The 72,089-nt window shown below is 35.6% G+C and overlaps 4 protein-coding genes across 5 annotated transcripts in view; 2 read left to right on the plus strand and 2 right to left on the minus strand.

Annotated features, from left to right (window-relative positions):
* Positions 1-7,709: 7,709 nt before the first annotated feature.
* On the minus strand, positions 7,710-17,006 carry reep3a (receptor accessory protein 3a). Of its 2 annotated transcripts, XM_042742076.1 has the most exons (8): positions 16,652-17,006; positions 14,226-14,298; positions 13,728-13,804; positions 12,942-13,062; positions 12,493-12,606; positions 11,400-11,535; positions 9,880-10,016; positions 7,710-9,722 (listed from the first exon to the last, which is right to left on the minus strand). In XM_042742076.1, exons 1-8 carry the CDS (start codon positions 16,681-16,683, stop codon positions 9,648-9,650), a joined length of 765 nt encoding a protein of 254 aa, XP_042598010.1. In that variant the 5' UTR covers positions 16,684-17,006; the 3' UTR covers positions 7,710-9,647. The 2 variants fall into 2 exon arrangements, with proteins under 2 accessions (XP_042598010.1, XP_018928809.1); XM_019073264.2 differs by lacking the exon at positions 16,652-17,006 and having other exon boundaries at positions 14,226-14,333.
* A 1,700-nt stretch (positions 17,007-18,706) lies between these two features.
* LOC109104035 (regulator of G-protein signaling 7-like) lies at positions 18,707-56,207 on the plus strand. Its single transcript, XM_042743104.1, has 15 exons — positions 18,707-18,905; positions 19,612-19,734; positions 41,607-41,703; positions 44,219-44,269; positions 48,210-48,316; positions 48,677-48,728; positions 49,311-49,375; positions 50,003-50,079; positions 50,507-50,588; positions 51,847-51,921; positions 52,283-52,381; positions 53,901-53,962; positions 54,938-55,048; positions 55,139-55,338; positions 56,200-56,207. The coding sequence occupies exons 2-15, from the start codon at positions 19,657-19,659 to the stop codon at positions 56,205-56,207; spliced, it is 1,164 nt and encodes a 387-aa protein (XP_042599038.1). The 5' UTR covers positions 18,707-18,905; positions 19,612-19,656.
* Positions 56,208-58,515: 2,308 nt separating this feature from the next.
* grem2a (gremlin 2, DAN family BMP antagonist a) lies at positions 58,516-68,290 on the plus strand. Its single transcript, XM_019123481.2, has 2 exons — positions 58,516-60,094; positions 66,151-68,290. The coding sequence occupies exon 2, from the start codon at positions 66,152-66,154 to the stop codon at positions 66,734-66,736; it is 585 nt and encodes a 194-aa protein (XP_018979026.2). The 5' UTR covers positions 58,516-60,094; position 66,151; the 3' UTR covers positions 66,737-68,290.
* Positions 68,291-68,766: 476 nt separating this feature from the next.
* Positions 68,767-72,089, minus strand: part of LOC109110443 (formin-2) — a 35,894-nt gene continuing 32,571 nt past the window's right edge. The window contains exons 14-17 of the mRNA XM_042742077.1: positions 70,961-71,012; positions 70,280-70,429; positions 70,030-70,111; positions 68,767-69,920 (exon numbers count right to left, since the gene is read on the minus strand). Of these exons, the coding sequence (XP_042598011.1) occupies positions 69,894-69,920; positions 70,030-70,111; positions 70,280-70,429; positions 70,961-71,012 (311 nt within the window). The 3' untranslated portion in view covers positions 68,767-69,893. The remainder of the gene's footprint in view (positions 69,921-70,029; positions 70,112-70,279; positions 70,430-70,960; positions 71,013-72,089) is intronic.

The raw sequence follows: 72,089 nt of genomic DNA on the forward strand, positions 1-72,089 counted from the left end.
ATTGATGTGATGCTTAATTTTTGTGAAAGCATGCTACATTTTTTCTTTGATGAATTGTTGAAAGTTCAAAAGAACAGTATTTGAAATATAAATCTTTTGTAACATTACAACTATCTTAACTGAAACATTTGATGAATATAATGTATTCTTGCTAAACAAAAGTATTATTTTTATTTATTTATTTATAAACTTTTATAATCTTACTGAAACTTTGATTCATGCATTGATTCATAATTGTGTCTGGACAGGGTGATTTTCATGATTCACAAAATAATAATCTCTCATTTGTGTTCTTTCGTGTGAAAAACATATTTCCACATGATATTCAAGTGTGCAAGGAAAACAATGTATCATGCACTAATATTTTTAAATAATTTTTTATGCACAGCCAAAAAGAAACAATATGCATTCTGACTGACAATGACACAAAGTTCAAGGGTCTCTCTGATGCAACAACTAATTTACACAAAATGTAAATGCAGCAATAACACCAGTAATTTAAAGATGCCTTAAGTAGAAAATCTGGATTACTTTATTTTAAGGTGTCTTTGTTATTGTGTAATTATACATTTAATTACTGAGTAATATTAATTAACTACATGTACTTACTATATGGTTAGGTTTAGGGTTACTTGCATGTAATTATGCATAATGTATTGTTAATATAATAGTAAGTACATGTAACGTGTAACAAGGAAACCTTAAAATAAAGGGTTACCAAAATCTGAAACTCAGCCCTAAGAACTTTGTCTCCAACAATACCCACATACACACCCAGGCAAGTTCAACTGCAAGTTCAGCTCAACAGTTGCTCCTGTCACCTTACATTACAGAACTCATACAACAGCATGAGAGACAAAAAGAAAGAGTGCCAAAGAAAACTGACAGACTGATAACAGCACTAAATCACCGTTAGCAGACAAACTTCACCAGCTCTATGACTGACACTACTCTACAAACTCAGCTCACAAAACAACTCCAGACAGCACCGAGCCAGTGGGGCAGCGCTCATCGCCGTAATTATATCATGCCTGAGGAAGGCTGAGACACAGAGCCATGCAAATTCAGATTAAACCTGCAGCGGCGGGGGCCAGTGTGTGTGTTTGTGTGTTAGGGACAGGACCTTTTGATCATTTGGGCGCTTGGAGGGCGTGCTAATCACTCCTGACAGGCCCTTTCCGACAGATTCAGCGACAAACTTCTCGATTTTGCTCTGGTTTTTGAACTCTCCTCTGCCCTGCGGGGACTTGTCAAGCAATCTGATGTCATTGACCCAATTGTCCACTGGGCCCTTTCGAGTAACCCCAATGAGGTCCATGCCCCGTCTATTGTCTGCAAATGAACTCTAGCGCTGATTGCATTTTCTGGTAATTAAGCTTGTTCTTTCTCCCCACTCTTTCTTTCATCGCGGGGCACCGTTTGGTGGGTTTGCATTAGCGAACAGGGTTCAGCATAGTGTCACTTGCGTGATCACACAGGTGCTGCGTTTTCCCACCGTACCATGCCACTCATTAGGTCATCGTGATGACGGAAGCGCATTTTGTTTCATTTAATTCTCATTAGTGCTGCTGCAAAAGACCGGTCGCTGACCTCGTTGCTCCCGGGGCACCAAGCTTGTTATATACATATCCTTTCGCATAGGGTTTAATCATGTTGTGAATAAACCTATGTGCAGGAATTAATGGTTGCTAGTGTAAAGGGAGCTTTAGATGGGTATAGCATATGTCAGTGTTATTCTACTCATAAACACATATATAGTACTTCAACAGACACAATTCTTTGCCAAAAACAGAGCTTGACTTTCTCAGAGTCACTTCTGATCACCAAGGTTTAGGAGACAGGAGCCACCAAAACCCACACATACACTAAATATACATAAGCATGTGCCTTTCAAGGCTCCAAGAATATCCTTGATGGTAGTGTTCTCTTCCAAATATGTCCCAGGACACATTATTTCTGAAAAATGAAGTCGTCCATGGGACGCCACCCCAGTGATCTGTCAGGCACCTATTCAAACACCATACTTACTCTTGTTTTGGATGAATCTGAATGTGTAGTGACAATAGTATTTGCTCCCCTGAAAGTTCTCATGTTTTATTGTTTTATACCTTTGAACCACAGAGAATTTCATTTGACCTTTTTGAAGTTACATTTACGCATTTAGCAGACACTTCTATCCAAAGCGACTTACAGTACATTTAGGCTATACATTTCTTTTTTTACCAGTATGTGTGTTCCCTGGGAATCAAACCCACAACCTTTTGCACTGCTAACGCAATGCTCTACCACTGAGCCACAGGAACAATAACAACTTTTTGATATGTTCTTTTATTTATAAATAGAAGCAAATAAAAATGAACAGTCGCAAATTGCAAAACATCCATTGCTAAAGCTTTAAGACAAAATCATAACTGAATGAATGAATGAATGAATGAATGAATGAATGAATGAATGAATGAATGAATGAATATACATTTTTTAAAAAAAGTTTGCATGTTTTGGAGTTCATACTAAAATTGCTAAATATCCATTACTGAAGCTTTAGACAAAATAAATAAATGTATACATAAATAAATTAATGCATGTATGAATGGACAAATAAATAAACAAATTAAAAAGTTTGCATATATTTTGGAGCTCATACTCTAGGAAGAAAACATACCTTTTATTTAGAGGCCCAAAATGAGAAGAACATTTGCAAATTGCATATTTTTATGGACAAAAAGTAAGATGAAAGTGATAGTTTGATAGTTTGATGATAGTTTGTAATGTAAATCAATGAGATCTTCAAATATGTACAGCAGACTAAATAAAAAAAAAAAAAAAAAAAAAAATCCTACTGTATCAGTTGTCAAGCTATATCTCCAAATAATGTCTTAGTAAACATGAAGATTATATAGGCCTATCTGGCTTTTTAATCTTTTTTTGATAACACTTTATAATAACTTTCATTAATAAATCATTAACAAACATTATGTAAAGCTTAATGGATTATTAGTTCATATATATTCACATATCTAGAAATGTGAAATAATGTGCTTGTTAATGTTTACTAATAAATGTATTAAGCATGACCTAATAATTAACATTTCATGTCAATTAAAATGCTTACAAATGTCATTAAACTTCTAATTCATATGATCATGCACATCTTGAAAGTCTACAAATAATTTTAACAGATGTTATACAGTACAATGACTAAAAGCTTTTGTTAATGCACAACACCTTTGCTGCTGTTGAGGTGTGATACAGGTAGGTTAGGGACAGGTTTGGTGGTATGAGTAAGTTTAAGGTTGGGTAAGGGGTCAACAAGTGTACAGGGGTCAATTTGATTACTATAAGGGAACACAATTCAATCTGTTTATATTGCATTGTTTTGATAAATGAAGTGTTTTCTTGATGATTTGTTTCCCCCCTCCTGTTGATAAATGACTCAAGGAATATTCTGTTTAATGATACACAATAGTATACTAATATAAGTGTTGAGGTGATAAAAATATGTTTTGCATCCAAATTACAATGTGTGATATGTCTTTAACAAGCATTTAGCTAAACATATAACTTAAAACTCTCAAACACCAAAGCCAAAAATCCAAATACAAACACTAGAAATAACTTAATAAAAAACCACGCCCCCCAAAAACGCCTCGCATAGACAACCCCCCACATATCTACGTCACTATGTGGAAATATTTGCATAATGCCGCCCAAATGTTCACGCAAATAAAGAAGGCGTGTTTTCGGTAACCGCAGTTAGCGTTGAAGCAGCCATGTCAGGGAGATTCTGTGTGTATCTAGGCGAAAGCAAAAGCACTTTATTTGGCCTTCCGAAAGTAGATGCATTTAGGAAGATTCAAGATTACTTATAACAGAACAGCAACGCATTTTATGGATGACCGTTTCGTGAACCTGGGAAAGGAGGTAATTCAGACTTTGCTATGACAATCTGGCGCTTCTGAATCAGCTACTGTAAGTATGTTTTGTTCTTAGTTAAAGTATTTCTTATTGACTGTTCAAATGCGGAGTTTTGCGCATAGTGTGTGTGTGTGAGAGAGAGAGAGAGGGAGACAGGGTCACACAGTGGAGTCAGCTGTCTTAACTGTCCATGGCTTGTGTACTGCAAACACATACGAGCATCATGACTGTGTCTGTCACGTAACTCTGTTCCCCTTTCTGGATTGAACTGATGGTAAAACTAAGGACATTATTAACTGCCTTTACATTTATTTTGAAAGATGAAGCTCGTGATTAGGGAAAGGGGCGTTACATTTCCGACGAGTGCTTGCAGTGTTCAGCCAATCACAATGCACTGGGTAAGTTGGCCAATCAGAGCAGACTGTGCTTGTCAGAAGGAAGGACTTTGTAAAAAACGACGCGTTTGAGAGAGGCGGGGCATAGAGGACCTACAATAATGTACAGTATTTGAAAAATAATGTGTTTTTCGAACATTAAAGCATGTCAACATATTCTGTTACTCCAAATACACAAATTAATGATCTTTAAAAAAAAAAGCATCATATGACCCCTTTAACTTTTAACAAAGCTTTACAAAGCCAACATTCAAAGTTCATTTGATTTTGAATGATCAGTCCATATGCCAATGCATAAGCCATTTTTACTATGAAAAATGCTCAAGCTATGTCAATAAAAATTCACAAAGTCCACTACGGTCAATATTTTTTTAAAAGCACCATACATGGAAAGTTCTTTTTTTCAGTCTTTTTCCTTTGTGGTCTTGACTTCACACTTGTTGCCGGCCTCTTACATTGCTAACCCACTCCAGGTGGAGTGGTGCTGACGCCCTAGAGAGATAGTTGGGAATTGCAAAGGGGGCAAGAGGTGTCAGATCCTGAAAAGGCAGCGAGAGGAACCCGATAGTGGCTGGGTGCTGGAGGTCTGGACCAGGGCAGAAGGGTCTGGGGCTCCGGGTATTGAGGGCAGGATTATTGGGGACAGGCTGAGGAGAGATGAGGGCAGAGAGCAGTCTGACCCAGCGGGAGAGAGAGAGAACCAGACAGAGAGAGAAAGAAAGGAAGAGTGGGTGAGATGGGGGTTAAAAATTCAAAGAGAGACTAAGGAAAGGAATGAGATTCAAGGAATGCTGGAGAAACCACAAGGTCAAAACAAGGAAAATGAATGAATGAAAGAAAGACACAAAAGAATTAAAGAAAGAAATAGAAAAAAATAATGACTATTTCAGCCACCCTTTTAATGAAATTAAAAACAATAGTGTATGTTGCTGTTTTAGGAATATTTGATTCTGATTCTGATTCCTGCAACTGATTTCCTTAATAGCTGTGATAGTTTCATGTCTCTTGTATGACTTTGCTGTCTTTCTTTAACATAATGAACGTATTTACAATTAATATTTCAAATCAATTTTACATTTATATGGTAAACACCCATGTAATCTCTGAGGAATTATGTACAGTCATCTGGTAATTATCACAAAATAAACTCCTTCAAGGTGATATCAGACTTTGTGTGCACCATAATCACATGGTTTATTTTGAAATAATTCTGATTTTTTTTCCCCTTTGCAATTCAAATTTTATAATGCAATGAAATAAATCATGTTCTTTTTAACTAACTATTTATCAATAAATCCTAAAAATCACACAAAAGATAAGATACTTCTTTCAAAAACAAAAAATAGTACTGACCCCAAGCTGTTAAATGACATCGTATACACTCTAAAGACACAAATGCTGTTGTTTTGAGATTAAACAAACTTTACCCGTTTATCAGTGATGTCACTTCTACACATCAGCGCTCATGAAAACAAACTGTACAATTACGTCAATACGCATTATTACCTCCGCTGCAGTTTCAGGTCTACAATAACACACAATGAAACAATGAAATATCAAATTGATAGAGATCATTGCAAATGTCTAATGGGCCTTCAAGGCATGTTCCGGGTTCAATCCAAGTTAAGCTATGTCAACAGCATCTGTGACATTTGTAAAAACGTGCAAAAAATGTTTATTGTTTGGCAATGCATTTAAAATGTATAAGCTATTATGTTCATTGTTAACTTTTAAAGCAACAAACAACAAGCAACACTTTAAACATTATAATTGCTAACATGTAACTAGTGTGATTAAATCACAATCAATTAAATGTACAACTGATTAAATCGAAGCATGTTCATTATTATTTATATACTATTATAGTTTTAAATATTTGTTTTTTATTACCTTTTTATACCTTTTATTATTGAATTGTTTATTAATTTGGTGCTTTTGTCTTTATTTAGTTAGTTAGTTTTATATTTCACTTTTAGTTCTGGTTTATTTCCAGTTAGTAATTCAGATTTATTTCAAATAGCAAATTTTTTTTATTAGTTTTAGTTACCAATAATAAGTTTGTCCATACTATAACAGAACATCTCACTAATAAAATTACTATTTTAGATTACTTTACAGTTCAAATAATACACACTTTTGTATGGAAGAATAAATAAAAGCAACAAACTACAAATTTAAGTAAAAAACTTTAAATGCCGTTTTTGTATGCAACAGAGTCTATAGAGCTTGTTTAGTTGTCTAAGAAAAAAAAATAAAGAGAAAATAAAATGTTTTAGATATACATGGTTGTGGAACAACAGATAGTTTCACTCTCTCACTGATGTCTCCACAAACACACTCATATTCCAGGAGGACTTGACCTCCTGACAGATGAACCTATTTCTCTTTCATTCTCTCTCTTATTCTCTCATCCTTTTCCTCTTCTCTTCCCCTCTTTTCTCTGATAGCGTCCGAGACACAGGACGTCTCCACACTAAAGTGCTGACAGAGTTGGACACGTCCTGTGACAGAGACCTCGATGAAACAACTGCTGTTGGACCACACACACACACACACACACACACAAAGCTACCAGAGTCTTTGCATTTATCAGTGAACATGAACACGGCCATCAATGTCAAGTCATTGTTGTTCAAGTTAAAATAAATATAACTGGCATTAAAACAGGGTGTTGTTTGCAGCACAACACGTGGCAGCTTGTTTGTGACGTTAATCTCTTTCTTCTTTATAGCCTAAAGGCGTGAATATTCAAATCAGGTGTTTCCTCATAAAGGTTAAACACATATTCACACACTTGCACAAATGGACACACACGGTCTCTAAAGGCAGCTTTCAGATGCACACACTCAATATCTCACTGTTAATCTAAAAGTGATGCAAATCTTTCATTTCCCCTGTTCTGTTTTGCATGCTGAACCTGAAGTAATAAGATTCTGCTGAGAAAGACCATTGTAAAAAAAAAACATGAGTTTGTTAGGGTTAAACCTTTTAAAATATGTACCTTTGCAGATGTTTCCTAAACTAAGGTGTTCCCTACTGAATAAATATGCTGGCCAAACCAACCTTTGAAAAACAAAACGTGACTGCTTCTAGTGGTCAGTGCAGGAACTGCAGTATGACGGACAACATGATGAACTAGGTGCTATTAAGAAATTAACGTGGCAATACATAAAGCATTTGTTTTATTAACAAACAGACCTAGAGGAGCTTGTGACTTATGACTAATTGGTGTATGTACTGCTAATTTATGTCATAATCTGTATATATACACACAACTTTCCTGTACAATTTGTTTAGTTAATTTCAATGAGCGTTTCCTTTCCATTTGTTCATAAGTACAGGATAATAATTAAAGCAGACGCTTTGGTACATCACACAGGTAAAAGTCTAGAAGTTGGATTTAATAGATTGCACTTGTTTTAGTGTTTTATTCGTTTTCACCAGAGACTCTCAACAGACAGACTGATGTTTCACGCTGACTTTACAGCACTCATGAAGAGCAATATCTGGCCCATGAAATAGTTTAAAGCATAAAAAAAAGAAAAATACATTTTCTTTAAAGAAATTTCCACCTGCCCCTAACATTTGTTTTTCCCCACATTTATGACTTTTCCAGGCCTTTCAAAATTCCCTGATATTCTGAGGTTTTCCATGACCTGTTCAAGGGTCAAAGAAAATAAGCTTTGTTTTAAACCTTATTACTGGTTTAGATCCAGATCCTACCACATTCAACGCCGCTGTTGGTCACACATCTGCATACATATCCCTAATAAACAGGTTTCCTCTATCACAGAAATCAACCTAACAAACCAAATCCTCAAGAGGCTTTTCCCACACATTTAACTGTCCAACACACACACACAAAGGAAAAATCATCCCATTGTTTACACAAGTACAGTACAAACAGTCTTCTGTCAACTAGTCAGATTCACTCTCCTGTCATGCTTTGCAAAGATAAAGCTGGAGTGTTTTGGTCAAATGATATGCTAATTAGTGCATGCTGTTATTTAAATTAGAGAAGGCTGAAAAACGTTAGAATGACAGACTAAGTACATAAACCAACATGATTAAAATGAAGATACATCACTCTAAAATGGATTGCACAAAATGTTTTGAAAAATACAATCCCAAGGCATTCAAACTTAAGAAATGTATTTTGAAACCACTGTTACTTAAAAACAACTTAAAATTACAGTTACAGAATTTCATGACATATTTAAAAGTTAAAGGCATAGTTCACCCAAAAATTTAGGAAAAAAATCATTTATTCTTCATGTCATTCCAAACCTGCATGAATTCTTTGTAACATTACATTTTATTGTAAATCTTCCCTTACATGATAGTTCTGAAATGAACCAATGGTGTTTACATGCACAGTTTCCAAACTTTCAGTAGTCCATTTTAGAATTTCAAAGATTATGATTAAATAACTGTTCTTCACTAAACTTCACTAAAGACAAAATGCAATAATATTGAACTTGAGAAAAATGGCTTCAATGTTTTATTATTGCACTTTGAGTGATGTATGTAGTCAAATAAAGCACTTTTATGACACTTTATGTCATTTTGGAGCTTGCTTGATAGGCCAAATCCCTATTCACTTTAAATTATATGGAAAAGAGCATACAGGATGTTCTTCAAAATTATGCCTTTTGCATTCCATTGAGAAAAAAAAAAAAAAGGATTGTGGGTTTGGAATGACATATGGGTGAATAAATGATGAAAGAACATTAATTCTGTATGAACTATAGAAATGTAAACATTAACCAGCTGAAACACCTATGCATACACAAAACCCTGCTAACATGCACTTTTTTTCCTGCTCCATTTCATTACATCAGAAACCTTTGACTTTGACTGCCCCTGTGGAGGGAGAGCGAGGCCATCAGGGATATATCTGTGCTACTGTGTCCACGCTATGCGTAATAAGAGATGTCTCTACAAAGGCAGATTCATATCAAGTTACAGATCAGATGCACTCATATTCACTTTTAAATTACATTTTTAGTACATTCTTAGTCTTCCTGTACTCATAATAGGCTTTGGTATTTATTTTTTTTCTGAACAAATAATGCTTCATGCAATATTCTCTATTCATCATTCTGCATCATTGTCACTTGTACTGTAGTATTTTCCATCTGTAAATCACTTTGGAAAAATGATTAAATGAATAAATGTAAAAGTCATTGTTCATGCTGTAAGTCTGTTTGTAGTTTTGTGTTTAGTGCTGCTTTGAAAGAGCATTAGCATTAATCCGAAGTTTAGGATTAAACAGTTTTAAACTGAGGATTAGACTGCAGTTTTGACGCTGATCCCGTGTGGGTTTGTAATTGACAATCAAGGATGGTCAAAAGTGGATGATGTAATCAACTGCCGCCTTCTGGGTTTCAGCTTCAGAGAGCCATAGCGAGGCTTTAAAAACAATACAACATCAATTCACAGTTAATTTTCAGAAAGTACTACAGTGGGGTCTGAAACTCTGAGACCACCAGGGAAAATGTTTGTATTTTATATTCTGCTTTACATTATGATACAATTGAACATAAAATGTTTGCATGTGCAAATGTACCTCTTTGCGTGCTGCTTTGGCACGGGTGAGTTTCACACTCTGAGATCTGCGCAGACCCTTTTGCACTGACGCCTCGTCTTCGGAGAATACTCCATCTGTTTCCTCCTCATGCCCCTCCCCTGCTTGTTTATATGGCTCTGTTGGAGCAGATGCACAGAGGAAGCAATAAAGATCTCAAACAAGAGGAACTGAACCTTGAAGGATTAGCTTACCCAAAAAAATTTAATTCTGTCATCATTTACTCTCCCTCATGTCACTCCAAACCCATATTGTAAATTTGTGGAACAGACCAAAAAAGAAATTTTCCATGCAATCACAAATGGATTCTTGCTTGTGCATAAAGGATGCACAAGCGCAATGAAAATGATTTGAATATAGTGGAAAAAGTTACATGGAGCTTATCCATCATCAGCCTCTTTTCACTGTAGCTTCAGTTTTCTTTTGCATTTGAAAGAAAGTCATATTTTCATTTTTGTTTTTTACTAATGGTTTTCATTTTGTTTTTTGGTTACATGTATTAATTGAGCAGCTGAACTTTCCACCAGGACTGGTTTTCAATACTTGTTCTACCACTAGAGGGAGACATAATAATTATTTTCTGATGACAAACAATGTGCTCTGCTAGGGTTCATTTGCCTTGAGGTTTAAAAAGCAAATTTTGAATCTTGTTACAGTTCATTTGTTTCTTTAGTTTCATTTAGTTAAATCAGTATGTAATAATATTTCATAATTACATAATCACTTATCATTATGTAATCAGCTATGATGTCATTAAAGGAAAAGTTCACCCAAAAATTAACAAATTTGCTAAAAATGTACTCACCTCAGACCACCCAAGATTTATTTTTCATCTGAACATATTTGGAGAAGTTTAGCATTACATCACTTGCTTCACATCACTGCAGTGAATGGGTGCCATCAGAATGAGCGCAGTTGATAAAACATTAAAATAATCCACAAATTATGCAAGTAATCCACAAGCTGTGTTTGCAATAAATCCATCATTAAGACACTTTTAACTTTATTGCTTCTGAGTCCTCTATCCATAATGCTTTCTCCAGTGAAAAAGTTGTCGCGTCTGAATCAGGAGAGAAATATGCAGAGATCATGCAACGTTTACAAGCGAAAACAAATATACTGGTGAATTTGAATGAGAGAGGACAACAGAACAGCATTAATATGGATTTTGGATACGTATTTTGGGCAGAAGCGACAGTTTAAATTTAAAAGGTCTTTATGATAGATTAGTTTCTTACAAACACACAGCTTTTCAATTCACAAGATGTAAATTGATGAACTAGAGTAGTGTGGATTACTTGATTATTATAATGTTTTTATAAGTTGTTTGGACTCCTTTCCCTGCAGAGAATGCATTGGAGAGCAAGCAATGTAATGCTAGATTTCTCCAAATCCATTTCGATGAAGAAACAAACTCATCTACATCTTGAAAGTATATTTGCAGGATTTTTATTTTTTTATTTTTGGGTGAGCTATTCCTTTAATGCATATACAGTACTCACCAGAATCAGCAGCGCTAGGGTTAGCAGGCTGGAGGGCCCGTCGGCTGGGGTTTGAGAACACTGATTGTTCCGAGGGTAACTGCGTCAAGTCTGGAATACTGAAACTCCTCAGACGTTCACTAATGGCGCCCTGTCCCTGTGACATGAGTCATGTGGTCAGCTAACATGGTGCACTTAGTAAACAGAATTCAAGAACCAAAGACCTTTGAAGCTGTGGCTACCTTTATAATACACAAAGACATCTTTTATTTAACTTCCCAGTTAATGATGTGCTGGCTACAGGTTAAAGCAGATTGAAAAAGAAAGCAAGTTACCTGGGCTAGGTGCAGCAGCTACTGCTGGAGATTAGTTTAGCATGTAGACAGAAAGAGAAAGGAAACAGGAAGATTTGAAGTAGATTTTTACATTTTCTAAAGAAAACCTAAGTGGTGCATGTCTATGTTATTCTTGTTTCTAGATAAGAATCAAGATAAGAACAGTAGACCTTAGCAAAAACAGAAGAGGCTTATCAGAAACAGAAGAGCACTAGTGATTTAGATCTTTTTTAGGAACCAGACATGGCCAGACAGCAAATGTGATTTTAAAAAAGCATTCAAGAGAACAGGAGAGGTCACAGTGAAGAGCACATTTAATTTTTGCAGTGCATTTTTATGTCTGTGTCAGCATGTCCTTAACATGCTGTATATTTTTAAGGTTTTCTTTGTGTGTGTGTTTGTGTGTGTATTAGCAGAATGATACAAGTTTCCAAAAAATGATTTCTGAAGGATCATGTATCTACTGACACTGTTATCTAGTTATTACTGTATTTTTTATCAAGCCTTTGTCAGCATTCAACTAACAAAAGTTCTTTAATATTTCTTAAAATCTGGTATACCCTTTTATATAAATCCTTTTTATTTTAAGTTTATAACAGCATAACAGAAATGAGAGTAAACAATGAATCACAAAAAGAAGTAATGTATGAATGCAAAACAATGTTACTGCTAACATGTAATGAAACCTGACCAAATCAGCTTAGTTAGCTAGGTTAGCTCAAATGCCTAGTATAAACAGTGCATGAGTGTACAACTGAGCACATGTGTCCGTGCAATACCTTCACAGCAGCAGAGACAGCAGCAGAAGCCGCGATCGTGAGACCTTGACGTCCGAAATTCACCATGGTCTCGTAACTCCTCTCTCTGGCCTGAACGATATAATCATCAATCTCCTGAAAAACAGAATGTGAAACAGTCAATAAATCTATCATTTAAATTCACCCTTAACCTCCAACTAGGAGTTATTTGACAACAAATAATTACAGAGGGCCGGGAACAAAATATGCAGGTGCAGTTAAACAAACGATGCAGTTTATTGATAGTTCATAATGATCATGTAATCGACACATCCAACTAACTCAATCCGTCTGTTTATCTCTTAACGTCATTTATGTAAACATTGATTATGTAATCCTCTCGATTCCATAATACATTTCAGTATGGCTGTGTGTTCACTGTCAGTGAACGCCTATTCCCAGGGAAACTGATGATGTGTTTAGGTCATTACCCTCTCCTTGGATGCCAGCATAGGGTGTAGAAACTTCCTGTAGAGGACACTGGCTCCTCTAGTGTAGGGAGACAGCAACCAAAAGACAAAAGCCATTTTCAGTTCGTAGTAAACTGGAAACCTGAAACAATCAAGTGCAATCAATGTGAAAACAGAGGGATGACGGAAGACAAAAGAATAAATCTGATTCATGCATTCTCTATGATTTTAGTCTCTTGGACCTCAGGCTTGATGGATCGATATTCAAAGTCAAATTCAATTTAATAATTTATCAGAAAATTTAAATAAAATGTGTATATATTGTTATTTATTTCATTATTATTTATATTTAATTAATTATATTTAACAAGGAGTATCATTTTTCTTAAAAAAAAAAAAAAATCCCATCTGGATTCGATTTATAGATTTTTTTTTTTTATAGAATAAAGGAGTTAATTAACATCAATGCCCAATTTTTCAGTACTAGTACATTGCATAGAACAGAGCCAGTAAAATAAGCAGAGCTGATCTTTTTTTTTTTTTTTTTAAATGTCACGAAACTAATGTAACTTTAACCGAACTGAAACCGAACCTAACGGACTGGTTCCTCTAACTGGCCTGAGGAAAACAAATGGAGCTCAACATCTGCAACAACAGATAAAAGCCCTTTTCATTTACCACAAAGGCTAGACGGTGAAAAGTCATACAATGGAGAAGAATGGCACAATGTTAATAAAACCACTTGATGCAAAATTACCATTAACAATTATTTCTTTGCCTCTTTCCAGACTGTGTGTATATATTTACCAAGCCAAAGAAAGGTCTGTGATGGTCTCCACCACTGTGTAAAGAGCAAACACAATCCAGTACATCATCCATCGCACCTGACAAACCACAAACGCAAACACAAAATGCCTGTTAGAGGTATAGAAGTGCTACTTACAAAAACTTACCATGTACGTACTATAATATATTAATATTATTCATACACTATATGATATACATCAAAGAGCAATGGTATCATCATGGTACAGTCACAGTATTTTTTGTAAGGAAAGAAAGGGAAGTACACAAACCACAAACAGGGCACACATGGCGGAAGAACAGTATTAAATTGCTCAGCAGCTCGGGGTTTAGTTGCTGACGGACTCCGTCAGATACAAAGAGTAACCAGGATATACAGACAGTTTAGCTGGAGCTCTCCATCTATTCTGGCTACTAACATTCTCTAAACTCAAATAGATGTGAAGAATCAGTAGAACATGGATAAAGATGTGCATGTGCATTTCTGAATTGAGTACTCACATATTCTTTGACATTCTTGGATTTGACGGCTTTAAAAGAGTAGTATGCAGGATACAGCGTTCCAAACAAAAGACTGTGATAAAACACACACATACACACAGTACACATAAGACATGATTTATTTTAAAATATATCATGCACCTGTTATAGGTTGGCGAACAGTTCAATGCCCAACCAATCAAAATGTAGATACACTGATATAAAAATGTAAGATATACAAATATATCTATATAGGTTATTGGAGAATATTATAGATTTTTATTTTATTTATTTTTTTTGCATTTGGATTATCTTTGCCTTCATCTAACACTTAGTCTTTAAAAAGACTAATAATTTAATTTAATATAAACACACTAAATAACTTAGTAACACTGTTAAACATAATTTTTAGCAAATCTTGAAGTTAATATCCTTTTTTCCTACTGTACATGTCTATTCACTTTTAGCATTTAAATTGACAGATCTTAGTTTTAAGCATTTTATTTTAAATGCATTTAGACAAAATGTTGTAGAATTCTGTCATTTATCAATTATCGGCCATAACAATAAAACAATTATCAGCTTATCTTACCAACCATAATTTGAATATCGGCCGATCCCTATGCACAATCTTATATTTGATGATAATCCATCTAAATCCAGCCTTTGCCTTAGGTTACAGGCCTACTCAAATATTAAACTGGAAAACTGATCACTCAAAATGCTTGATTTATTGTGACGGGGGTGATACTGAAATCCCGTTGTTGTTTTTTTTCAAAGAGGTGTTCAATTCAGTACATCCACACAGTAAATTCACCGCCTTCACTGTAACTGGCTTGTGTTTCCCTGATCCATTTATTTTCGAGTAGCTATGGGAACGACATCACTTCCTGATACCGTCTAAAGTTATATGTGATCATGAGTGGGTGTGTGTGTGTGTGTGTGTGTGTGTTTGTGGTGAGGGACTGTTGGATGGATTCCATTTATTGCATAACGTTTCTCCACTCTAAAACATCTCTACCATAAAGCAAAATAAGTGCTGAAGTCAAGAGCAGAGGCCATCTCTTAACTTAAAACAGTGAAACTGTTTGTAATTCAACAACTGCAGCATCACCAAGTCACTATTTCCAAACACAGCCTGCCTTGCTTTTCCAACTAGTCTGAAGAAAGTGTTTAATCGTTGAATGCTGTGAAAACACATTAGAGTCACAATGGTTTAGTCATGCATTTCCTATTAAGCTGTTCTCTAGGAGAACCCGTGAGGGTAAAAAAAAGAAGAAGGGAAAGAATTAGGAATGAGTGTGTGTGTGTGTGTGTGTGTGTGTGTGTGTGTGTGTGTGTGTGTGTGTGTGTGTGTGTGTGTGTGATGTTACTGCACATCTCTAAAACAGCTAGGCCTTGTTTGCCGATAGTGCATAATTAATAATTTTAACTTACAGTAAGAACACAAAAGGCGTTTCAAAAGACCTTTAGACTTTGAAACTGACTATAACCTACTATATATAAATGTATTTCTATCAGTGACAACCAGAGACCCTTATCTCTTATATTGTCAGTACACTAAAGATAACCAAACCCACAGCAAACAGCACCTAGTGAGATCAGGCACAGAATGTGCTTTGCTGTGCTGACCTTTTCCGCAAAAAAAGGGACACACCTACTGTAACATTACGGTCTAGCAGGAAAACAGCAGTTCCTCCCTGGCAGACAGGGACTTTGAATAAAGCAGGCCTCCAGCCAAAAACATGATGAATTTCCAGCTCTACACCACTACGTCAGCAAAACTGATGCAGGGTTTTCTTTTTCTTTTTTTCTGCATAATTTGTGATTTTTTTATTATGGTTGACAATGATTCAGAGGTTCCTAAACTTTCTTACCAGTGAGTTTCCAAGGTTTTTCCATTACTTATCCTATGATTTGTGATGGCCGAATAAGGTTTTTGTGCACTCACAAAAACAGTAGTTTCCAGCCTACTAAATACTTCAGTTCTGAACATAACTATACATTTATATTGACTGTAAACATTTACATGACCTTTTAAAATTGTATTCATTTCTATTACTTTACTGGCCCTGGAAATTAAGCTTTTAAATGGTATATTCCAGATTTTCCAGGACTATGGGAACCTTGTTGAAAGTGAAAATATATAAAATAAGAATACTGCATAAATTTAGTAAATGTAACCGTGTTATTTATTATATTGGGGGACAAAACATCATACTTTATGCATGTTTTCCCCTTTTTAATCCTGACCAACAACAAATAATCTACAATTTGTTTTATGTAACGTTACTTATAATATTGTCTTGTATTGTTACATTGTAGATATAGAGATAGTACAGTGTGCATAGATGTTATCCGTATGAACTAAATGCGCAGGCAGCAGTTTTACTAATGTAACGTTACTTTAAGCTCAGAAACGCAATTAGTTTTCAGTAAATACTCACACGATGACCCTAGATATAATCCAAGACACCATCTTCCAACCTGTTGCACTTTTAAGTTACGAGGTTCGATGCAGGTCCAGTCCAGAGGCATAAACTATTAAAATAAACTACAACTAATAATAACTTCTGTCTCGCTTCTCCAACCGCTAAAACTCAACCACTGAGTTCCTTTTTTTAACGCATGCTTCTTTATATCCACAAGTTTGCAAGATGACATCGTTATTCGACGAATAACCACTGTTTTCAGCTGTTGTCTTCTCGCTACATGATATTCCGTTGTGTTAAAAATGTATGTATTGTTTTCCTCTTCGCCTGTCCTTTTCGGACTAGGGACGATGTCAGTCACCTTTGATTGATGGCACGACTGACCACTGATTGGACAAAGACTCTGGTTTGTCCCGCCTTCTGCGTTTACTGATTGGACTACTGACTCAGCGCCAAACAGGGTCACAGGGCGGAGCTGCTTATCGCTTGCATTGCATGCTGTTTGCGTACTAGGATAGGAATGATTGAGTTTGAAACAGGTAATTTGGAAACGTTTTTTATTTGAAGATGTAAAATGCTCAATGTTCAGTGGATGGGTTCACCGATACATTTATATTTTTTATTTTATGAATCATGTAGTCTGATTTGCCATCTTTTGGCATCTTTTAGAAGTACACTAGGCACGTCCTCAAAGCTAAGAGGTAGACTAAAACGTCAAAACATTAAAACAAATGCACTGTAGGTAATTTCCAGTTTTAAAAGATACCCCTGACAGACACCCCCCCCCCTTTTTTTTTTTGTTCTGGAGAGAAATCAAATCATATTTTATTATTGCAATAATGTAGGCTAGTTATATAATAGATGTTAACTGTAAATGCAACGTTGTTTCGTCCTAAGAATGAATAAAAAAATAAAGATCATGCAACAGAAAGTTTATGCATTGCTAAACAATGAACAACAGCTGCAGATTTTCTGCCACATCTGTTTTAGATTCTCTTAATTTGCCCTAAAGTCAGTTTTGCAGTGTGCATTAGATATCTAATATACATCTGGAGGGGGGAAGCAGTGTAGTTAATGGTGACTTTAACCTTTATGCTAGATGTCCTATCTGTGATCCTTTTACCCCTCGAGAATAGAAATGAAATTTCTTGTTATATTATAGTTACACTGGCTCTAAAGAACACCCTTAAGGAAACCTGTCTGAAAGAATGATAGAAATATTGACAAAGATTAATTTTATCATACATTGCAACATTGTGTTTTTGGTTCTACAGATGTTTAAGAACTGTAGTGGCTTTGTTGCCATGTAGTGTTAAGAGAAAATTACATGCAAGGGGCCTCTGAGGGTCTTTACTCTCATTGGACAATGTTAAAGAAAAACTGTGTGAGGGGCTAAACAGTCCATCTCATGTGGTCCAGTAGAATTGGTTGACCATAAAGAATTTATAAACTCTCTTGCAGGAGAGAGTGCAATTCTTTAAAATAAACATTTTGAGCAAGATTATAAGTTTGTGTTTCTAGTTTTTTGTCTGTTCTAGGTAATGCCACCTGGAGACAGCCAGCCATTGGAGAATAACTTTTCTATAGATTTTATCACTTTCCCAATAGCTGTCATAAGTTTAACTTTTTAAAAAAAAACTTTCAACATATTACCACTGTTTAATATAATAATAGCTTCCCTGTAGCTCAAACAGTAGAGCATGGAGATATCAATGCCAAGATCATGGTTTCAGGAAACAACAAAACTGATAAAATGTGATTGAATTCAAAGTAAGATGGTTTGGACAACTGAAGTGTCTGCAAAATGTAAATAATAATATAATATTTTTTATACTTTAATAAAATAGTAGTTCAATCTTTTAATATTTTAAATAATAAAAATTATATTTAAAATAAATATTTTAATGAACACAAATTAATAATTAAGCAATGTAATATTTTATGATATATTATTATTATTATTGAGTGACATAATTAGAAATAATTAACTACTTACAAAACAAAAATGTCAAATCCTTTAAAGAAAAGCACTCCCTCCTCTTTTTGTGTAGACTCCAGGATTGGTTCAAGGTTGGATGCGCGTGCCCTTGTCGCTGGCGCGTGCCCCGTCCTTCAGCAGAATCCCTTCGCGCGATAACGCGTCAGCATCAAGCAAAGGTTCACTTATATTTCCAATGAATGATACGTCTGATAGCTGACGAACTGCAGGAGCTTGATCCACTCTGGCATCGCGGATCCTTACATCAGGGGGAGACGGGGCGTATTTGAGGTGAGAGTTAACAGAAGTGATGCTTTATGATTGTGTTGTGCATTTTATTGGTGCTGCCAGGTTTCTGAGGACTCGTGCAAGGGCTGCAGTTCCGCCTGAGGAGCTGTCTGTGGTTCTGAAAGGATCGGGTGGCTGTGCAAGACTGCATTTTTGGTTACACGAAAATTAGCTTCCTGCTCCCGTTTCTGGCGGGTTGAAGAAAGATAAGACAGCGAATCTGGCTTGACACATCATAAAGCGTTCGCATGCATGACATACGGGTGCAGCGCGAGGTGGAACAGTGTTTGCATTTAATTGGCTGTCCCACTGATATTACAAAACTGAAAAGTGTGTCTGATCTGTGATCTGCTGTCATCAGATTTTCAGCGTTTACTTAATAACCGGTTCCTTTTAACCTTGAGAGGAAAATCCTCGACCACCAGCTGATAAATGATTTTAGGACAGCCAAATGTGATTGTAATCCAAATGATAGCTATGCATTTTGGTTTTTCACTAAAATATCGTTGATAAAGCATGGTTGTAATTACAAATTACACAATTAGGTGGGTATATCACAAAGACATTGCCAACTTATCATGTCTGCATTGTTGTTGCATCTTTGATTTCTGTCCAGTAATACTGCATATCATGCAAGTTTTGATGTTTTAAGCAACGAGGTGTATCATTGTGTGTGTGTGTGTGTGTGTGCCTTGCTTCTCCCTATCAGGTGCGTATATCCACTGGAGTAGCTGTTTTGCAGAGTTTTTGAACCATGGCGAAGAACAACAGCCTCCATCCAAACAGCAATGGAGAGACGGACGACTCACCAAACATGCTGGTTTACAGAAAGGTAGGACTTTGAAAAATTATTAAGATGGTCACTTTGTGAAAAGTATTGCCTTTTTGACAGAACAAGTAGTGTAAGCTTTGTTTTGAGTGCAGTTTTGGGGAAAAAAAACTGTGTCTAAGACATGAAAGTGGTGTAGGTGATAAAGGGGCTATTTGTCACACTTTTAAGTTTATTTTGGAAAGTCACTTTCTGTATGGACACAAATCTTAAGAGCTTTTTGTAAAAAAGAAAAAAGAAAGTTTGCTACCACACATTGACCTTTTGTGGCTATATGGGGTAAGTTGTCATGATGGGAATCTGCTATTAAATAAGCATATTACATTTAATCTTTTGCCTTTTTGACAATTTTTCCTTGTGACATTGAGTCCCTATGTAGGTCATTTTCTTGAGAAGCAACAGGAATGGGAAAGCTTGTGTTTTGAAAAAGGAGAAATGGACATCAAAACTTTTTTGACCTTTCTTACTCTCTTACAATCTTTCTGATGATTGGTAATTTGCTCATCACTGCTTGAGTCAAAGTCATTTGTATTGCTGACTGGGAACTGAAGTCTGTCATTGTGGCTGAGAGCCACTAATGTTACCACTCATCCTATGGAGACTCAAAAAAGAAACATGAATTTTTCACGAAGCCATTATCACATATTTAAAGACTTGTGTGGCAAATTACAGTTTCAATCATGGTCAGTCGGTGTATCATTAATTAGCAGCCTGCTTAAATGAGCTCTGATGATGAATCAGGTAGGCCTATCGGCGTGCTTCTCTGTGATAAGTTCATAATTCTAGTTTTTATGCTCACTTAATGATCTATTGAATATTTATTATGCATTTGATTTGTGATGATTTTGCTTAGCGATATCAAATTAATCAACATTGCGCTAATGCAGTTTTTATTTGTACATTTGTTTTCTTAAAGTGTAAGTAGCATTTCTCATTTAAATGTTTTTATGAAACATTTCAAATGGTTAGTTTCAATAAAACTCAGGATTAATATTTAGAGATTTGTGCAAAAAGATGAGTTTTGCTGCCAGATGGTGTAGTTACGACATCTACCAGCAGGGACTAACAAGGCCATGTTAACCAGCCAAACCTTGACCCAACCCTCTGATACAGCAAAGACTTGCGACCCAAAACCTGTGCGATCACGACTAGTATTTCCTCTGCCTTGTACCAGCTTGCCCTCCCGTCTCTCCTGAGCATGTTCAATTTCAATCTGTTCCCTCAGGTGCGGCTGAAATATGTTGTCAGAACATGGCAGTCAGATATAGTTTGGAGACAGTGAATCATTCATCTATCAGAGGCTGCAGCATCTTCCTGCAGGACTCTATTTTTCTTCCTTCTTTCAATTCATTTCCTTCACCCTTCACTTGATTTTCTTCCATGCTGCTTCCGTCCTATTAGGTGTGCTGTGCCGTGGAGGTGCATGAGCGAGCGATGCTCTGCAGTCAGAGATGCTGTGGCTCTTCTCTTCACATCACAAGACATTAACTCACCCAATTCAGAACTAATAACTACTGGCCAGCCCCTTATCACAGGCTTTTCTAACAGATCTCAAAAAGCTGAATAGATTAATGAAGGACCTTAGGCAGAATGGTGCCACTTTTCCCGAAAGCATCACAACCGTAAGTGGATTGTAAAAAAGACCATGCAATTCATAATAGAATTACGGACTGTTTCCCAGGTGCATTGTAAATTAAGTAGATCTTGAAAATCTTAGATCTTTTAGTAACTGTAAAAAGGTAGATTTTCACAGTTACTTTTCTGATGTATTTACACTTGATTCAGTATACATTGACTTCTAATTATTTTATTTGTTTTAGAATTAAAGTTTGTGTGTATATGTGTATAGTATATATATATATATACTATATATATATATATATATATATATATATATATATATATATATATATATATATACACACATATATAATTTTATATGTAAAGAACTAAAGTATATATATATATATATATATATATATGTGTGTGTGTGTGTGTGTGTGTGTGTGTTGTGTGTGTGTGCGTGTGATTCTTAAGTAGCATGTGAACCGCTTTCTAACATGATGTACTTATTTGCTCAATATTTATTTATCAGCAATGCTCCACTGTTGCCATGTGCTCCATAAAAAATTATGATTATAACAGTACACTTTCATTCTTTCAGTAGCAATTAAAACCCCAGTAAAAAGGCACACACTAGATTAATCATGAACTATTGAGAGAATATGATATACTGTAGAGTGTTGTGCTAGAGTAGGAGTATGGTGCATAAATTTGTTCCAATTCACAAGTTTGCATTTCTTTGGAAAAAGAGAGAAATACTGTATATAATGAGGAATTTGGTGTAAAATTGGTTTGGAAATGTTAAATCATAAAGTGCACTTTGTGTGATTGGCCAACAGTAATCATTAAAAAGAATGCATGCCAATAAACTACAACTGTAAGACTGTTGAAATGTAGGAGTATAATTCTCAGTAGTCTACTTGATTAATTCCTCAGTTGATGATTATTTCTCATTAGTTTTCTACTTGCTGTTGGAAGTGTAGCATGTCATCAAGCAAGATGCCAGCGATATTTTTTTCCCAGATTAAAAATCGACTTTCAATAAGCTTTCAATCCACATTTTAAACATGTATACCATTAAATCGGTTTGCAAAACATTGCACAACATGATCTGTCAGCATTATAAATTAGTAAAAGTCACAGGACCTAAACCTGAGCCTTGTGGGACTCCTTTGTAATCCTTCAATACTTTCCAATTTTAGTGTGACTTAATGAAAGAAAACATTGGAGGGAAAACATTGATACTCTCTAAATTATTCAGCAACTTTTTTAATACTTAATTTAAAGTTTTTACCATTCTATATCTATTCTATTTATACACCCTTTTCACACTCAACATCTAACACTAAAATTAAATAACGATTTCTTCATTGTAAATGATGGCAGTTTTACCTAACTTGGTGTTTCGTAGCATAGACCTGTACATTCTTGAGATGTCCTGATTGGTTTCATACTATGAGGGAGAGGCAGATACAAAGTCAGAGAGTGGGGAGACAGAATACTTAATCAAAAAGTGTACCTGGTGTCTGCCACATAGTGTCCAAAGGTGCTGGAAAAAGAGATGAGTCACATGTCCCTCAAGTACAGCCTTCGGCTTGTTACAACACAGTTCTACATGCAAAGCTGCTGTCTTCACACTGTAGTCCATTTAAAGTGTAGCTGTGAAAACTAAAATAAAACATTGACTTGACATTGACCAAGCATTAGTGCAGTTTTTGAAGTTGAAGGCAGGCCTAAATATAATTGAAATTAGAGATGGGAATAGTTCCTCCAAATGTGAAAATTTTGTGGTTGTTCTGTGGTTGTTCTATTTTGCTTTCTGTATTATTATTATTATTATTAGTAGTAGTAGTAGTATATCATTATGTATATTACCAATAAAAAGTTTGTGAGCAGTGAAAATTTTTAGAAGAAATTATTACATTTATTTAGCAAGTATGCATTAAATTATGTGACAATATTGTAATATTACAAAATATTTCAAATAAATGCTGTTCTTTTGAACTTTCTATATTATCTGATCTCCCTTTTTAATATTTTTTAATTATGTTTAATAAATAATTTTTATTTGTTGGTGTGAGCTAATATGTTTGATTTGGTGATGTTAAATAATATTATGATAGACTGTTTTATGTTTACTTTAATTAGACATTTGCAGTAAGATTTCTAAAATCTCAGTTATTTTCTTTTTGTCTAAAACACTCAGGAAGCATGGACTGTTAAGCTACAGAGTCGTTTCTAAGCCATTTCAATTATGTTTCAAGAATATGTAAGTCTACTGTATAATGGCTGTCAAGGGCTTTCACAGAGTTAATCCAAAATGTTTCTTCATTTTCCATGGACAAAACAATTGACAAGCACACTCATAGCTAAATATATAGAAATATATACACCCAGGCAAATGTATAGGCTCATAAACATAAAAACACACATATATATTGTGGTGCTCCTAAGGCACTTAAGCTGTTGTTTAAAGCCCAAGGGCAGCATAAATTTCTCGCATTAAAAGAAGCTCAGAAAATGCCATTTTCTTCTAGGAAAAGGAGCTTTAGACTTTCCAGCTATCACACTGTGTTGAAAATGCCCAGTCACACAAACTGCTACTGGTGAATATAAAATCTCTTTTAGCTGATGGAGACACCAATCTGTTCCAACATGACCATCTCCACTTCTGCCTTCTTCTCATGCATAATTCACATCCAGACCAGCATGCCTCTCTTTTTATCACACTGTACACCCTTTGTTGAGGGACTACTACAGTATCTTGGCCAAACCCAGCACAGAACAGCTCCATTTTTCATGCGGGCCTCCATAAAGTATGTGAAACAGGGTTGACTTAATCGAGCGTTGAATGGCTTGTCTTTTCTTATCCCTTCTTCTTGATTTGAGGAATGCACATCCTTCATTGGTGGTCCGTGACCCTGAGTGGAGTTGCCATCGGTGACAGACTATTATGACTCATCGTGTGCTATCTTAACGCTCTTCCGGCTGTTACGTCAGTATGGTTTTGAGAGTGGTAACATATGTGCTGTTAGCGGGGGTTGTAGCGGGGAATGAGATAGAAATGAGGAATTGTCTCTTGGAGGAATTTTTAGACTCAAAACCATGTTGCGTGACTGACACTTAAGCGGATGTGCCAGCTTCTCTTATTATCACACTTAACGTCATATGTTCTTTTGACTGTTCTAGGTCTTAGTTGATGCTTTTTGTACTGTGTGTGTGCTTGTTTGACACACTCATGTGCATTTCCTTTCCCACTTCCAAGCATGCATATACATATTTTTAATGCAGTATTTATGCACCAAATTTACATATGCATGACCAATCAAAAGTTTAGGGTTTGTAAGATTTTTTTTGTGTTTTTCAAAAAAGTCTTTTAGGCTGTATTTATTTAACAAAAAATACAGTAAAATGTAACATTGTGAGAATATGATTACAATTTAAAAGATCTGTATCCTTCAGAAATCATTCTAATGTGCTGTATCATATTTCTTATTATTATGAATGCTGAAAGCAGTTGTTCTGCTTAATAACTTAATAACAGCATTTTTTTAAATAGAAATCGTTTGAAGTATTATACATGGCTTTACTGACAATTAATGATCAATTAAATGTGTCCTAGCAGAGTAAAAGTAAAAATAAAAATCTTACTGGCCCCAAACTTTTGAACGGTAATAAATGCATAATTTTTGAATGAAATTTTAATGCATACTTTTTTTTATGCAGTATAAGAGCCACAAAATAGACCATTGTAAAAGTAGGTATTCATATTTGTTTAGCTGTGATGTATTGAAGAATTTGTTCAACAATGTCAATCAAGTCATACGACAGACTAGTAGATTGACTTGTCTATAATATTTTTAGCAGTGGTGCTTTAAAGGGAATGACTGTAGAGATGCAACTTTTCACAGAGCATTGTGCCAAATGCAGTGAATCACTGACGACAGTTAACTCTGCCTGAGAAGTTGCATCTTATGTTTAATTTAATTAACTTTAAAGCCCTGCCACTACAAGCATTACAGCACCACTTTTCCAATAGGTTGACCACTTTCAATACATTTTAAGACAATTACTGTCAGCCTGACTTGTTGATTATGAAAATAGTTGAGTACCTGTTGTTGTTGTTTTTTTTCAGTCTACAAAGATATAAAGATACAAAGAAATACATATTTCTACAAATTTCTATCTGGAAGTCTGGAAAACATAGGGTTTGAAAATTATATGTTTTATTTATTCAATTAACGTGATGCTGCTTCTCTTGTCTTCTGGAGTGGAGAGGGCAGAGCATGAGTGAGGCTTTCATTTCTTTCTCTGTGGGAGCCAAGCAGCAGACTTGAGTGGCATTATGGGATTGACAGCAGAGTGGAGCAAGTGGTGAGATCATCAATAAGTTGGGAAATGTGCAATTTGAGAGGGGAAAATCATTGGTAGCCAGCCAGTTGCTGTGAGGTGAAGATGCCTGTCATAAATGATCAGCTTTTGAGTTTCTTGTGGATTCAGTGCTTATATCACACTTTTACATATTGCTATAATTATTTCAGTATAGCTGAGCTGTGCCTGTGTTAATGAAAATTAATTAAATTGACACTTCAAGAATTTGGTAAGTTAGCATTTGTGCTAAATATAATCATGCTTATACAGTAGGAAGTTTAAAACATTATGTCTTAATGTCTTATTTCTGCTTTAATGACAGCTAAACTTGAGCTGCATGAACTCATTAAATGTTCATAATTGTACATTTTCCAGGTTTATTTGCAGGTTTAAATAATATATATATATATATATATATATATATATATATCAGTGATGCAACATGCCTTACCCTTAATCTTCATGAGAGTGTGTATAGACCTGTTTTATCTATATACTGATCTGTGTGTTTGTTTGTATCAAATTGTTTTGAGTTGTGTCCATTGAATGCTAATAAGGGTCATAGATGTCAGTGAGTGTCCTAACAGTGCTGTCAGCAGGAAGGTCTGACTGCATAAACGATCCGTGTCATATTGAGTGTCAGTCAGCCAGAAGACTTCAATATTCATACATGAGTCTTTGCTTCTTAACAGAGAGACAATCAGATGGGCACGTCACTCAATTAAGTCTCGTCTGTTGTTGTAGCCCTCAGGAGGCAAATAGACAGTTGTTTATTTGGCTAGATTTATGGCAGCTTGATTCAAAATTAAAATAATTTAACCCTGGAAAGTTAGAGCAAAGCTTTTGATGTCTTAATTGGATGATGTGTTTTCATGTGTTTATTTCCATAATGTAATGTATTTCATGAAGTGAAGTGAAACAGAATATAGATTGACCTAATCTAGTCATATGAACAAAAAAGTAGGCTTGGTGATGTCAGTTGAAAAAGAAAGTTGTTTCAGAGTCTAGAATCTTAACGAATCCTAGTTATAATGAAAGATTGATACTAAGAACTTACACATTCTTGAAACTTCATGGAAAGCTTCTAGTTTGATAAGATATTTTATTACCAGTGTAACTATGTTAATTTCAAATAATCTTTATTTATCTGTCTGTCTGTCTGTCTGTAGACTATCTATCTATCTATAATTATTATAATCTATCTATCTGTCTGTCTGTCTGTCTATACATTTTATAATTATTATTTATATTTATTATTGTTAATAATTTATGTATTTACTTATTTATTTTTAATACATGTATTTTATAATTATTATTTATAATTATTATAATTAATTTAGAATTATTAAAATATTTAATTAATTAATATTCATTTATTTATACATTTTATAATTATTATAATTATTACTTATATTTATAATTGTAGTTTATTTAGATTTATTTATTTTGGTTATTGATTATTTATTTAGTCTGTGAAATCCTACCTTGAAATTGAGCATTTCTTTTAGGGATGGATTTACTCTGTTATTAAAACATGAATAGATTTAATTTAAAGATATGATATACTATAGACACAAATACATGTTAAGTAATGCTTGGGAAGATATTTCTGCATCTGAGTTAAATTGTTCTCTAAGGTGTCATTTAACGTGCATAAGTTTTCCTCCAACAGGCTATTAGGACTACAGTAGTTAATCACATTCATCTTGTGAAGTGTTTGAAAAGGTGACCTGTAGGTTAACCATAACAGGGAGCGATTTAAAGCAACTTGGATAATTTTTAATGCACCAAAGCAATTTATTCACCCACAGTAATCATATAAATAAGATTTGTTCTTTGCATACACTCAAGTAGTCTCTGAGGGCTTTTCCAGTTTATGCTGCATATGATGTTCTCATTTCCTAATGCTTTAGCACCGAATAGTTATATAACATACTGTTTTTTTCCTCAGCATTTTGAAAATCAGGCATACCTTGCAACCTCATTGGCCAGCTCGTCTTGAACACATGTATTAGGCTGTTCAGCCTGTTGTACATCTCTCCCTTCCCTTTCTTTCTTATCACCTCCACAGAGACATTCAATCCTGTTTCTCACATATTAAAGCTCTTATATGAAACGGAAGTCTCCAGTAACCTACACTCCCTCCGTTCACTCTCTTCATTCATGTTTTTCATTCTGCCCTCTCCGTCTGATCTCACTGCCATCACTGCTGCTAATCATTTTTTTTCTGCTTGCTAAGATCATGAGCCTCTGATGTTCTCAACTGGTTTTGCTCCAGCATCTTTAAAAGATTTTACATTAGGTATTATATGTTGATGCAAAACAGTACCAATATTTTTTATTCTATTGCTTATCTATATTGTTTGCTTTCTAAATGCCCAGTGAATTTTAATGGTTTCATACTCTCTTCAGGCAATGATCCACTTTATCCTCCCTGTAAGTGAACCTGTATTTAATGCAGTGTTGGTTGTGTTTTCTTTTACTTTGTGTAGTTTTGGGGATTTCATGCAGCCTGTCCCTGTTGATATTTTCCTAATTGGTTAGCGGCTGTTTTTAAACCAAAATAGTTTTGTCCCATCACATCGTGCCACTTGCGTCTGGTGTAGAAATGGTGTTAGTGGTCAGCTGCTGGAGAGTGTGCCACAATTGAAATTGCTGATGAGATGAAGACAAATATATCTTGTGTAAAATGAGAATGTTATATTTTTAATTGTATAATTGTTTTCGATGTTTTGGCATATGGCCATGTAGTGAACTGATATCACCCCCCCCCCCCCATGATATCGTCCAGTGCGATGTTTCACTTTCTGAAGCATCTGATGCTAATTTGGTAGACATCACCCAACTCCAATGCAGTGAATACATACATTCGGACACCGAATCTTCTATTCTATTCTATTCTATTCTATTCTATTCTATTCTATTCTATTCTAGTCTAGTCTAGTCTAGTCTAGTCTAGTACAGTATAGTAGATAAAGTTAATCAGTTAAAAAATTATTTTTTTCCACTTATTATTTTATTTTCATTATTTATTTTTATTAGACTTATTATTTTTTACAGACTGTATTTATGGGCTTTTATGAATGCTTTTATTGGAAAGTACAATACATATTGTACCATGAACATATTGGGAGGGTGAAGCTATTGGAATGGGATCAGACAAGATACATGCTTAAACAAAACCTGCTCATGGACATCCCTACCTGAGCGCTAAGGCTCCTATGTGTACCGAGGTCTGACTGTTCAGTGGTTTTTATTGTATTTTTAGGCATTAAAGGCAAAGTAAAGATGATATAAAGCAAAAGGCAAGCACATTGACATTTCTAGTCTGTATCCATTATCCTTGTTCTTCATCATTTCCTTACGTTTACTTTGATCCATCTCTCCACCCTCTTCTCTTATTCCTAGCCTTTTATCCCTTCCCTTGGAACAGCCTGGCTTTTCCATCTTCTCACTATCATCTTTTCTGTTAAACTTGAAATTCTTAACCTCACATTTCTCTTTCTCTTTCTCTGCTGTTTCCTTTATGTGTCACTGTGTTTTCTTCAACATACTTAGATCCTGCCTATGATCAGCTCTTCCTGTGTTGGCAGTACAACATGAAGAAAAGCTGAGTTGTCAGGCAGGAGATGAAATGACTCACTGGCACAAGACGTTCTTGAGTGTGGAAAGCCGTTAGCACGTTATTGCACTGCTGACTGGGGTTTGGATTAATTAATTTCACTGCTGATTTCTCAGTGCACCTTTTAATGTAAGGTTATGAGAGTCTCTAATAATTTCAAAGCAAAGATGAAAGTCAGCATCACCTCACATGTTGTTTTAAAACATAACTAGAAAGTATCTGAAGTGCTGCTCTGTTAGCCCATTTTCAGCGTGCCAGTATGTGGATTTTTGTCTCTAGTCCAAACTATTTAGTCAAGGTTTTGCTAGTTGGCTTGGCTTTGTTAGCCTGTGCTAGTAGAATTCATAACTACTACACCATTTGGACCCAAAAACATCTTTTGCCATTAAAAACTTTGAAAAAAATAAATAAGCAAATATCAGTATATAATATTTCACAACTGAACACTGGTTTAGGATCCAATGAGAAAATATGTTTTACCATAAATAATTTTGTAATATAAATATAAATAAATAAATTCAATAACATTCCATGCCATTTGTTAAGTGATATTGATGTTTTTCTGTTGTCATTGGTTCAATGTCAATCCAATATCTGTATGCCCTAATATTAAATTTAGGTTATTTTTTCATGGAGTATGTTTACTTTTACACAGCACTGTATGTGCACATGTTTAAATTGAATAAACGAATAAAATGCAGACAGAAGCAATCCTTCAGTCTACTTGGATGGAACGTGAAATTCAATGCAAAGACAATGCATTGATCCAACAGTCCTTGCATACTGGAAACTTCAACTACACACATGATTTGTAGAACTTACGAGTTGCATTAATCGACTCTTCATGTCCAGTGGTGCAGTTTCGTCTTTCTCAGATGGCTGTGTTCCACTCACTATTGCATTAGTTGTTTATCATTTTAACATGACTTCTTTGTCTCTAGTTAAAGCTCTTTCAGGTCACTGAAATATGTCTGCGGAAGGTGTAAACAGCCTCCTGTTTTGCAGGTGTGCATGACACTTCCACAATCATTGTGCCATATTTTAAATCTTATGTTTTATATTTCTGTGCCTGCTACTATAATAGTGAAGATATCATTTAGAACATGAATCCCAAATGTGTGAACCTGCATTGACGACATTGAGACAACTTGCAGCTGTGGTGTATTACAGGAGAAGAAACGCGAGCTGAGTGTTTCATTATCGGTTTGGTTGCTTTGAGGGTAACTCTCACAGCATTGCAATGAATGTTGTCCCATACATCACACACCGAGCCTCCAGAGAGAGAGCTGGCGAGAACAGCAAAAAGGGAAAAAGAAACAGACAGAAGAAGAAGGAGGCGAGGGGACGCTTATTGCTTCAATTGATTGTTCTCTCCACAGCTACAGACCTACACTTTTTTCCAGTTTCCACAGCCTAAAATCCACAGTAATGTAAATGTCCCCCAAGCCCTGCCTGTCTGCACTGATACTTCTTGTTCTGTGATGAGGATTCCTGAGTAACCTCAGGAATCCTCATCATCTTACCTTTCACTCCTCTATCGGTTTCAGCTCCTAGAGCATCCGCTAACTGCCAGCCTGTTCTGGATTTTTTTTGCTCAGTGTCTCTGACACCTTTGTTGAGAAACAGCAGGTGTGCTTTACTGTGGCTGTTAACACAAGTCAAAGTTTAATACATCAGACATTATCAACAAGAGAAGAGAAAGAGCATATGTGAAAATGTTGAATCACGTTAAACCGGTCATCAAACCTGTCAAAATATTACATAATATTTTAGAAACAAAGTAAAATACCAATATTTTGGACCATTCATTTTTTGCCACTGTGAAATTACTTAAAGATAAATATTTTTGTAAAAATCATATTTTTGTTGGCACTGTCCCAGATATGATGGTTATGATGGTTTTATTTTATTTTATTTTATTTTATTTTATTTTAATTAATTAATTGCTTCATTTGTTTTTTGTTTTGTTTTGTTTTGTTTTGTTTTGTTTTGTTTTGTTTTGCTTTGCTTTGCTTTGCTTTGCTTTGCTTTGCTTTGGCTTTTTTCACCTACCCAGATTTTGTTTAAGTGTAAATAGGACACCTTGTTGGCAGAGGATATTTAAACTAACTCTGCCCAGCAGTGTCTGATTAGGGTAATCAACACTACAAAAGACACTTGTCACACATCAGCTCCAGTGGTGTGGATGTTAAAGCACATACCGTAGTCTTTTTGCAAAAATCGACCAGAGTTCGAAGCCGGCTTTTGTCGATCTTTGTTTTATCAAATCTTATATCACATCAGAAAGGCATTTATTTTCAATAAAAGTGGAGGAAATAATCAAAAAGTTGAAAATTACGTATCGGGTAGGTTTAGGGTGGTCTTTATTGTCCCAATAAAGTGGCATCCATTTATTAATTTGAATTAACTTTATAATTTTCACTCAATACGTTATTATTGCATACTTTTCATAATGTACTACAATAATGAGGTGCAGATAATTGCCACTATTTGTAATAAGTAGCATAAATGGCAGAAAATCCTGCTATTTTCACATAGTGTAAATAGAATCTATAGCTATTTGCACAGTGTAAATAGCATATCGCTAAAAAATACTGCTATTTTCAAATAGCCGCTGCCTTTTGTTTTGTGTTCTGTATTTTGTTTTTTGCTTCGTTTTGTTGTATCCTTTTGTTTGTATTTATTTTGTTTTGTATTTATTTTTCTCTGAACTCTTCAGATTATTTCTTTGTGGCCCCCCTGGGGTTCCCCGGACTCTAGTTTGACAACCCCTGCTTTAAGTGACTGACTCATTACATTTGGCTCATTACAATTACTGCAGGCGTACCTACAAAATCACTATAATATTTCATTTCTTTCAGGCTTGATAATTTGAAAGCTTTTATGTGGCTGCTACACACTGTGCGGCTTTGCTAAATGTGTGCGGTTCACAGGATTTGTCTCAAGGCCAGTGGATGGATAGTGTTTAATGACAGTGTTGTGGCTTATTAAATACCTCCAGAGCAGCCTAACTGAGAGCAGGTCATTTGTATGCATTTCATCTGGTCTCCATTCTTTTCAACAAGCACTGGATGAAAGTAATAAGGCGTTCTTTTGCTGTTACAGTGAGTGGTCAAGGTCTTTAGTCTATAACTGCTATAATTTATTAATGCTAACATATTGAAAGTGGAAATGGCTCTACACATACTGGCTGTACCAGTACATTAATAAACATAATTTTCCTCATAATAATTATTCTCAGTTGGTGTAAGCTTAAAGCTTATCACAGTGGCATCCAGCTAGTGAGGACAAAGTCTCCAAATGCCTTGTTGTTATTCAGGACACATGTGTGAATACGAAGGGCCAGAGGTTTTGGGCTAAAAATAGTCCACACTCACTCCTGCTTTTTTTTAACAAAATTTCTCAGTTTTTTTCCATTCATCCTTCTCTCCTCTACTTATGTTATTTCCTTGTATTTGCACATCTCTCTCTCTATCTGTTTCTTCATGCCCTCTTTTCCCCCTCCATTTTTCCATGTCCTGAATGTTGTTTTATTTAAGAGGACACGTCATGTTACAAATGCCTGACATTATTTATCTGCTCCTTTTCTCCCTGTGTTTACCTTGTTTGTCATAGAAGGACACATTTTAACCCAGAGTTCAAATTGTTCCAATTTTAAACTTTAGTGACGCCGTTGGGAAAATATTTGGCTTCAAAATCTGCTTACTGCTGTGAATAATTTTAACACTTCTTTGCTCATGTGTTCAGAAAATGTTTAAAGTGCTTTAAAATATTGCCTTAAACATTTTTGACATATTAGCAAAAATATCCATGGCCAAAATTCTTAAAAATATGTTACATAGTTTGATCGATCTGTCCCTAACCTTACCCATATTTTGCAGCAAGTGTTTTGCAATACATTACAATAAGTACATTGTACTTATTTTTTTATGTAAGTAGTTAAGGCCACTTAATATAAAGTGGAACCAGAAAGTGACATTCAGCCAAGTATGGTGACCCATACTCACAAATCGTTCTAATCACATAAACAATTATATATAGAAGTATTTAGTGGTGTTGTCGTGATCATTTTCAAATGCTGAATGTCAGCGAAGTGCCGTGGAGAAACACACAAAAGCAGGTTATTATGAGCCATATTTATTTCAACGCTCTAAATTAGTGTGCATTTGAGTTTGTGTGTGTTTGTATTTATGTGTGTGTGTGTGTGAAATTGTTTGGTAAAAGGCAGCAGGTGGGTGGTCAGATTCATTTTCTGCGGAATCGTACTCTTCCAGAGCTGAGTCAGAACACCCACTAAAATCCCTCCCACACATGCTCTCATAGAAACACACGCACACACACATGCAATCACAGAAAACCGCAAATTCACAAGCACATGCACACAAAAATACGCAAAACAGAGAACGAGGAAGGGATGAATAGGGCTGCCCTTTAAGTCTGTCTGCGCTTGGCCTTAATTCCTTAGCACACGGTTCCACCTCCAGAGATGATGATTATTTCAGCCAAGCATATTACATAAAACCTGTTACAAATTTTGATATAACTAATTATTAGATTGAGGCTGAGAGCAGGATTTTACTGGAGCGCTGAACACTTTCAGTAGTGTGATATACAGTATCACCAGTACAGCCAAAATGAGGAGGTGTGTGTGAAAACTACAGATGAAGTGAGATAATTGGCTAATTGTTGAGTATTGTATCCTTGTTTGCTTGTATTGCTGTATTTGCTTCACTGTTCACTGTATGTGTAACAGAAAGGCTTTTGTGGTACCATATAATCAGATGGTATTTTAATATACAGGATCCCATGGTATTTGCATCAGGGCTACCTTAGTATTGCAAATTACACATTATATTTTCCCTATTCATCATAATTAGAACACAAAGATGCAGACACAAGAAAAACTACTTAGGGTGATGTAACCAGATGGTAGCACTGTGGTAACTGATACTGAAAGATTACCATATTAAGACTCAATTCCATGGTGTTTGTGTTACTTTAATTGGCATGTTACCATCTTACATTTAGACAAAAACATGGTACTACCATAGTACAATGTCTAAAGTTAATACCATGGCTTTTTTTGTAAATGACTCCTCGCCATTTACCTGTTTAGCATTTTGGAGCTCAAAGTCAAAGATGTTGTTGAGGAAAATGACCTGAGTGATTGTTCTAGATGTTAATTACTTGGTATTTTATATGGTACCGTATGATTACCATGTTCAAATACCATATTATATTTCTGGTACATTGAAATTCCATCTGAAATTTAGAAAAAAAAAATACAGTACATGTATGGTACCCTTACAAAAAATCACTCTGGTGGTACCATTAAACAGTGCTGGTATCAGTTAGCAATACCATGGTACTTTGATATATAACATGGTACTGAAATTTATTTACCATGGTATTTATGCATGTACTGCAAGGTACATCCAAAAACTCTAATATATTACTATGAAACAAGTCTAAAATTCGATGCTAGAAGAACCATGGTCGTTTTTGATACTTTTTTGTCTGTACCATGTGTAAAATGTGTACCAATTCCAAAATTAATATCATCATGCTTTTTTGGAAGTGAAACATAATTTTCCTGTTCAGCATTTTTAGTCCAAAGAGAAGGACGCTGTTAGGAAAAACTCCCTGACAGAAGCTTGTGTTTGTGTGTGTTTGTTTGTGTGTGTGGGAGAGAGAGAGATATACAGTGGCACCCTTTAAAGGGCATCCTCAAGCTGTGTGTGTGTGGGTGAAGCATTAGCTACTAAATATGATTTGATTTATATTATGCATAATGGAGAATGCACTGCAGCTTTTGGGATGGTCTTTTACAAAACACTCTTTTGTGTACAGAAAGTGGAAAGAGCGTATGTGTGTATAGCATGAGCATGGATGTGTTTGCTTTTTTGTGTACACGCATTTGTGTATGTGAGAACGAAAGGAATGCACAACACTACATTGGAAGGATCAGGGTCATATGAAAGTCTGATTTTAGCTCGCAGGTGAGTTTAACACTGAATTAATGTCCTCCTACCCGTTTGATAGCGAGTGTGTGAGTGTTTGTTTGTTTTGTGCACATTTGTGTTCTCATGACAGAATGTGTGGCCTTTTGTGTGTGAGCGCACAGCAAGTGTGAATGAATCAGCTTGTGTGTGTGTGTGTGTGTGTGTGTGTGTGTGTGTGTGTGTGTGCAGGACTGGAGCAAGACTTCAAAGCCACTGAATCGGTTGGAAACTTTAGGTGTGTGTGTGTGTGTGTCATCTCTCTTAGCAGATAGTGTGCTCTCTTATGCTGAGGACCACATCATGTTCTCAGTGAATAACTGAGCAGTACTCTCTCTGATGTTGAATATTCAATTATGTGTAATGCTGTATTGAATATTCATGTGATTTTTCTGTGAAAGGGCACTCATACCTTTGGTCTCTACTCTCATGCAGATGGAAGACGAAAGATAGAAGGCCAAATATAGAGAGTAATGTTATGTATTTGTTGTAAATTGCTGAAGGGCAAGTTTATTTTAAAAGGACATAAACATCTGAAATATATTTCAGATATTCTTTACATTATACTAGACTGTGGCAGACAAATTAATCAATCAATAGATGTTGTAAACACTTTAGAAATAAATATTTAGTTTATATCCAATTCATTGAACATAAGCCTCTCAATGGAAGTTTGTCTGTCTGTTCGAGGCAGACATTCAGTGAGTTTCACTGTTTTTCTAGTATCTTCTGCTGCTTCAGCAGAAGTGCTGTGTTTTAAAGTGGGTCGACTTTGAAAGACCCCTGCACTATGTTTTGCCCTGTCCAGTGTGAACGACTCCTGACTCATTCTGTGCCACTTGTTTAGGTGAAGTGCATTGCCTATGGTAGCAACCGGGTCTTTGTAGGATTTTAAGTGGTACTTCAAACTTGAACTGCATGCTCAGGTGGGAATGGTGCACAATAAATAGCACAACAAATACATTATTTGAAGGTGAGCACTGTGCACACTATACAGTTAATTGACCAATCAAATAATTTACAGATTAATTGAGTATCAGGCATTTCCGTATTTTTTTTCTTTCCAAAACTGAAATTTTTCAGTCTTTACCCTATTATTTTGCTACTTCATATGTGCTGTGAAAATTTAGAAACCCTATTGCCCTTCTTGGTTAAAACATAAAATTGCAAGTTATGTCAGCACCAATAGCCTCATGGTTAGTGCGGCGATGTATAGCGCAACTGTGATTGTGGTAACCTGAGTTCGATTCCTGTCTCGAGGTCCTTTGCTGATCCCGCTTCCCTCTCTCTCTGCCCGAAACTTTCCTGTCATTTCTCTACTGTCCTATCCAATAAAGCATAAAAGTTTTTTTCCTGTCAGTTTTGTCACTTTCCCATGGTTAACGTTAATAATCAAATCATCAGATATGTACTCCCTCAAGGGAATTGCATTCATTTTTAACCCAAAAAATCTGCAGTAGTGTGGCTTTAATCATATAGGGTTTTTTATGGATTTTATGTACTTTAAAAATATATAATGTAGAAAATCACGTTCCCCCTTAGCACACATGACCTTTAGCCAAAGAAATTACCTTTAAAAGTCCTTTTAGTTCAAGTTCAAGCAAAATTATTAAATTGTTTATTTCTGTTTAACATCATTTAGAAAACACAAAGACAACACAGTTATTATTATTTTTTTTTTTTACATTATGGAAAAGTATCATGCATATTTTCATGCTCCCATTAACTACGAATTTAAACTAATTTAAACATAGTAATTATACAGTCACATATTCCAAAAATGATTTTCAAAACATTTTGTCTATATACACCACTGTATAAAAATGTGGGTTGGTAAGATTTTTCTATTGATTTATATTTGATAAATGTTCAGTAAAAACAGAAATATTGTGACATATCATGACCATTTAAAATAACTTTTCTTTTTAATATGTTTTAAAATGCAATTTATATGACATTTAACTGAATATTCATCACCATTACTCAAGTCTTCAGTGTCACATGATCCTTCAGAAATCATTCTAATATGCTAATTCACAATTTTTTATCAGTGTTGAAAACGTTGTTCTGTTAATGAATAGGAAGTTCAATAGAATAGTGTTTATTTTAAATAGAAAACTTGTAACATCTATTTATGTCTTTACTGTCACTTTTAATCCAATTAAAGGATCCTTGCTGAATAAAAGTAATAATTTCTTAAAATAATGATAATAATAATAAAAATCTTACTGACCCTTTGAACGGTAGTGTAAGTACACAACAATTTGACTATTTACCATCTTAAAGTGAGTGACAGTTTCTGCCACAGCAGCTGTATGACTCATATGTTAGAACATCTTGTTTATTGTTCTTGTCTGTTTTCCTTTCTCTAACGTGTCTAACACATACACTTAAAGACATCTAAATCACTCTCTTTCTGTCTCTTCCCAGGCTGACATATGTATATGATGTCATCATCACTCTGGTTGCCTAAGAAACAGAAAAGGGGGAGGCTGCAAAATGAGAGACAGGGAGAGCGGAATGGTGGGGGGGTTAGCAGAAGAGATCTAAAATTCATGTCATTCCTGCAATAACCTTGTCTACGTCCGACCACTAAGACTTCCTCTCTTCTCTGATACAAAATAATCATGAAAAGACACTTGTGCTGTCACCAGCGCTCTACACTCCTGCTGTCTGCTACAGAGAGAGAGAAGTGGTGTCACATGGGATATCAGAGCTCAGGGTCACAGGGTTAAACATAGAGGAGGTGTGATTATGTGTGTGAGTGTTTTTCTTTGTGTCTGTATCTATTAATTAGCTGGTATGGAAGATTTTGGATGAAGCCTTTTGTTGTTGTTTTTTGTAAGTGCACACTTGTGCTTGATGAATAAGGATTCTTTGATGTGATCCCCATTTGATATATTGGCTGTGATATTAGAGATACTTGGCTTTGTATCCGGATTTTCTATTCTATGTCTCAAGTTGCCATATGTTATTAGCGCACAATAACAAAGAAGTATCATGGTATTACAATTATATACATAACCATTCAAAGGTTTGGAGATTTTATTTTATTTTATTTTATTTTCACCAAGGCTGAATTTATTTGATCAAAATAAAGTAAAACAGTAACATTGTGAAATCTTACAATTTAAAAAAAAAAGAAAGAAAAAAACATTCTGTTGCTTTCAACGTTCAAAAAAATGTATATTATTATCATTGTCACGCTGCCTAATACTACCTGATACCTGAAACTGATCTAACATAAGTTTTAGGTTTATAATAAGATGTTTAAACTGGACAGTAAATAAAATCTCTTGATTTTTCTTGTTTTGTACTGGACACATGACAAATGAAAATCTTCACTGAAGAGTGTGAAACCAGATGACTGCTGTGCAGTTGAGATCAGACCCAAAATAAACGTTGAAATGTCTTCATATAGGACATGATGAGGCAATTACTTTGGTATGCAAGGACTGTTAATATAATATATTTTAAGATGTGTCAGTAATGAGGACAGGACACAGTCTGCCACGAGTCAGTGACAAAGCTTAAGTCATTTATTATATGCATAATTGAGTTGGCCATAATTTCCAAGTGTGTGAAGTGGTATATACTGTATATTGCAGGCACTGTGACATGCAGCTACTGTCTGCTCAAATTCACTGCAAACAAAAATATGCATTTATAGTCGGGATTAAAAAAAAGTCAAATGCATTCAGTTGCGCTTTAAATTCTGGTGTGAATTTATTTATTTTAATATTTTTTTTCCCCCTATTATTTAGCCAATACTTTAGCCTCAGATTCAGGTGTGAATCTATTTTATTTTATTTATTTTATTTTTTTCTATTTATTTAGCCAGCATTTTAGCCTCAGGGTTTATTAAAATGTTTGCTTCAGAGATCAGAAAATATCTAAAAATATTTTGTAGTGCACATGGTGTGCTTTGGTCTTTGACTCAATTTGCATTTGATATCTCTCTTCTGGGCAACTGGTCTTATTGGCTTTTATCAGTCTGTTCTGTGATTGGCTACAGCCACAGATGTGTGATCCCTGGAGATATACTGCCAGAGGACATTTTGTTTTGAGTGGAGTGTCTTTGTGAATGATTCAGGTGTGCTGCTTGTTATATTAGAACTATCAATTAATCATGCACACTGACCATATGTATATTCCATAATCAGGGATTTTCCTGTCGAAGCTTGAGCTACCATCTTCATGTTTACCACCTTCAATTCACAATCAGCACAGCCCACCTGTTACTACAGTCAATTAACTATTAGCTATTAAAAAACTATTTTGTAATACAAGTCTATTTAATGCTATACTGTAATTCTGTTCTAATAGTCAGTAAGAATTTTTTTTAATATTTTTAAAAGAAGTATCTCTTACGTTCACCAAGGCTGCATTTATTTGATTAAAACTGTAATATTGTGAAATATTATTACAATTTAAAATATTAATCTTAATATTGTGTTCAATTAAAACCAAATCTTTTATTCACAAAAGCAACAGCACAGTGTATGACTTAAAACAGTTTCAATAAACGATTCATTTTACTGGTCGCTGGTATGCCTGCCACCTCCACACTGAAGTTAATTTTAGTTCAATCAGGAGTTAAAGTCAAGAGTTTAAATTTACCCGTGAATCTCTGCATCGTTTTAAAAGAATTTCAGGCCACAGATTGGCTGCAGTAGTACAGCTGATGCCAGTGAGGCTTTTGGGACTTCATATCATCACACACCATTGCACCATACAGCTGAGATGTGCTTATCTTTATCTCTCTCTCTTCCTCTTTCTCTCTAAAATGTTTCTATTACAGTCGTGAATGTGAGTGGAATGCGCAGATCCCTCATTACCTTAAATTAGCACTGTTTGCAGCCCGGTCTGCATTGTCGACAAAGTGTATGTGCAATTTTCCCTCCCTCAGTGAGTGCGTGTGCACTGTAGATGGTTAGTAACTGCCATCATAAACATTTCATCTCTAGATATTAAAAAAGAAAGCTATTTCTGGAGTCATAATAACGGTTTTCAAGGGAATTTTACAAGGTTTTCTGTTAGGATTCTCTCCAAAGGCATTACAGCCTGAAGAAACACTCCGCATCACTGCAGCGCCCACTGATGTAATTTTGCATGTTTACTGGGCCTTCCCTTGAGGAAACTGCAACAACTCACTCACTCTCTCAATCTATCTAAACACTCACGGGTACAAGCTCATATACTTTAACAACACTTTCTGTATATATGTACACATACACACACACCTCCATATGTCAGGTGTCTCCAGGGCGCATATTGTTGACCTGATTTCAATGTGGTCTTACGCTGGAATGATGTCACTAGCAGCTGTGAAGGACTCGGTCACATGTCCAGAGTGTGAGTTCCCTGGCGACGCTGCTCGCCTCGTTAACTCAGACACTCGGAGCGTTTCTGAGAACAGTCCAAATGTCAGCGGATCAATGAGCGGGTGACGTGATCAGTCCCACTCTGCTCTAGGTTTCTCTTTAATAAATAGGGCTGTTATATTCAATGACTTCATTTACTGAAGGCTGAGTGCATCCTTCTGACAAGCCTCCTGTGGGCTGTCATCTCAGGTCTCTGTGGCCTCATGGATTACTTTGATTGGCTGTATTACTCAGGATGTTTGAATCCTGATTGGATGTTTAAATCATTTATGTATTTATGCATAAATTAATTCATGAAGTCTTAAATCTAGCAAACAATAATATAATATAATATAATATAATATAATATAATATAATATAATATAATATAATATAATATAATATAATATAATATAATATATATATATTATTTAGGGGGAAGTCGTGGCCTAATGGTTAGAGAGTTTGACTCCTAACCCTAAGGTTGTGGGTTTGAGTCTCGGGCCGGCAATACCACGACTGAGGTGCCCTTGAGCAAGGCACCGAACCCCCAACTACTCCCTGGGTGCTGCAGCATAAATGGCTGACCACTGTTCCGGGTGTGTGTTCACTGCTGTGTGTGTGTGTTCACTGCTGTGTGTGTGCACTTTGGATGGGTTAAATGCAGAGTACGAATTCTGAGTATGGGTCACCATACTAGTCTCCATGTCAATACACCTAATTTATATATATTATATTATACTATATTAAAGGTATAAAGAAATTTTGCTTCATTAGATGCAATTCAAATTTGCAATGAAAATATTAGATTTTTTTTTTTTTTTTTAATCATATTTTCCATCTCATAGAATATTGACACTGATTTTTATGCTCATTTCTGTCCCATGTTGCAGGAGAATAACATGCACATATGTTTTCATTACTTCAGTCTAATGTGTCTTTCTCTCTCTTGTTCAGATGGAGGATGTGATTGCCAGGATGCAGGATGAAAAAAATGGCATACCTATCCGTACAGTGAAGAGTTTCCTATCCAAGATTCCCAGTGTCTTCTCTGGTAATTCCCCTACATCTGTTTTATATACACTGCTGGCGCTGAGAAAGCAGTATTCAGCAGGAGCCAGTGCCCCACAGCAAGTCTGAAGACCAGCACAATGAAAACTCAGCCAGAACTCTGTAGTGCAATGCCAGTACCAGAGCCCTTCGTCTACTGATCTCTGTTGATAGCCTGATCTCTGTCAAAGGTCTCTGGTCTGGATTGCTCTGGTGGAGAAGCACAATGAATTCTGGGTATAAAGATCAGGGCTCAAATTTGGTTGTTTAGGAGATTTGACTCATTATAGTTATTGTAACAGCCGGAAACAGCCATTATAAACATAGCTAATGGAATATTCTGGCTTAATTTCAAGCTAATGTTTATGGACCACATCAGTGGCATGCTGTCATTTGCCACAAACCATCATTTTACAGTTAATTTTCAACAAAGAAGGGAAGAGTTGAAATTATTGTTTGTGGTATTCTGTCTGTGGTCCATAACCAAGAATATCGATTTAACATCTTTTTAAAGAAAACTACAGAAAAGACAGAAATGATTGGATCCATTATTCATTTAAATAGAATAATTAGAATGTTTAATTTTTATTGGATAATGACTGCACTATTTACATATCAGAAGAGTGCAAATGTTATACTCCTGTACATGCCATAATCCATTTTAGAAGGGCAGGATTAGGAATGAAAGAGCAAGAGAGAAATTCTCAGAAGAATATTCTTTCGTTCCTCTAACTGCGGTCCTCCGGAGGATTCATTAAAAGGCCAGCTTCAAGCTCTAACACCCCAGTCTCTGCCTCTCTATGCTTTAAAAAGTCTCTCAAGCTCTTGGCTTCTGTTGTCTCTGGGGACACGCCTCTCATTGCTGATTGGCTGAGGCAATAGCGGCATTGTGCATATTTTGGGAATACTGTATTTGATTGGTCGGTAAGGGGTATCTCGGAAATATTTTTCTCAGAAGAACCTGTTCACAGTTTATTAATTTAGCAGTGACCAGGTTGAAAACAAAATACTTGAATGCAAAACATTGAAATTAAATTAAACACCCTTTTTATTCACTGTAAAATGGTTAGTAATACTTATAGGAATAGCTGAAATTTACTGAAAATATACTCACCTTCAGCCTATCCAAGATGTAGATGAATTTGTTTCCTTATCAGAACAGATTTGGAGAAATTTACCATTACATCACTCGCTCACCAATGGATCCACTGCATTGAATGGGTGCCGACAGAATCAGAATCCAAATAGCTGATGAAAACTTCACAATAATCCAAAAATCATCCACATGACTCCCAATCCATCAATGAAAAATTATCAGTTACCTCTGGATTATTGTACAGTTTTTATCAGCTGTTTGAACTCTCATTCTGCCGGCACCCATTCACTGCAGAGGATCTATTGGTGAGCAAGTGATGTGCTAAATAGTGTTAAATTACTCCATATCTGTTCAGGTGAAGGAACAAACGTATCTACTTCTTGGATGGCCTTAGGGTGAGCAAATTTTCAGCTAATTTTTATTTTTGGGTGAACTATTCATTGAAAGGTGAAGATTTTTATATAAATCTTCCAGTGGTGTACTCTGAATATTAAGCTTTAATAATTTCAGCTATATAATAATCACATTTCACTTTTAAAACAGTGCTCCGACAGAATTTTTTGCCCTTTTACAGCAATTATGAGACTTTTGTCATAATTTATATAGAGATGTGTACCTTACTCTAGGCATTAATTTATTGTAAGTAGATATTTCATGGTGTTGACGTCTTAGTTGCTTCAAGAGTGAGACAAAAATAAGACAAATAGGGGTTTAGGGGCGCAGGGGTGAAGATTATACCATTCTGCTGATCCACTAAATACTGCAGCAGAGCTCTGCTAGACTCAGATCCTCTTTGGAGCATCCAGGACTGCTGTACTTACCTTTAACAAAATTTATACAGTTATGCTGCTTAGCAAGGAAGAGAGACAAGGATTAGTCTGAGAAAATGTAGAAATAAAAACTAAAGAAAGAACTATAATTATAGGAAGTGATGGACAAAAAGAATAGATGCAGTGGAGATGAAGAATAAAAGATAAAGCTTTTTTAGAATAGATAATGTCAAAATGAAAATACTGAATGGACAATATCTCAAACAATACATCTGTTGACACAAAGACTGAAAAACAGCAGTTCTGTCATTCATCTTTATCATTATCATCTGTGGTGCGGTTTAACTCATTTTTACACTGATTATGAGTTTATGGTAGAGATCAAAAATAACTTTTTTTCTCAAATTCTAATGGCAATTAAATTGAAAGCATTTCTTACCATCGATGAAACAGCATTTTGCTGATTTTTAATTAAAAACTAAAATGAATGAATGAATAAATACATACATTTATAAGAAGATACTTATGTCACATTTCATGTTTTCCTTAGTAGACCCTGCTGTTGAGACTTGATTCGAATTTTTTGAGTAGCCTGTTTGTCATTTATAATCTCCTTAGATTTTGAACCGCAACCTTCTTTTCTTCTTTCCCAGGTTCAGACATTGTGCAGTGGCTGCTGAAGAATCTATGTATCGAGGATCAAGGTGACACAGCTTCTTCTTTTCTTTAACCCTCAAAGACCGAGATAGCCGCCCGCCACTAAAAATAACTATTGTTCTTAAATGTTTAATAACTTTTGAAGGGGCTCCGTAGCGTACGTGATTATGCCATCACATTTTGACAACACTGATTCGTCAGAAGAAACCAATGCATTTCCAAAAACAAGGATTGTTTATGCTTAGTCCCACCCCCGTGCCTAGATTGGTTCATACTCTCCCATATTCAACCAATAAACATAGGTTTTGGACTTTTGAACCACCATTTAGGATTTTTCATTGTAAATTTTGAACAAACGCAAAGTGAAAGTAAAGTCTGTCGTGCGTGCGTGAAAACAAACACAAAACAACACATTTGCACAAGAGAACTCTCTGTAAAAGCCCAGAAAAACACAGGACTGAGTACTTTGACATAAAACAAACCAAAAACAAGGATGAAACAGCAGTACATATCAGATAAAGCACTGGAATTTATGTCTTTGCGTCACAAGGCGATATCCCGGTAAAACTGATTCCGACGCAGAGTACAGCCAATGGATCGATCATTTATATTATGTATATTATGTAAATAATTCTTATATAGTTCATAAAAATCATTTTCACTATTTTTTTCTGTTGCACTCTGTATATTTCTCACTCATTTTGTGTGTAGTTTGTGAATCATTTGCACTGTTTGTATTTTTGTTGCAGAAGACAATTCGTGCAATTGTTTTCACTAAATAGCTGCATGGTTTGTGATTGTTGTTGTTCATACTCAGGTTAAAATTATTTTGCTGGAAAAAAATAACTTTTTTACTGTGTTTTTTTATTATATAACACTGATTCAATTTTCTTTACTCCCTAAATGTTTTTTGGACACATCTATATTGTTAGTAAACTAAATAGACCTGTTTTTCACTGAAAAGTGCTTATAACAATATTGTAATAAATGACAATAACTTGCTTGTGGGAATGTTATATATAGACAAAATTATATTTGGAAGTGTAAAACACCCAGATATAAATTTCTAAAGAAAAAAAAAATCCAAACTTCAGGAGTTTCTGTTTGAGTACACAGTAAAAAACAAACAATTGTTGCTTATGTTTTTCTTAAAGGAGTCATATGATTTTGCTAAAAAGGACATTATTTTGTGTATTTGGTGTAATGCAATGTGTTTATGCGGTTTAAGGTTAAAAAAACATTATTTTCCACATACTGTACATTATTGTTGCTCCTCTATGCCCGGCCTTTCTGAAACACGTAAATTTTTACAAAGCTCATCGTTCTGAAAAGCGAGGTGTACGCTGATTGGCCAGCTATCCTGTGCATTGTGATTGGATGTATACCTCAAGCGTGTGACGGAAATGTTACGCACCCTTGCCATACTGTGATGCGTCTCCCATTGAGAACACGGCGCAACAAGACAAAAACAATAAAACCCATTACAAACGAGCCATTGGTTGTATCCAGTGGGGACATAATTACTGATTATAATGACTTATACTGTCTTTTTATGTGTTGCGTTGCATTGCGTAAACATAAAACCATGTCTGCATTTGTGATTGGAGAAACGATTAACAACAAACTCTACTCTACACTGCTCAAAACTCGCGTTTGAATCATAAGTGGCAAATTCTTTAAATATGAAAACGTACTTACAAGCTCTGAGTCGGAAGCACCAGACTGTCCTTTGTGCACAGAGGGCATAGGCTAGGCATAGGCTCCCAGGTTCAGGAAACAGTCCTCCTTAAAATGTGCTGCACACATTTTAACTTTATAAAGAATATCTCTTTGGGTTTGAGACTTTAGTCTTTGCAACTTTACGGATCTTATCTATTCACGAACAGCTTGTAACACTCTTAAGAGAAAGGAAAACTTGAAATTGCATCATATGACCCCTTTAAAATTCTGGAAATTCATTCATTCTTAGAGAAAACAAAAGGTAAATTGTGACTTTAAATTATCTAGACTGAAACTTCAAGTTCTCCTGTTTATAATGATATATGACACATGATGCTGACTGCTAGAATAGGTCTTTAAAAAAAACAAAGAAAAATGCAGGCGTGTCAGGTGCCTCAAAAAAGTTCTAGGTCTTTAAGGGTTAACTAACAGTGCTGAAGCTGTGATGTTTATAGATTAAAAATCTACTCTTATTTTGATTCATTCAAATGCACTCTTTTTATAAAAGTCAAAATCATAGCTTCAGCTGACAGGATAATATATTCAGGATTTGCATATTCATGATTATAAGTTGACAAACAGCTAATGTCAGCATCTCCTGATACTCCTTTAATTGAAGAAGAGGAGGGGAGGAGAACATTTTACAGTAACACACAGCAGGTAGTCGTTGAAAGAGAAGATTATGTTTCCCAAAGGCTTGTTCTAACTGCTGGATCACTTTCGCACATCTGCGTCTTCAGCAACAAGAATTGAGAAACTGTAGCTTGCCAGGCAATGCACTGAAAAAAAAAGAAAAAAAAAATGGTTTAGAAACAATTTACACTCACAAATTGCTAGTAAAGTTCACAGTAAAATTACAAATAATGACACTTTGAATTAAACATGAATAAAATGTTGACATTAATTTAGTGTGAAATTTTTTTTTTTTTTGTGTGTGTCAATTAGTAGTCAAGCTACTAATTGACACACACAATTATAGTGAAGATGGAGTAGGTTTTGGGGAAGAAGCAAAGAAGATAAAGAGATTTTTTTTTCTTTACACAGCGGTGAGATTCGATTTGTTTCTGAGTATGGTGTAAATCCCTCTACTTTAGATTCCCTCTGGCAGATTTGACAGGTGTGTGTGAGAGTAAGTGTGAGATGGGGGCTCTTCTAAGACAGGAAAAGAGCAACCAGATAAGACTTAAGTGCACTGAACCTCTCAGTATACTCAATAGACTGTGCCTGAAACAAAGGAGAGATAAAAAGTAAGAACTTTAAAAAAGTTTCTCTCTGTTCAGTTCTTTGCTACACTGCTGATTAGTGGGATTTACCTTGTGAACATGCCTGGTGGGAAGCTCTCTTAAAAACAACAACAGCTGCAAAAGCATACTGCTCCCTTGAAAGCAAAAGGATATTAATTTGTAATCAGCACAGACACATGCTCTAACGTGCACACTCACAGTAAACACTGTATTGTAAAACTTTAATAGATAATAATTTATTGATGCTTAAGTCCCTCTGCTATGGGTTCCGCAGTTCTGCTGGTTGTAGTAGAATGTTTTTTCCATGCTTCCTGTGGTAGATATTCCTCTGGTCATACAGTCTATCTTGGAATATCATTTAAATTTCTTAAAGGATCGATTATTAGATTAGAATGGGAAAAAAAGAAACTTCCTATAGATTTGAATATACAGTATATAGAGGCATTCAATTTTGCATGCATCGTAAAAAAATAATATCTTCCTCAGTATTTGTGTTTTCCAATACAAATATCTAAACAAATATCTACAAAACTCTTTAGAGCAAGATGCATGAAATCTAGATAAACTGAACAAAACTAATAGAATTGTGTTTTGTTTTTCTTAATAATTAATTAAAAATAAGAAAGGTTGAAAATTGTATTTTCAAACTTTGAAGTATTGCTAATACAACTCATTGTGTGCTCCCTAGGCATTTACATTCAGAGAATGATATTGAAGCATTGTGTTCCGTTCGATTTATTCCTTAAATTTTCTTTATTTGGTCCTCAAAATTTACCTTCACCAAAACCTTCAAAAAACAAATACCAAGATACCAAAATATAAAATTCCATTAATAGTTCAGTTAATGCAAATTTTAGTTTTTTCAGAATCACAGTCAGCGTTTCTAACATTCTGCTCAAATTTCATACCCCTTGTTTTGTACATTTCATTTTAGAGCAGAAAAAATAATAATAGTCTTGGCATAAAGACTTGGGTTGTCACTTCATACTTGGACTTCTAAAAACCCCATTATTTGTTCCTCTAGTGGAGGCTCTTCATCTGGGCACACTGATGGCGGCTCACGGCTACTTCTTCCCCATCTCTGACCATGTGCTCACTCTTAAAGACGATGGCACATTCTACAGATTTCAGGTCAGTTATTTTGCTGATTTGAGGAGCAAATTAGAGAGTGAACATTTGGAAACACTTTAAAATAAAGCATCCATGCTAAATATATTGCCAGTTATTAAAGTTAATTATATAGCAGCCTAATAACATGTAGCTAGCTCATCGCACCATCAAATAATTACACATTAAGTTCATGTTGTTCATTAGAATTAATCAGTACTTCATAATGTAAATATATAAGAATCACTGTAATCAATGTAAAATGTGACTAAATCTTCATTAAAAACAACTGCAAGTGTCTTTTTATTTTTGTATATAAACTGAGCTTCAAAAGTATATGTGCTTGGAAAAACTGAGTCCATATTGTACTCTTTCATCTGTCAGACTCCGTATTTTTGGCCCTCAAACTGCTGGGAGCCCGAGAACACTGACTACGGTGAGTTTTGTGCAGGATCTGTTATCTGGGTCTTATTGAGAACGGTCTATATGAACATGTATTTAATGAAATCCTCCAGATGGCTGGAGATCAGCTGGATCATGGAATGTTAGGAGTGTGTGAGCTTTAATATAAACACAACCTAATCAAATCCTTCCAGCTGGATCATGTGTATGTGTTTGTCACTACATTATACATTTAGCATTATATCTAGGTTTCCAGGAGAACTGTACTTGTACTGTGCATACTGTATTATAATCTCATTCATTTTTATAGGTATTTGTATGTAAAATGTGGTTGCAGCAAGGGCATTTTTGTGCAGTATTATATACTTTACAAACAAATACAGATGAATTCAATTGTGATCACCCTGTATTATGATTGTGTGCATGAGTGTGCCTCAGGTTAGGTAAATTTCAGCAATCAGAACAAAGCAACGCTCAAGTGCAATTCAGTACAAGCTGGTGTGAAATATGTGAAATGTTTACTAAATATTTTAGTGCAACTCATTTGAAAGCCCTGAGGGCTGCTGAGGTGTGTGTGAGCAGTGTTTTTTACACACCTCTCGGCATCTCTCTGCAGCTGTGTACTTGTGCAAAAGAACAATGCAGAACAAAGCACGCCTGGAACTTGCTGATTATGAAGCTGTAAGTAATCTTCACTTTGTTTCACCCTCCTCTCTCTCTCTCTCTTAATTGTAACAATGCACATTTCAGGCTTTGTACTTCAGACATTATTAGATAGAAGATATTAGAAAGATAATAAGGTAATGACAATCTTTAAAAAGAAAGTCAGCCTAATCCAAACTGGGATTTAAATGCCAGGCTTTGTTTGCATAATCCATGTAAGCTCTTTGGTAGGGCTGCATAGATAGGTCTTTCTTATATTGAACTGTAAACATGTAATAATTGGGCCTTCTCTTAATTTTTCTATTGTTAAGTTAACCCTTGTGCTGTGTTGAAAATCCTTTACCTAATTTGGTATTGACCTTCTTTTTAAAATATGCTTGTAATCTCTCATAATGCTATATTTTCACCATACCTGTTTGATAGCTTGTTTTCTTTCAGTTAGCGCAGGTTTTGTATTTGGAACTGATTGGTCTTAGGCTTCATTGAGTTTATGCAACTGTTTTTGAGTTTTTTGGAAGAAAGAAACCCCTCTCTGGGTAAAAATGACTGGTACACAACATTAAACAGATGGCTTCCTTATCTACAAAAAAGCTTTTTGTTTTTTAAAGTTTGGTCATCTAAAAATATTCTTCTGTTCTCTTTCAGGAGAGTTTAGCACGACTACAGCGGGCATTCGCCCGGAAATGGGAGTTTATATTTATGCAAGCAGAGGCTCAAGCAAAGTATGTATCTTTCAGTCTTTCATATATTGTGATCAGATCATGTATTTTTTGTTGTGCATTTGTAAAAGCCAGCCGCCCAGTCAGAAGACAGGAATGTGACTGTTTACATAGAATTAAAATATTAATGGGCAGTTCTGTTAAAATATCTGTCAGGCTGTTAATTGTTCTTATGTTGTCTGTGCTAATGGATTTTAAAAGTCTCTTGGACATAAATTGTGCAGTAAAATTGTTTTTGGATTGCACAGAACTTCTGCTGTTGTTCCAAGTAATTCAAGGGCATTCTGTGAGCGCTATAGTGCCTCTGAGTGCCAAAACATTAGGCAGCTTTATGACTTTTCAGCTCAGTTGCATGGTTCATTGCATGTTTGCTTTTTCTTTTAGAAGTTAAATGTTTTAATTGCTTTGGCTTGGTGTTCTGTCTGTACAGAGTCGATAAGAAAAGAGACAAAATTGAGAGGAAAATACTGGACAGTCAGGAGAGGGCTTTCTGGGACGTGCACAGACCAGTGGTGAGTAAATGTATGTGTGTCTAAGTGCTGGACTAAGTCTGTGAAAGAACAATGCAGCTATTCTCTTTTCTTCTTCAGAATTATTCTTTGTTGTTCTCAAGTGTTTGAAGTTGTTCCTCACAGTGGAATGACATAACAGTGTTGAAGCCCCCCTGAGTTAATGGAATCGCCTCTGTGCTTCAAGAATGGCAGGCTATCATAAAACTGAAACACACATTCTGAAAAGCATTCATTTCCTTAGACAATATTCTACAAAGTAGATTGTAGCATATTCATGAAATACAGCTTAAAAACTCATAGAAAACACTTTATGAAGATTTACCATGGGTTTATTATATTAATACCGTAAGAACTATTGTATTTTGGTAGAAATGTTATATGGTCATATTAAAAACGCCATCATGTTAAGAAAATGTATAAATGTACTTTGTTTTTATTTCATCTATGGTATGTATAGTTTTTAAATATTTATGTTTCAAAACCTGTAGTTTATATACAGTATGTAGAAATTATAATATAGTTATTATATTGATCTAATCAAGAAAGTCTAAAGCTATTCATGTTTTTATCCATGTTTCTATAGTTTTATTACAAGTACAACAGTAGCGTAACTTAAGCTATGCAATTTCATTACATTTCTGTTAAATAGTCATTAAACAATATGTTTTACAGTATTATTATCATTATTGCACCAGTCCTTGTGGTTTTGAGTGTCTACAGTATATGTGTGAATCACCTGGTGTGTATTGCTTTATGACTTGTGCGTCTGTGAGCTGTTTGTTTTGAAGGAAGCAGCAATTTCTCCCTCAATTACACCGAGCTGATCCTTCTCATTAGCAATTTCATGCTAACTTGGCTTGATCTTTCAAGCTGATGTGCAATAACGAGATGCTGCAGTTCTTGTCCATATTTAGCCAGTACAGGTTAAATGGGGTTTATTGCAGAACTCTAAGTGTCTTGAGGCTGTTTTCATTCTCTCTCCAACATACATTAGAGGCCTGGATCTAAAGTTCATCCTATACTGGAGAGTGTAAACACTGAGTCTAACCAGCAGGAAACCATTTGATTGACAGCTCCATGCCTTTTTTAAAATATCATCTCAGTTTCCCAGAACAGGAGGGAGTATGCTGGTTAGGTGCACTGCTTCAGGTGGTTTACAGTCAAAGCAACATGGTTTCCTGGCAACCATAAACTATAGGTCATCTAGAATATTGACAGTTATATTGACAAAGTGTGTGTATGTGTGTGTGTGTTTCAGCCAGGGTGTGTGAACACAACAGAAGTGGACATAAAGAAATCCTCCAGAATGAAGAACCCTCACAAAACAAGAAAGGTAACACAAAACCCACTAGCACTGCAGGAAATCCAGCATTTAATCAAATTACTCAAGGTTTTAATATCCTAAACCATGTGATTAATCACTGAAGCAGTTATTCCACTCATTATACCATTGAGCGTTTGCATTAGATGAATCAATCATCCACTGAGCCAATCAGAATACTAAATCAGTCTTAAATCAATCCACCAATCACAAAATCCTACCAATCCAGAACGGCTCACCTCAGCAATCACGCAGCTGCCCATGTGAAATCCCCAATGACTGATGCAATCACACAGAAATCTCCTCTCTAATATCTGAGCCTGTTTTAAATTTATGTAAATATGGTTGTAAATTATTCTGATGATTTTCACAGTCTGTGTACGGCCTTCAGAATGACATTCGCAGCCATAGCCCCACCCACACACCCGCCCCTGAGGCCAAACAACCAACCGAGGAAGAGCTTCGGGAACAGGTAACACCTGATCGTATAGGCAGAGTATTTGAATTTAAGTTTTTGAGTGTTCGAATTTGATAACTTAATGTCAGATGAAGTTTAATAGTTACCCTTTGCGAGACTACAGGGATTTGTGTTGCCATAGTGACAAATTTCTTTGTCAAACTTTTATGCTTCCTTTGCATATTTGATATGCTGTTTTGCTTTCTGTATCTGTTTTTAAATTGATTTGTATTTAAACCGATTTTTTTCTGTTCAGGTCACTTATACAGTTGGTTTATTTGGAGATGGTGTTTATGTGGAAGTATACAGAAAGTTCAGAGCCCCAGACAAGAGGGGGGAAAGATACCATAGCCATAAATTAAGAATTCATTCCCACAACTTGATGTGTTATATAGTAAAATCATGGCCACGTTGTTCTAATTCATTCATTTGTTTTAGTTGAATTGTGACCACGATTAAGCTACATTAAAATTAGGAAACAAAATAGTAAAACATATCCACAATTTAACTAAAATGATGGAACATATTAGAACAGTGTGGCTTTAATTTAACTGAAATGAAGGAAAGAATTCTTGGCCATGAAATAAAATACTTGCTGAAAATAACACCCTTAGGCTGTCCAAGATGTAGATGGGTTTGTTTCTTTATCAGAAGAGATCTGGAGAAATTTAGCAATACATCACTTGATCAACAATAGATCATCAGCAGTGAATGGGTGCCATCAGAATGAGAATCCAAACAACTGATACTGAAACATTACAACAATTCACATGGCTGCATATTTGTAATTACATTTTTAACTTTAAATTGTTACTTGCCTTAAGTCCATAATATCACTTTCTCCAGTGAAAACTTAATCTCTTCTGAATCAGGAGAGAAATATGCAGAGATCAAACACTGTTTACAAGCAGTTCTAAATAAATATGTTGGTGGTTGTCAGTGACAACATTGGACAGACTATTAAAACAATGATGATGCATTTATTTCAAACACTCAGCTTTTCACATCACTAAACATTAATTGATGGCCTCGAGTTATGTGGAATATGGTGGTGTTTTTATCAGTTTGAACTCTCCTTCTAATGGCACCCATTCACTGCAGTCCACTTGTGAGCAAGTGATGTAATATAAAAATCCTCTAAATCTGTTGTGATGAAGACAAATAATCATATACATCTTGGGTGGCCTGAGAGTGACTAGATTTTCAGCAAATTTTCATTTTTGGCTGAACTTCTGTATTCTTTTTAATTGTTTGTGGGAACAAATTATAATTCATGGCCACAATCTCTAGTTTTCCTCCCACATTGCATGTGCAGGGCCACTGTAGAAAAGTGGTAAAAAAAATTTAAACCCTACAGAACTGACCAGCCTAACCAGCTTGGATGACCAGCTACTGTAACTGCTGCTGGCTATTTTTTGGCAGCTGTGTGGAAAACTGCCAAGTTTAGTTCATCCATGGCTGCATTTGCCATCTGTTTTCACACACACATTCCCACATACACTCACCTTGACTATTACCAATATTGTCTTTCCAGATCAAGTTTTGGCAAGCACAGTTAGACCGACATCGATTGAAAATGTCCAAAGTTGCAGAGAGGTAAGTCAGAGAAAGAGAGAGAGAGTGTGCTGTGATCGATTCATAGGTCTTCATTATTCTACAGTGCTTAAACATTTTCTTATCGACCTCTTTAATGGTCTGTGTAGATATTACTCGTGCTGACAAACATGTTTCTGTTTCTCGTCCTCAAATTTACTCCCTCTGTGAGATCAATGGCTCTATTAGAATGCCACAACATCTTAAAAAGATGTTAGTGCAATGTATAATGAAACCGACTTGCAACAATGAGTTATAGATCAAAATATAAAATGTCCATCAGTGTTGGAGGTAACTACTTAAAAGTAATGTGTGCTGTCTACTAGATATAATTAGATTACGTAATGTTTTCTTAAATGTACACTGTGATATCCGTTTTTTTTAAATATGTAATGTAACCTATCTAATAATTTTGTGTACTAATTTTTAATAATAAAATAATAAAAATTAACTAAAAACTTTAATTAATTAAAACTCTCCTTCCCCATGCTAGGATTATATATATGGTAAACAATTACTGTTGTTGCATTATGTATAAAGTCACTGATAAGCATAACACATTTTCATACAGTATAATAGTTTTTTTTTAGATTGTTTTATAAAATAATAAAAAGTTCAGAAACTAATACAGTATAATTGCATGCAGGGGATAAACACTTGTCCACAGCAAAAATAGCACTTTCCAAAATTAAAAAACAAACAAACACACAAACAAAATAAATTATTAGTTTTACCTTTGCATAAAAACTTCTGATTAATAATAATCACAATAAAAAGTAAACCCAACCCAAACACCTATGTTTTTGCTTTTTTTTTTAATTTATTGGTTACATTTGAATAGAAATTGAGTCATATGATTAGTATGTATATGTAAATGCTATAGTGTTTTGATATGCTATTTTACTAATAAATATCATCCTTTTTCTACCTCTATTCTTTCCTATTTTTATCCCTTTGTTTTTGTGATTTTTCTTGTAGTTTGCTGAGTTATACTGAACAGTATTCAGACTATGACCCCTTCCTGTCCACTCCTGATCCATCCAACCCCTGGATATCAGATGACACAACGCTCTGGGAGATGGAGGCCAGGTCTGTTTCAGACACAAACAGTGAATATTATCATTTTATTACAGATAAATGTGTACTGTATTGTATAATATGTTGTGTATGTGTGAACAGTAAGGAACCCGGTCAGACTAGAGTTAGACGCTGGGGTTTTGGAATCGATGAGGTGTTGAAAGATCCCGTTGGGAGAGAGCAGTTCCTCAAGTTCCTGGAGTCGGAATTTAGCTCAGAAAACCTCAGGTACACCTACACTTCCCCTTTATGCCCCCTGCTGGCGGGTGAGGAGTACTACACAACCTCCAGATCCACTGATAGTAAAAACAATAATGCTTTAAATGTTAAATCATTGAACATAGAAGTCAGTGTGTTGTTTGTTGGTTTTATTTGCATTGCATTGAACATGTTATTAGAGCCGTGTTCTTAGGGCCCTAATTGAAAAATAGCTCAACTTAAAAAATGTGTGTTGAGACCCTGCATTATTTTCTACTCTTTTGTCCGACTGTTTTTAAATGCAAGAACACACTTTCTAGAATAACAAAAAGTTTATTTTGGGATTAGGGTAGGATAGGATGATGTGGGTTAGTTGTTATGATTATAATGTTATTTTAATAACAGCAGTAAAATGGTAGTATTATATTGTTATATTATTTGGGGAAATATTATATTTGTTAGAAACCAAAATCTCTTGTTTTAAAATGAATCAGTGATTCAGCAGTTCAAGAAAGTGATTAATTCTGATAAATCTGATTCATTTGAATTGACACAAATAGATGGGCATATTAATTATACTTAATACAAACCTATATGCACCATGCTGTAGTCCCTTTATTCACTCTTCATCTCATTGACTAAAGTTGGGAAGCATACAGGATCGCAGAACCTCATTTGAAAAGTTCACTCGTAATGTGGTAAGTGGTAGTGGCCCCGCCCCCTTAATGATGGCTTACCTGACCAATCAGACAGCAGTTTTGGTCAGATGAAGCTTGTCTGGTGCTTTGTCCCGTCCCCAAACCTTGTAATGTCACGTTCAATCATGTTGTCATGACAGTTCCAACAAGGATAACTTGAGTGTTTACTTGTGGTTTGTCACTCTCTGCATGACCTTGCATTTTGGTCTCTTGCTGCAACAGCTGCCAAAATGTGTACCTGTTCACTTTTCTCTATCTTGTCCACAGAAAAGTAAGAACTTGTTTTGAAGGAAGGCATTGCTTCCAGGTAACCCTTCTTTTCCTCTACCTGTATGTGTAGCTCCTGTTCATGTTTGTTTGAGTAGTCAGGATGCATGTGATGTTTCTGTTGAAGGAGTAGATCACCCAAAAATGACAATAGAGATTTTTTTTCTTCCATACAACACAAATGTTTGGCAGAATGTCCAAGCTGCTGTTTTCCATAAAATTAAAGTGAATGAGGAGATTGAGCTCCAAAAAGTCAAATGACTGAGATATTCCAAGTCTGTTTTATACTGTACACTACTAGTTTGTGTTTTTTTATCTTCGTATCAAGGTTTCCACAAAAATATTAAGCGGCACAACTGTTTTCAACAGTGATAATAATAAAAATTTCTCTGAAGGATCATGTGACACTAAAGACTAGAGTGCTGGAAATTCAGCTTTACCATCACAAAACTAAGTTGCATTTTAAAATATACAATACCAGTCAAAAGGTTTTGAACAGAAAGATTTTTAATATTTTTTAAAGAATTCTCTTCTGCTCACCAAGCCTGCATTTATTTGGTCCAAAATACAGCAAAAGCAGTAATATTGTGAAATAGTTTTCCTATTTAAAATAACTGCTTTCTATTTGAATATATTATAAAATGTAATTTATTCCTGTGATCAAATCTACATTTTCAGCGTCATTACTCCAGTCTTCAGTGTCACATGATCCTTCAGATAATATGCTGATTTGCTGCTCAAAAACATTTATTATTATTATTATTATTATTAATATTTTAAAAAAATAAAAAAGATCCAAAGATCAGCATTTATCTGTAATCAAAAGCTTTTATAACATTATACACTTTAATCATCATTTGTCTTTCTCTTTGTTTTCTCATTTGTCTTGTAAAGATCCAAAGATCAGCAGAAGAGGACTGAAACATTATTATTAAACACAGGTTGACAATTTTACTGTTTTTATTGTATTTTTGGGTCAAAATAAACCAGCATTGGGTGAACGTCCAATCTTTTTCAAATAAGAATAGATAGCCTCAACAGAAAAATTCACCAAGGATGAGGACGCTGTCATCTTCATCTCTGTCGTCTGATTGGTCCAGATCCCAAATACCCTGGCCTGCATTAAAACATTTAGAAAATTAATCTCACATGCATGTCCAAGAGACTGAATTTTTACATCAGTTTCTACTTGCTACTTGCTAGTTTCAGTCTTTAAGACAGTTAGACATGGACTTCTAATATTTGGGAAATTCAGCAATGTCTTTCAAAAGAGGAAAATGATCTTCTCCTCTCCTCTTCTGTCTGTCAGGACTGTCTCCAACTGTAGACAGATCAAATGATGTCAAAACCAGAAAATTTCAAGTCATAACCACAGCTAAATATAACAGCGTAGGCACATTGTGTAAAATCGAGAAGCTTTAGACACAGAGATGATCTCTTCCTACTCACCTTTCATCTCTTTTTGCATTGATTTTATTGCACTATAAAGGATTTAGCACACGTTTGCTTTTCGCACATGTGAAGTCGCATGGGATATATCTGAAAGCGACTGGTCTTGCAATCTGTCTCGTCGGTTCTTTGTTGGCTCCCTCCGTTTATTTTTTTATACCATGTGTAAACACTTTTACTTGAAGATGTATTAAAGTCGGTCCTTTATCTGAAAGTCATGCACTGATTTCTCTGTTTACTCTGTACTACTGTTTGTGACTAGTCAGAGCTGTCACACAGTGGTAGAGCAAAGGAACGCAGGTGTGAGTTTTGCATCATGTGCTCATCCCATCTAATATAAGGGCCAAAACAAAAGGTACGACTCCAGAATACTTTGAATTTAGGTGATACTTGTTGGCGATTTTATTATTCATTATATTAACATACACAGAGGTCAGAGATCAAGACTTGTTTTTATTTTTTAATTATTATATTTATATTTAATTTTGTAAGTAATCATTTATAATTATTATTACTTTAATTATTTAAAAAAATAGTTATTATAATAAATATTAAAATAATAATTGTTAAAAAAAGACATTAAATTGCTGGTCCTACACTTTTTTTAGCTTATGGTAATTCTGATCATTTTTGTTTATCTTAGCTACTTTGATCTGCATGTAAATAAAACTGTTTAAAATTTTAAAAACATTTTCATGTTGTTTTTTTCTTCATTTTTTTATACTAGCAGCTATGACTTCATATACTACATGGTTATTTCAATTAATTTTTAAACTTTATATATATATATATATATATATATATATATATATATATATATATATATATATATATATATATATATATATATATAAACTGAAAAAAATGTTTGCATGTTGTCGACTGCCCAAATACTAATCATAGGGTTGCTATTGCGTTTTTAACCACTAGAGGGCAATGACTCCATCCACCAGGTCTTTTTCTTTCAGAAGTTTTCAGTTAGTGTTTGTATTTGATTATTTGGTCAGTTTGGTGAGAACTGCATTAAATCTTGAGGTCCGGACTAACCCATCCAACACTAACAGTCAGCTCTGAACAGAACAGTCTAGTTTGCTGCTATCAATAAAGTGAGGAACTTAACAAGATATCTGAGCATTTCAGTTACTTTAATTTCAACCCGAATATTTGTGTGGGTCCGACCAGTATGTGAAATGTTTTGGATGTTTTCCTATGTTCTCCACACTAGTTATCAAGATTGTGCGTGTGTGTGCGTTTGAGAGAGAAGAAAAGGAACAAGAGAGGGATGTTATTCTTATTGTGGTCAAATGGAGATGAGTTCAAAACCACACAAACAACAGAATGGGAGAACGATGGACAGAATAAGCAAAGGAAACAAAAGGAGAACAGTCAGTCCTGTGTAAAATCCCAAGCCAAATGAAGATTTATGGCACAGAAATGTCAACTTAAAATGATAAACTGTGGAGTTAAAGATTAATGATTTTGCATCTGAAAGCTTTTGTCTTTTTTAGCCCACATAACACATCTGCTTTGTCTTGCCTTGATGTGCTGTCAAACTTGTTTATAAAACCATTTTGTATTTGGAAAGACACTTGAGAAAAACCTTCAGGCGGGACCTCAATAAAGCCACAGTGAAAATTTCCAAAATGTTCCAGAAACCAAGCCCACACATTTTTTGATCAAACCAATATAAATATGCTTAAAATGATCATCTGGATCAAACCCATGGGTTTATTGAAGTATTTTCTATATTTACCAAGATGTTTCACTGAAAACTGAGTATGTTAACTGCAGCAGTCAAGAGGGACGGGGTTAAACCAGGGATGCAAACTTGAGTGCTGCAGTTCAGAGAGCGAGAGAGGCAGAGAAATTGAGGAGAGAGAGAAAGAGAGACACTATGTTTTCAGGACTGGTTGATTAACTGTGGGCTTCTGGGGGAGGTATCGGAGAGTGCTAGACCAAAAGAGAGGGAGGGAGAGAAAGAGAGGTGTAGATGAATCTTTCTGTAACTTGTGTGCAACTGATGATTTTCCTTCTGCTCTCTTCACACTCACACACGTCTCTTTGGAGAGCCACTGGGATGTGACAGTAAATCAGAGAGAAGATGATTCAAAGACTCACCGGGAAGGACTCAGTGAAACAGAATGCTAGCTGGATGCCACATAAATGAGTGAAACTGGGGAACTATGAGCCATAAAGCGTGACTGCTTCAGTTTGGCCTCTGCAGAGCTGGACTCAAACAGGAAAGGCTGGTGGAGACGCACACGGCACAATCTTCAGGAGAGCTTTGATAGAGATTTCGTACTTCTGATGGATATCCACGCTGCTTCTCTACATCTGGAGCTCTGAGGCTTGGCCGATCTCTGACCTGCTGCTTGACCTTTGACCTCTGAGTGACCTCTCAAGGAATCACAGCAATAAAACGTGACTTGGAACTCCAGATCTACAGGTACACTCTAAAAAGCAGATTCTTTGATGAATTCATTAGTTCTATTTAGAATCTAGTATAAATAGTCATAAAAATAAAGTTTCAAAAAGGGATTTTTGTGCAGCGATGCTATAGAAGAACCACAGTGCATTCAAAAAAGACATTTTATTCTTAGTGTGAAGAACATTTCAATAATCTGAAGAACTGTTTGCCATTATAAGGACATTTTATGTAATGGAAAGGCCCCATAGATGCCAATGAAGAACCTTTATTTTTAAGAATGTAAAAAAACTTTTTAGCTGGAATGGTTCTTTAGTTCTTCATTAAACCTTTAAAAAGCAGGGTTCTAATTGGTACTTGAGAAGGTTCTGCTGCTCTAAAAAGAAAAAGAACCATTTCTATATCTAAATCCTTATGTTATTATTTAGTGCTTTGTAAGTCGTTTTTATTATCTAACTATGATATAATTAAACAGATACTGTTTATCATAGAGAACTGCTATTGAGAGCAGGGATGGAGAGAGTGAATCTGATGGTGAATGTCTGATGATGGGGACATGTGCATGAGAGAATGTGCGAGGTTGTGTGACAGTATTGGCTTCTGTCCTGCTCGTGCGTGTGTGTTTGTGGCTGAAATGCATGATTGGCATTACAAAGAAGTGCATGGAAACTAATCAGCCGCAACTCAGTTCAAAGTGGTGACTGCCCCTCAGAGCGCATTAAACTGAGCAGATTTGAGCCTGACAGCCTTTGAGTTTCCCAGTGACCTTCTAATTCCCCACCACTCCTTCATTAACCAGTACTACTGAGAATAATGGCAATGTGTGTGCCTATGATTGAGGGCTAGAGTATAGTTACAATTATGATTAGGGTAGGGTTTGGTTAGGGTTAATGTTATGGAAGGTTTATGCTGTTATAATAAGATTATGTTAGGATTGATTTGTTGTAACTGTAATTATCCTACATTAACAACAGTAGATGTGAAATGCTTGAGAAAGATAGACTTGACTGTGTGTTGTATGTGTATTTGATGAAGCAGAAGTCAGACTCAAAGCATTATGTGACGACAGCCATCAGAGAATTCAGTCACTGATATGGTTGAACTGTTCAACCACACTTCAAACCTCAGCTATGTATTGTAACATAAGTCTGACCCAGCCATCCCAAACCACAGATATTCCATCTACTCTCTCTGATACAGATACCCAAGTACCACATGGTGACAAATCACACTGTGGAAACACTTCATACTGTATCCTTAGTTGAAATCTAATCTAGATTCATCTGGAGTTTGCAAACCTCTCTATGCAATCTTACTTATCCTAACTGCACTTTGGCTTTTTGTTGATGGCCACTTGTCTTTAGTCTCCGGTACAATGTAAGGTTCAAAGGGTAACATTCATGTTCTTGTGTCCAGCAATCCATGTTCTTGTGGTAAAACATCCTGGTTGTTGTGGTGTGGAATAACAAAGTAAAATGGACAACTGTTGAATTTTCTTTCATTCTTTTTGGAGTGACTATATATAGATGTTTTTAAAACAACTGGAAGTGGAAATAATATTTTTGACAGCTTGTCATGTGGTGGAGTTTAATTCATGCTGCCATTTCTAGGTGTTTACTCAGGAATGCACCTGGCAACTCGTGGGCGAAACCTCTCATTATCGTAATCTTTCCAATATTTTCTATATAGAGATATGTGCCCACTGCTCACTTAAGTTGTCATCTTTACATTAAAAATACACTTAAAATTGCAGACATTTGTACAGTATGTTTAAATTACACAATGTCTAAGGAAAAAAATCTGAGAATTAATAGGTTTAGACTGGGCTTCAGGGCAGATGTAGTCTTGACATGTTTAAAAAGCATTAAAATGTTTCTGAAATCAGAAATGACACCTTCTGCGACTATGAGGTTTTGTGTGATAATGGCATTTGGATTTGAAAAAAATAATTTTTAATGTAAGAGCTTTCTATGTTTCAGAACTGTAATGTTGAAGTTGAAGTAATTTTTGTCAAGTATATATATATATATTTTAAGTTTCATTAAAACACTTTTTCTAAACCCAGCTTAACACAAAGTGACAACTAAAGTAAGCCATGTGTAGGTTAATTCCCCTCAAAAGTGTGAAGAGCTTGAAGCAATCCAAACATTGTTCCATTTGACCAACCAATAGCAAAAGGGAACGTGCTTGAGGAAATTTTTTTGAATGCAGTCAGTAAATGTGTGTGTATGTTGCATAAATATTCCATAAAGACATTGTCTTGTGGCAGAGGGAGGTACATAATTGCTGTGATGATAACTCCTGTCAAATTCATAATTTTGTGGCGCCAGTTAGTGTTTATGCGTGCAATGATGTTTGTGTGTTTTAATGTGTGTATGGGTGTGAGATAGAGAGAGAGTTTCAGGGTTTGACATGTGGCTTCGTGTGACTATTGTTTTGGGTTGGAGATGTTGTGGAAGTGTGAGGGAAGGCTCGCTGTGGGTTTTGACAGTGGTCGGTCAAATGCTGGTATCTGTGTATGCTGGCTTCTGCTCAATGAGAGATGCTGGTACTTGTGGTTTGGTTGTTTTACGCTACACTGATTCTCTTACATCAGTCATTCGACTCAAACTGTTTTTAGCAGCTGTGTTCTGTGAGAACAAGATCTGCAAGACATTTTCGATGTGAAATAACTTTTTTAGGGTGAAACAAACACAAAGCATTCAGGAAATTAGAAAAGGGATTCATTTATCATATCATGTTATTTATTTATTGTTTATTCTTTTCTATTCATTATGGAAATTTTATTCCATGAGTACCAGTGCCATGTTAAATACTGCCAGGATTGTTCAAAGTGTAAAAGTATGGACTGGGCCAGGGGTGCGCAATCCTGTTCCTAGAGGGCCAATATCCCTCAGAGTTTAGCTCTAAACCAGCTCCAGCACACTTGCCTAGACATTTCTAGTGAGTCTGAAGACCTTTATTAGCTGGTTCAAATTTGCTTAATTAGTAATGGAACTAAACTCTGCAGGACAGTAGCCATCCAGGAACAGGTTTGGACACCCTTGGTCTAGACCATTTGGTGGCATCGTAGCTTGTTGGTAGGACTGTCTCCTCAAGGAGAGTCCCAGAAAATCCCAGGTTTGATTCGCATCTGAGCCTTTCTGTGTGGAGTTTGCACATTCTCCACAATCCAGCTCTCCCATGACCCCACATAAGATTTAGAGAATGGATGGATGAATAGCTAGGCCATTTACAAAATACTGTAAAAAGTGTTTCTAGCACGATATTGCATTATTATATTTTTTTTCACACATACACACAATTTGTGTTCATTCATTCATAATACGCACATAATACATAATATAACTTGAATTGTTATAATGCTAAAGTTATTTCATTTTGACTATTGAATTAACTGATTGTAAAGTGTTGCCACATAATTCTAGGTAAAGAAATTAAGCTGCATATTTATTTAATATAATCATAATCCTTTATTAATGATGCCGTGTATGCTGGGAAATCCCATAACATTACTGTAGTAAAAAAACAGCCCTGCTATATCATACATTTCAATTACAATAAGTGTAAAAATACTAGTATAAAAACTGCAGTAAAAGGTCCAGTAACTGCAGTCAAGTTTGTGCTGTAAATTCACACTATTTTTTACAGTGTGGATGATCTGTCCTTGACTTTCTCACATACACACACACACAAAAAAAAGATAGAAAGATATAAGTTTTTTTTTTTTTTTTTTTTTTTTTCTTGCATATGTTCCAACTAGACACGGTCTTTAACTCCAAACCACAATTTTTCTCAGGGGAGATTTATAGCCCCTCTGTCTGTGTATGTCTGTGTGTGTGATTCACTTTCTCAATCTGAAATGTGTTTCAGTTATAGACAAGACTTAGTGAGCTAGGTGGTGTGTTTGTGTATGTATGTCACAGTCCTCTGAGTCACTGTCACATCCTGGCATTCCCTGTCTCTTCACACATAATCTTGAGCTACCAGTAAACCGAGCCTTCTATTCAGCCTGTGGTCATCTGAAGGAGAGAAACCCAAAACTGCTAAACTTTCCACATCCTGATCTAATAATGTTCACATGGTGCTCTCCCCACTGTTTACATGTCCCCTGCATATCTCACCACCGGCATAAGCAAAGCCCTCATTATTTAACCCTGCCTCAGCAGAGACATAAAGGCCACTTCCTCATAACCTCATGGCTTCTGTAGCGTTCCCTTTTGATGGGCGGCCCTGTTTATTTGCATGAGCATTCTGGGACTGGTGTAAAAGTAAACAGCATTAATGGCTGCCGGCGACACTGAAGGAGGGAGATACGGATGATTAATCCATTCCCTTCTGCCACTGTGTGAGTCACAGTAAACTGTAGCCCCAGAAGTAGCCGATTCTCCCCAGTAACCCAGAATTATATAGCTTAAAGGAACAGTTAACCCAAAATATAATAGTTTTTTTTTTTTACTCATCCTTGTGTTGTTTCGAAAAAGAAATTCTGAAGACTGTGTTAGTCACTTTTTTCCATTCATTTACAAAGAATTGGGGCTGGAGCTTTCAAACTTCAAAAAGGAGCAAAAGCACCATACAATATCATAAAAGTACTGTATTTGATGTCTTCTTAAGTTATACAATAGCTTTATGTGTTTATGTGCTTTATGTGGACTGATATTGAACTTACTCCAGTAAGCTGCAATTACTGAGTCAATAGATTGAACCGAAGAATCATCACTATAAAGATTTGACTCAAGAACAGTTTGTTCATGAATAATAGCTTTTGAACTTTTATGAATATACAAATATTTTCAGTGAAAAAAAATTTCAATCTGCTCTCTCAACGCCATATTATGGCTTCAGAAGATTTTGAATGTGATGCTTTGAATCATTTTTCAAGCTTGAAAGCTTCAGTCTAGCAACTAATACAGATTTGAAATGATGTGAGGATTGGTAAATTATAAATTAAAATTTTTGGATTAACGATTCCCAAAGAAAATGAAATCAAAAGGTACCTCTTTAAAAAAAAATTCTAATAATAATTTTAAACCTAAACCTGACAGATCAAGATTGTGTTATGTCTGTGAATGTATGGTCTTTTAGAGAAAGTTTCACATTTTCTTGACTTTCTTGACTTTTTGTATCATGTGAAAAAAGAATGTAATAGTTCTTTATGTAACTTTCTGGTGTTGTTTAGCTCCAGGCTTTCTGTGAGCTCTTCTGGTTGTTCTGTCCTGAAAAACATAAAAATCCTTTAAGAAAGCCTCTGGGACATAAAAACAAACTAAAGAATATATGTCTTTTAAATAGATGAAATACAACTGTGCCTTATTCCCAATCTACCTAGCAGAAAAGATGAAAGAGGTTGTTGGCAATAAGAGGAGAGTGAACATGAATGAAACAGACAATGCCAGTGGTTGTAGAGTATCACAAATGTCAGACTCAGAGGTTATCAGAGGGTTATCTAAAGCAAATCTGACAGAGGGCGCCATGATAAACAAGATTGAGAGTTCAGACCAAAGACAGGGTTCAACTTTATCAGCATTACATAAGAACCGCTGCTTTTTAAGAATAGACAAAGTGCTGTAAAAGGGTGAATTTAATTACAAGTAACGAGTAGACTACGTGTTTTTTTACACCATTACCATGGTGGTGAATGATGGTGTTTTGGAGGGTGGTTACTACACAGCTTAACGATCTTTTCTTCTTTTTTTTCTTCATTTTTTTTCTTTTTCTGGTTCTGTTAGTTTTTTTGTTTGTGTTTCATGTGGTGAGTGAATCAAAATTAGGCCTATGCAAATTGCTCTTCTTCTTTCTTTCTTTCTTTTTGAATAGTAGTAAAAATGCTGGTTACTATTTTTTTGTTTGTTTGTTTTTATGTGGTAAGTGAATCAAAATTATGAACCATTATTGCAAATGAACCATTCTTTGATTTTCTTTTGTCTGACAAAATGCTGATTAGGTGAATAAAACTGGGTTTACAAACTGGACATAATGCATAGTATAATGACGGACTATTCCTTTGACAATGTATACGTTTGAATCCCTAACAGATGCACTAAAGTTTCTCCCTATTTTGAATCTTTTCTCAGGATGTTCTGGAAGCTGGCAATACCTGCCATTTTGGCATGGACCCTTTTTGTATCAATAGAGACCAAGAAGCCACGGCCCCAAGGTTCCATCCCCTCCCCTTACAAGCTAAAAGGCAATGATTTGTCATCACCAACCCACACACTAGCGTCACTTCCCCAGCACACATCAGCACGACGACAGAAGGGCAAACACGACATGCTGTCGTCGAGTCGCGAGGCCCTGGTGGTCACCGAGAGGAAGTACCTGAAGAGCGACTGGTGCAAAACACAGCCGTTGCGTCAAACAGTGAGCCTGGAGGGGTGCCTGAGCCGAACCGTCATCAACAGGTTCTGCTACGGCCAGTGTAACTCCTTCTACATCCCCCGCCACCTGACGTCTCAAACCTCACATCGAAGTCGAAAAACAGCATCCACGCCAGACCACAACACTTCATTCCAGTCCTGTGCTTTCTGTCAGCCCAGCCGAATAACCACGGTCACTGTACGGCTTCACTGTCCTGGGCTACAGCCACCATACCGGCAACGGAAAGTGCAGCGAATCAAGCAGTGCAAATGTGTGTCTGTTAACGTTAATGCTGCGTACTGAGAAGGCACACAAATGAAACAATGCCTAAAAATCCTTTTGGAAAAACTGGGGCCGCCCAACAATCAATGTGTGAAACCTGCCAAAGACAACAGCTAATCAGAAGACTGGCCACCTTCATTATGTCTGGACTGTACCACAGTATGCTACCCAGGAATGCTTAATAGCTGCCGAGCAGCAATGGAACACAAAGCTGCATTTTTCTTCTTTTTTGACAAATATAATGAAGCTGAGAGTACATTTACAAGATACGTACAAGACTGAAACAGTAAATAACATTCATGTGTTTTAAATGAACAGTGTTTGACCTTTGACCTCTTGAAAGCTTTTCTTTAGCAAAACATGGAGCGTCTGTATTCCAGCGATCTCCTGCTTTACCTCAGCAATGCTGATTCTCTACAGAGTGCAACAGTCAGGGTTCCGGAAATAAAAATCCCATGCTTTTTCTCCATTGGGGAATTGATTTAACTCATTTTAATTGATAACTTACAACCCTTTAGAGACACACCTGATGTTGTTAATAAATGGTATATGCCTCTGTTGAAGCCATAACCCTGTATTAACTAATTTTTGTAAATAATTATGTTAAATGTTTGAATTCTTGATGAAAAACTACATTACCCATAATTCTGCAAAAACCAATCAGAAAAGAGCTGCCCACTGCCAGCTGTGTAAAAGCCAGTCTCCATACACTCTCAAACTAAAAATGTATATATAGATAGATGCATATTTTACAAAAAAACTAAATATATAATTTCTATATATAATCAACATATTTAAATCAATAGTTTTATATTTATACATAGTTTTAATTTTGATTACATCATTGGGATTGTAGTTCTTTTTCTCATTAAAATTAAGTGCACAGTCATGTAGCTTTGCCTTTTTCAATTTTTCACTTTTTTTTTCTTTTTTTTCCATTTTGTAATGTGAAAAAACAATTGAATCGGAGAAATACTTTCGGAATCAAGGCTGCTGAAATATTGGGAGGGCACTGTTGCACTCTGTTACTCTTGATACTTGAGAACAGTGAAAGCGGTCTGACCACCATCTATCTTCACCATCTTGTCTTACCTACCCAGCCGTTGTATATATCAGCGCTAATGAAGGACAGGAGAAGACATGAAAGGATGCTGGGTGACCGTGGACCTTATCGACAGGAAATTAGAGGGGGGTTTGCTATATTTTGACTAAGGACAGGCTGTCAGTTGGGGATTAACTATATTTTGACTTGGTGCTGCCATTAGCTTTGCTGCATCCGATGGAAATGATGCCGCTGGTTTCAGTTCATCCATTCTGGGCTGACTTTGATCAAGCCCGTAAAGAGTTTGAGCCTTCCCATTGTTATGATGAGTCATGTGCACAACATAAACTGAGATTCATAATGGTTTAAATCTTTACCTTAAAGTCTAACAGGCACGTTTGCATTAATGACAATATTTAACAAAATAGCAAAAAATGTGCAGATAAAGGAAATTATATGACAAAGCAACCATAGAAAATCTATGAATATATGTAAAATATGTAATAAACATGTCTTCTAAAAATAAATCTATTTCACATTACACAATGATTTTTGCTTTTTTTTCCGTATTTTCTAAGCACCTTTGTGTTTGTAAGTTTCTACAGTTTCTCCTAAAGGAAATGGAAATTATTCATACGGCAGCTGCTTCAGTTCTTCATTTCTTAATGCATCACACAGAGAATAGCACAGCAATGATCACGCATGAGCTATAAAGCTGTCAGCTTCTTTAATTGAAAATACATTTAGGTAAATTAAAGGTTATTGAACTACTGACAACAGCTGTACACACAAAATAAAGAATGGTATAAGTCATAAATCATAATATTTGCATATGTTTCTCAACAACCGTTCATTAAACACCTCACAGTTCAATTGGAACATATCACTCAATTCTATGTCAATTTCATAGGCTGAAGTATATAAACACCGTAGAGGAAACTACGGTCGCAGAATATGATCAAATAACCACCAAAAAAATAATAAGACTGCTGCTCCTCATAAAATAATAACCAAAAAAACACACATTTTTATGACTTTACACAGGTCACATAGTCAGATATTATATCCGAGCCTGCCATTTCTTTATGTATTCAGTTATTCAATTTTCTTAAATGTCATTGCCAGTTCGGCATAAACAAACATTATTTAGATGCAGATTGTTTAATAAGTCAACCTGTATGAAATCCACTATTTATCTGCTCTAGTTAATTAAATATTGTGGCTTTCACCTACAAATAAGAATGCTATTTTATGATAATTAAATACACAGGTTACAATAAATCTTTTTCGGTACTTTCTTGACAGAAGATATGAAAATAAATGTGCAGATTTTGTGTATACTAATCAATGTATACTAAATATTCAATGTGCTTTTGTAAAATAGTGGCTAGTTTCAATGTATGGCTTTTAAAGTAAACCTACACCATTATGGTTTTTCTTTTTTTTTTTTTTTTACCTTTTCTTTACTGTGTTATATAGCTGTCTGTGCATGTAAACGATCTGAAAAATTACAAAGCACAAAGTCCATGCCAAAAGGAGTTAATCTCTAACAGAAAACACTTGCCTGAAAGGCCTCGTTTGTTGTCCTGCCATTATTTCATGACTTCGCTTGTCACCATGATATACATTTGCATAATGCTCACAGACTGGCTTGCTTTGGCCCACCCTCAAAGAACAATTAGCATGGACTTCCAACAACGACACCATAGTTGGAGCTGAAAACTGTAAAGTTACATTTCTGACATGCTGTAAGCGGTAGACTGGCAGACCAAGATCAGACTGGGCTTTTTGGAATGGTAGACTTTAAAGAGATAGGAAGTAAAAGAGAGAGTGTTTTAGGCAGAGAGTGAAAATAGTGGTGCTACAGCAATGCATGAGAAATGAGAAAATGTTTTTTAAATCAAAATGTGTTCTAGTAGGCTGCAAAAAACACACACACACAAAAAACAACAACTTGCAAATGATCATAATATGGGCACTTTGAGCTTTGATTGTCTTCATATGAATTCTGACCACATTCATGTCCTAAAATAATGCAAACCTTCTCATGGCTATTCTTACACTGTAGTAACTTTTAAAGAGAAAACAAAGAATGGGGCAAACAAGGAGTTTTGTTGGATTCAGTACAGCAGAAATTCACATCTTCTGTCCCAGCTTGGCTTTCTGAGTGAGAAGAAAGTGAAACACATCATGGTTGTAATTAGAGTTCACACTGTAAAGAGTCCGTTACTCATTGCTTGTAATGTGAATCGAGGGATTTTAAAATACTTACTATCCCTGATGCATGTTTAGGTTTTACGTTGTAGGTAGCCTTCTCTCGTGCTTGTCTGAAAGTCTCTTCTGCAGCTTTCAACCTAAAAAAAAAAAAAAAATTAAATTAAATGAATTTCAGTGACTGGCTTGAACTAAATAATGACACTATTGTCTTTTAGAGCTGCTTTACAACTTTATAGAAATAACGGTGGCTTGCGGTGAAGACAATCAGACAAACAAAATAGCAACAGAGGCATAATATTCCTCACCGCTCCTGCAGTAGGCATTTATTCTCTCTCTTCCAGAGCTCCTTAAAATCTGACGAAAACTCGTGCCACACTGTGAAGAATGTGTTTGGTGAAACCTCCTTCTCTCCCGCCTTAGGCTTGACTGAGAAAAACACGCTCAGCTCCAGAAAACTGGAAAGCATTCAAAGAAAAGCATGACACTATGAACAAAATATTACTAAATAAGATTAGAAAGTTTACACTGAGGAGTTGTGAAATTGATTGGCTTACTTCAAGCATGTGAAATGTGAAATTTTAGCTTATAAAAATAATGCTTTTACATAAAGAACGACAAGTGTAATTTCTTTTCGCCCACAGCAATCTTAAGACTAGTACTTGGAAGAAACGGCAACATTCAGACAATGAACACAAAGACCTTTAGAATTAACTGACGTGTCATATTTGCTCTTTTTTCCACTCCAAGAGCCAAGGTTTTGAAAAACAGCCACTTTTAAAGAAGAGAGTCTACAAACTGTCAATCAATCTCAGCGAACTGCACTATTAGTAATCCACAAGTGAGGGAAAATCACACAGAAATAGAGAGATAGAGAGGTGGATGCTAATGCACAAACACACACACACACTCAAAGGAGACATAACCAATATGACACAATAATAAGTGAACAAGAGACTTGGCACGGTTAACACAGTAAGACAACTTACATCCTCTGCGTGCCAGCGAGCTGTTTTTCCTGGAGCTCCAGCTCTGCTTTGGCTGTAGGAATAAAAATAGGACGTACATGTGACACAGACTTTTATACTTTTAAAATATGTTTTTGTTTTGCTTGTCACTGGATGACACGGGTTATCAGGAAAAGACTATCAGAGATTTGTTCCAGTTTTAAACATAACAATAAAACCAATACATTCAAAATTATACATTTCAGATTATAAGTACATTCATGTATAAGTCTTTGCAGTTTATGATCTTCATGACAAACATAAACCCTCGAAAATCAGATTACACGTAAGCCAGTTGTAATCCGCTGACATAAAATATCAAGGAGCAAATCATCGTAAAGTCATATTTGCAAATAGTCTCAGCATGAACATTTGATGAGGCGTAGTTTGACTGCAGACAGAGAAGCAGGTCTCTGAAGTCATTACCGTGGTAATGTCAATGTCACTTCATTTACTCCTGCATGGAGAGTCTCCTGTGATCCACTAATTAACTGACCGACGAGCCCAGTATTCATACACATTTTTATACCACTCACCACTACAATTCTGTGCAACCAGAGAATCCCCAAAACACAGATCACTTCAGTTCACACCTCATGGAACCAACATTTTAAACTGACTTAAAATGTTGCTCAAAGAATTTGTGCTTCAAAAAAGCATTCAACTTTTTGATCGGTAGTGGTGATAGCTGAGGCACTCATAACTATTACTATTATATATTGTACCTGTTACCACTGTAAATGGATTATCACATTGCTTCTCAGTGCCCCGGGCAGCGGAAATAGTACAGCATTAAAAAAAATGGTATGAGGAGAGTAGACCAAACAGCACAGAGACGGTCTCTATCTCTCACACACATACACACGCCTGTCTCACTCAGTTTTTCTTCCTCTCTTCCTTTCTGTAGTTAATTTCATGCTCTGAAAAATAAACAGTAGTGGTTGAAGCGCTGGAGCCAGAGACTGTTACTCTCCTGGAGTTTCAAAATCATACAAATAACAAAAAATAAGACCAGTCCTTTTTTTCCGATCCCCGTTCTGTCTGTTTCTCTAACTGGAGGCAGTGTGGAGGGTTGAAGGGGGTCTTTCCGTGGTCATGTCACCCATCTGAG

Source organism: Cyprinus carpio, chromosome B17 (genome assembly GCF_018340385.1).
Source record: "Cyprinus carpio isolate SPL01 chromosome B17, ASM1834038v1, whole genome shotgun sequence".
In the NCBI taxonomy this organism is placed as follows: Eukaryota; Metazoa; Chordata; class Actinopteri; order Cypriniformes; family Cyprinidae; genus Cyprinus; species Cyprinus carpio.

Bases quoted from the DNA above. Each gene is read 5' to 3' on its own strand.
- grem2a (XM_019123481.2), top strand. From the start codon at position 66,152: ATGTTCTGGAAGCTGGCAATACCTGCCATTTTGGCATGGACCCTTTTT.
- reep3a (XM_019073264.2), bottom strand. From the start codon at position 14,333: ATGTGTACTGTGTGTATGTGTGTGTTTTATCACAGTCTTTTGTTTGGA. The intron at 13,063-13,727 runs GTAAATATATAC...TGATTGTTTCAG, and splicing joins ACAGACCTTTCTTTGGCTTG to GTTTCCAGTTTACTACGAAC. The intron at 12,607-12,941 runs GTAATGACCTAA...TCTGTTTTTCAG, and splicing joins TGCTGGCATCCAAGGAGAGG to GAGATTGATGATTATATCGT.
- LOC109104035 (XM_042743104.1), top strand. From the start codon at position 19,657: ATGGCGAAGAACAACAGCCTCCATCCAAACAGCAATGGAGAGACGGAC. The intron at 19,735-41,606 runs GTAGGACTTTGA...TCTCTTGTTCAG, and splicing joins ACATGCTGGTTTACAGAAAG to ATGGAGGATGTGATTGCCAG. The intron at 48,317-48,676 runs GTCAGTTATTTT...TTCATCTGTCAG, and splicing joins GCACATTCTACAGATTTCAG to ACTCCGTATTTTTGGCCCTC.